Source organism: Diadema antillarum, unplaced genomic scaffold (genome assembly GCF_040938485.1).
Source record: "Diadema antillarum isolate AM-2024a unplaced genomic scaffold, OU_Dant_1.0 seq00000604_RagTag, whole genome shotgun sequence".
Classification (NCBI taxonomy): Eukaryota; Metazoa; Echinodermata; class Echinoidea; order Diadematoida; family Diadematidae; genus Diadema; species Diadema antillarum.
This window is the reverse complement of record NW_027271532.1, coordinates 1,604,109-1,676,197: the sequence shown is the minus strand read 5'-3', so window position 1 is coordinate 1,676,197 and position 72,089 is coordinate 1,604,109. Positions and strand designations below refer to the sequence as shown.

Genomic DNA, 72,089 nt, shown 5'->3' with positions numbered 1-72,089 from the left:
CCCATGATTCAAGTTTCATCATCGACTCTACACTCTTTTTTGTGAAGAAATTGACTAGCGTGCGCAACAATTTTGCCCTTGAGACAATAGTCGCTAGATAAAAATGGAATCGACTGAACTGTATGATTAAACACTCACGGCAATGTCAGTCTAAAGCTAGGAAACAGGGGGTGGATAGCATAGGCACTCTAGTGGGACAGGCGGACGCCTCGGTTGATAGGGCAGAGAGCTGGCCTTGAATAGGCACCTCTAATTCTACATTTTTAACAGTGTCTAAAACTCGTAAAAGCTGATGAAAAACTTACAGTGCGACAGTCAAAGTTCGGTTTTTGTTTTTTTTTTTTTTGTCGCAGACTCAGCATTTCATTCTTTGTCATTACGGAAGTTCATTCCTTTCCCGAAACTAAAAATAAAATCAAACAAACAAACAAACAAACCAAAAACAGAAAAAAAAGCATCGATGTTGCGAACTCGCCCAGCGTGGACAGAGTTGCCACTAAGTCTTTGGTCAAACACAGTCTTTTGATTTTTTTTGTTGTCGTTTATGTTTAACACATATCATTAAATTCCTGTTGAGTCTCCAATATCACACTGACTTTAACGGCGATGTGTAATCGTACATCAAGACTGAAATAGGGAACGCAGAGGATCACTCGTGGGTTGCAGTCTTAAAAAAGGAAAAACAGAACACGCTACACCCTATATATAACCTTGCCAACTCACGATTGAAATCACATGAATATTCGTGAAATATAAAGACGTAAAAATACAATACCTCTAGTGATCCCCTAGACGACGCAGAGCTTGCTATGTTATGTAACCGCAAGACGACGGGTCTCCGAAGGTGAACTGTCTGAATCATCGAACTAGGATCTCCACAAGTCTGTGGTTGAGTGAGGCAAACAGAAGGCGTCGTGGTCTTCGCGGGACGGCTTGGGGTGCCGCCAGTCATCGCATGCACTAGTCACCTTGTGGCCGTATCACTTTACCACGCACTCGTGCTATGCGGTAACAGAATGCAAACATGAATCACGAACTAACCCGACAACAGACACATTTAATACACATATTCAATCTTTATGTAAGGATTTGTCCAATGTAACATACGTTACATGCTTTAATTTCTGATATAATGCATGTGTGAAAGCTTGCCATAAAATGTAGATCATACTTCGCTTAAAATGAAAGGTAAAGAAAAAAAAATAAATGATTCTTCGTTTCATAAATTTTCGCAGATTCAGCGTTGTCGGAAGATTCAGACAGTACGTCCTGCTCGACCGTTAGCCCGGCGATGTCGGCGAAGCTTTTGTGCAGCATTCGGGCCCGGAACCCTCTCAAACCATCCTACTTTCACAGCTTCGGGATGACCGACAACTACATCGTGTTTTCAGAGCAGACACTGCACATCAACGTTGCTCGTCTTGCGGCGTCACAGATGCTGGGGAAACCGGTTTCCTCGTGTTTCGAGTTCGACCGCGAGGGAAGGACACTTTTCCATCTCGTCGAGAAGCAGACGGGTGAGAAACTGGCGACGCGGTACGAGGCAGGCCCGCTCTTCGGCATGCATGTCATCAATTCGTATGAGGAGGACGACCACGTAGTGTTCGACATATGCTCGTATGACGATGATGAACTCTTGAAGAAATTTTACCTCGACTACCTGAGACATGGCGACCAAGATGGCAAAAGGCATTTCCCCATCACAGAAGTCAGGAGATACGTTTTGCCTTTAAGAATAGATGAGGTCAGTTCTTCTGATATCACAAATCTCCGACTAATAATTTTAGTTTTACATGCTTTCAGATGACATAATTCTCTGACTGATGAATTCATTTGCTTGATATCAAACGTTTAGAAACAGATTAAAAGGGTGGTACAGTATTGGTGGAGATGAGAATTAGGCTTTTAACTTTTTGCAAAATACCAAGAAAACACATATGATATAGTACAGAGCATACCATTTTAAGAGGAATTCAAAGTTTATTTGATGAAAATCGGGTTTGGAATGACTCAAACATCCAAAAACAAAGTAAAACAAAGTGATCCTAATAAAGTGTGGGTCCCACACTTTATTAGAATCGCTCTTTTTTGGATATCTCAGCCATTTCAAAACCAATTTTCATCAAATAAACGTTGAATTCCTCATAGAATTACGTGCTCTTTCATAGTTCATAAGAGGTTTATCATTATTTCACCAAAAAAATGTTAGAAACCTGAAATTAGGTCTCAACCGAAACTGTACGATCCCAAAAACAATATTCTAATTAAGCGTATGTTCTCTTGTCTAATGAATGCAGTTTTGATTCATTTATTTCCAAAACATTACATAAGACCTTCAGTCTATTTACCGCCAAAATTTGAAAACCTCGCTGAAAGTGACTTTGACGTAAGAGTCATCGAATGCGCTCTGCAAAATTCTTTAGATTTCCCAGGTCCTTGTCCATTCCCTAGGGTCAATAACTTTACAGCAACGTGGGACATTTCACATCAGCGGGACAATCCTTGGACCACTCCACGCGCTGACCAAAAAAAAAAAAAAAAACCAGATAAAACGAAACAAAAACAAAACCCCTTTGTGTAGTTCGAATGCTATGAGGACAATCGCACTTGCCGCCAATTTGTAGCACAGAACAAGCAGACACAATTTTGTGAATGCACCCTCCATTGCCACATCCGATCTTGTATCGACCCATACTCCAACAAATCGATATGATGGGCTATAGAAAGGGCGCTGGAGATGATTCTGTGGGATTGTTGGCGGTTTCATTGAACTCGTACCACATACTGGTATGGTAAAAACATTAACAATAGATGAGTTATTTAAACTATTTGTTCTGAATGCGACCTGGGACCCCTCCTCAAGATTTTAACCGTGATGTGAACAATACCGTTTTATTGGAATTAACGATCACAACGGACGTTTGGACCTTTGCAGAAGGCTTGAGGCTTTACAACAATATTCAATAATGTTCCGGGCTCAGTATATTTCCAGTGTAATAATGTATACGTCCTACGTCCTTGCTCACAGTAAATGTTTATCAGGAATTTGTGGTTCGAGTATGCGGAATGTAAAATTTGTGGATTTTCAATTACATTTGTTTGTGTGTTTGTCCTCATGAGTAGTCTAGAAGGATACATTATTATGAAAGTACAAATTGGTAACTGATATTCTTGGACAAATTATCCAACTAGACGCTCTTTATAACAAAATAATCAGAGAAACGTACTGTTCAACTGGACGGTATGATCACACATATTTTCTTAAACTTCATTCAGAATTAAGATGCAATGTGTACAGCATACCAGCCATCATGATTAGTAGCATATTAAGGGATGGCTAGAAAACCAGATGCACTTCAGAGTCATATTCTTGAAGCTGGGGAGGGGTACAAAATATGACGCTTATTTGTCAAGATTGACGTTAACTTTTGTAGATTGTATGGTTTGTGAAAGCTGGCCTCAATGACGCCCGGGGTCAGTAATCTGGGAGTATTCAGTAAAAGGCAAACAGAACAGTAGGAGAATCCAATTGAACAGAAATTCTGAGTTTTGAAGATGTAGATAAAAATATATAAATATATATAGGTCTATGTATAAACATAAAAACCTATAACATCGTAATTTTTAATGAGGGTGTGATAGCACCTCACTATTCATTGATACGCCACGAGCAACAAAAACGACCAAAATTTGTTAAAGCGTGCTTTTAGTATTACATGCAAGCATAATAGTATTATCACGGAACGAAACCCTCGTACTCTACCTACACTTTCCGCTGTGTTGCACAAAACACATGTCGGAACCTCATTTGTCGTAAAGGTTTTATATCCTGCCATTTCAACCTCTCTAGCGACGAGCACATGGGACATTCCTCCAGCCCAATCCATCGATTTTTCGATTTTCAATTAGAGCTGGGACAAGGCGCGAGAATTCCATTACAAAAGTGACAGGTTTCAGTCACAAAGGGAAGACGTGCACTTACGATCGCGAGGAATTTTCCAACGCATTTTTCTCCACTTGGGGTTGAATGGCTTTTGCCCAAGCGGCATTAAATAATGAGAAGCTAACGAGACCAGACAGTTCGATCTGTCTACACGTGGCGTATCGAACGGGTTCGAGGAGGCTAAATCAGAATAGAAGTGAAAAGTCAAGGAATGGGGTCGCTACCATCTCTGATTCTTACATGTGTTTGATTATATATAACGCATAGCTATAACTTTGTGATTACCCTCAACGCCCTTCCATTCATCACTCATGATACTAGCATTCGTTGTATGGCCTCACAAAATAATGAGTGCCCCAGTGTCTTAACTTTCGTAATATTGATTTATTTTCCGTACACTGCAACTGTACGTTTTCCATTGCAGGCGCATCAATGTCGTTTGAACTTTAAACATATTTTTGATACTGTAAAATATCTCAAGTTAAATTAAAACTTTGTACTAGTTGACAGCATAGTGAAGTTAGTAGATCATGTTTTGGATGGTAAACCGTTGAAATGACAGCTACAGCAAATTATTCTCAAAGAATCTGGGAGAAACTAATTTTTCGTCTTACTTTTCTGTATACAGAATACACCAGTTGGCACTAACCTCGTTTCTCTGAGCTATACCTCGGCCTCGGCAATGCTCAAACCAGATGGCACGGTTGATCTTACCTACGAAGTGGCCTCTGATATCGGTAAGATAAAAACATGATTTTGGTCTCTCATTGCTACAAATATATCAGATTCATACTTTATCATGATCTCCGGAAAATAGTCTCAATACTGTAACAGAAGAATATAAATGATTGTAAGTCAATTTGATGCCCTGTAATCTTCAGAGATACAGCTCATTTTAACACGAGAGTGATATCTCTGAGAGTACGATTGGCATTTATTGTGATACCTGTCACCATTCCATTCACTGCCGTTTGTTTTGTAAGCGCCGGTGAGCGCTCCTCCTCCATAAATTTAGTAAAGAGGTGACAGATGCCATGAGTGCCATTCACAATTTCTCTGAATATTTCGGGGGGTACCTTTTGGATTAAAGATTTTCCAAATATTCCATCCAAAGTGTGCATCAGATCGGTGAAATCCACTTCTACAAATTCCTAAGCTCCCTCATAATGAATTTCTCCCTCCCTTCCCCTGCGCACGACATCCGTGTGACTGAGATATTACACTCGTAAAGTCAGCTGTAACAAGGTCCATTAATTCTATACGCAGGGATAATGTATATGAATGTAAATGTTATGTTCGCACTCGTGTTTTCATGACCATTTTCACAAAAGGACAAAAAAACTATTTGACTTTCACTACCTCGCAATTTACCAACACAGGAATTGATATGCCGTGCATAAACCACAGTAAGAACAACGGCAGGCCCTACACCTACGCATATGGCACATCTGGAAAACACAAAGGAGATTTCATGAACACAGTAAGTATTTCCCCGTAAATATTTTCTTTTAGAAAAATCCACCCCATGGTATGCCTAATTCCTACCATCTGTCTAACATTAGCCCAAAGATAAGGCGAATGATAATAGATCATGTCAGTATCTTCAGTAGATTATGAGTAAATTTTCTTGCAATACGCGTTTAAAGGGGATGGCTAGTTACTAATCAGTGGGAATCAGTGGGAATGCTGGGGGATGATTGTTCCATCCTTGTGGGATTTATTTAATTACTTCAGAATGGTCTCATATTCAAGCAATGTGCACATTACATAAGTATGAGACCATTCTGAAGCAAACAATTTTCACACAACAATAGATATATAATGTACTCTTAAATAAATCCCACAAGGATTGGAACAATCATCCCCCAGCATTCCCACTGATTCCCACTGATCAGTAACTAGCCATATCCCCCAGCATTCCCACTGATTCCCACTCATCAGCAACTAACCATCCCCTTTAACGTAAGCTAAGGCAACGAGATCCAACCCACATTCTGTATACTGTCTTCGTCTGAAATTACCATATTTATACTCTGAAAAGAAGTTGATAGGCCAATCTAGAATTTTGAATATTACAAAACTTCATTTTCTTGCAGATTGTAAAGTGCAACATGCGAACGAAGGCATGCAAGTCCTGGCACAAACCAAACCACTATCCGTCCGAACCAATATTCGTCGAAGCGCCGGACGCCGTTGACGAAGATGATGGTAAGTGTAGAGCAGCAAAGTCCACGTAGATATCAACTATACTCGCTGTGCGTATGGGTCTGTGTAGAATGTGAATGTGTGATGTGTTCTGTCTGGTTTTACCTTCATTAGCATGTCTTTACATGTGGGCAATTTGATGACGAATACTAGTATGTTACGTATGTGGATAAGATGTGATGTTTACTTACCAGAATCGGTATGCAACAGACAACATTCATTGAACATTGTCGTAATTTTGCATGATGAAATCAACGAGTTTACGACTTTGTTTCTGTTTTTTTTGCCAACAGGTGTATTACTGTCCACCGTTATCAGCAGTGAGACACAGAGGGCGTTCTTACTGGTCCTTGATGCCAAGACACTAGAGGAAGTTGCGCGGGCTGAGATTCCTGAGAAAATGACGTGTCCAATCACTTTCCACGGCGGCTTCTTCCACTGACACCCACTCTCTTCTACACACAAAACTTTAAATCCTCCAAGACTGATATTTGTACACCACCTGATCACCTTGACCACGAGGTCGCGGATGTACTGAGATATCAATTCTAGACTGCATCTTGCCAAGTTCGGAATGTGATGGAGGAGTGTGAACATTGCTGGATGTCTTGTGTGTCGTGAAATCTCAACGGTCCCATGGTCCGGTATCGAGTAAAGAAACGATTTTGTGACCAATTACATGATTTCGTCGTTATATTTTTATATAGAGTTTCAAGTCTTTCCACGGCAAATAATCGTGACCTTTCCAAGACACTCTGACCTCATCGATGTCGGTCTTTGGTCACGATCAAACCATCTAAGTGCGACATCACGTCTTGATAACTCATGCAGCACCATTTGCCAAGTTATTGTCGTCTTCCTCTATCAAACGGACTTATGTTTGATTCTTCTGTAAACTTGCATATCCATGGATGCACAAAATTATGCGGGTTTGCCAAAAGCCAGTCTGTGAGATGGCTTCTGCATTCTTGACTACAAACTGCATTGATCGGCACTTGTACGGGGGCAAGGTGGATACAGGTATCGTATGTGTCTCCTGAAATCATCGTTACTGCTGGTGTCCCTCTGTAACCCACGTGTTGTGTGGGATGTAACTTGTTGAGCTGTCAGACAAAGAGGTCTGAACACATTCGTTAAGTATAATCTTGCATGTCGAGCTGCCGACATTCGTTACGTTCTGTTATAGCTGCAAACGAACAGATCGTGGACATTTTACTGCCCCCAAGTGCTGAGGGTTGGTAACTAGTGTGTGAAAACAAGCTTCATTGGCCTCACATCACTGTGTGTCTTTTTAAGGTCTTCCAATGTAATTTATCTAGTTAAGGGCATTGTTTGTAAGGTCATCGGGTTGTTACTCCGAGAAAGGATAGAATTGAGTGAAATTACAATATAACGTCAGTAGAGTGTTTTGTTTTTACCGTTGAAGCGTTTACTTAATTTGATCGTAACTTTTTAGTCAAACTTAAAGCCCGTCCATTATTTATTGTCCTCGAAGTCACTGAAAAGAACTATGATGTTCTTGCGAGAAGACCAAGCTGAATGTGAAAAGATAGGCTCCTATAGCTTTTCACGTTTTAAAGCCTAATCAGTCTTGCAAGATGATGTCATTCCTCGCTTGTTTTTACTACGTGTATAAGTGAAGAGTTTAAACGGAATTGTCCCTGTTCTCTTCCTTCAAACAATTCCGTGCAATATAGTTATGCCATTAATCGAATACTTCCAAAATGTAATTAACACTACTTTGGAGTTCGTAAAGACATATTGTCCATGTAACATCATTTATTAGCCCCATAAAACGATGCAGCTGTTGATGTTGTAAAACTATTATTGTATTTATTATGACTGCTATTCTGCATGTTTCTCCTTATCAAGGCCAGCATATCATAAGTCGCCCTAGTCAAATTTTGCTGAGATCAAAGGAGCAGACATCGTAGAGCCTTTAATGGGAGTTGTTGCCAGAAAGCAAAATCGAGCTCGCCTCTCTCTACCTGTGGTTCGTAGGATGGAGGCGTATTAAGTGTCAAAATGTATTCATTATGTGTTTCGTTTTGTTGCTGATGGCAACTCGAAAATATTTCCCTACCTCAAAGTGTGTTTAACTTTGAATATAATTATGTATTTTTCTTGGTAATTTTGTGTTAATTTCTGTATAGATCTCAGATTACACTCACAGTGGTTATTGGGTGTACTGTTATATGTCTACTCGCAGATGCTTCTCTTCCCCATTACTCTTCAGATGAATTGCCTAACTTGCATTCATGATTATTTCCATGTGTCGGAATATGGTGTCATTAATTTTTCATAGCCGACTATCCCACTTTGTTCACAGAATCATATTCAGCTAAGCTGCTGGTATACACAATATTTGTGTATAGATGTTTAGATATTCAAGTTGTGAATGAACTCACAATGTGATGCTTAATATATTGGTTAAAAAAAAAATTGATATCTGGTAATTACCCGGGGTAATCAAAGACAGAACAAAATAAGTGGTTTACTAACAATAGGGTATACCACTCATGTATTCAATTATAACTACTCAACTGAACCAAAACGATATTCATTAAGTTGCCCTCATATTCGTCATTGCAATGGTTGGAGTCATTGTAACGGGTACGTGTTATGAAGCACACGCAAAAGTATAAGAAACAACCAATAGCTAATGATGAGTGTGACAATGTAATACTGTACTGCCAAGGAGCTTTTATTTGTGATAGTTTTGGACCAACAAATGTAAAGAAAGACTGTGTATTCTGACAAAGGAGTTGTTCTCCCTTACATTGGTAATATCGTTATCACACAGTTTAGACTGATTTCATGATGTAATGAAATGTAAATTCAATTTTACTCACATTTATCACCACGTGTGTTTGCAGGTATGTATTGTTTTATTTATGCTTACTCTCATCATCTGTCTGATGAAAAGCGCGAGAGGGCGCTTGATCTTATTTTGTAGTTGCTTGTGCCTTCATTCGCCTCGAACTTCCCTCGTGCCCCTTTCCCTCAAACCCAAATTAATGTGTAATTTGTACCTTGCATTCTGTCTTTAAGTAGCTCAAACTTCATGAGCCAGTATTCATGACCATTGTGTATTCCCAGTGACATCAAGGGAAGTCCGATTCTCAGTGTAATCCGTGGTTTCAGGGGAGAACAATACAACATAGAACGACATATATCATTGAACATGGATGTATTTTCTTCATCGAGAAACACGTTTAATCCATGTCATAACCCAAATGCAACTAAAATTACACAGCGCTACATTGTACTGTTTGATCCATTTCTTTGTTTAATTCCCACATTATTCGGATTATGCAAGATTCACATTATGCAATTTCTCACCATGTAGGATAAGATATCATAATCGCTGCAGTTCTGACTTAAAGGAAATGTATGGAACGCTTTTCCGCGGGGTATCAACATTTCTTCCTCTATTTTATTCAATTTATCAGCTTTTTGCCAGGAAAGGTATGAAAGATGTTATTTATGCAAACCTTGCCGTCTTGACTTCTCATGCTGCGCATGGATGATGTAATAGAGTACTATGATATGATTACTAGAATATGAATTATAGACATAAATTATTTGCACGTAAATGCTGTTGTCGCATACCATTCGCAGCCGTGTTAAAGTCTTGTATATTTTATCCGAGTTAATTCGAATATGAAATATGTTATTCACTGTATTCAGTTTTCGTTTGGACAGGCTGCGATATGAGTGTGGGAAATATTTGTTATTTTGCTGCTTCTGACGTTTTGTCTATCAAGTTGATTGGCACGACTATCATTGTGAAATGCTTTCTTGTATTCTAAATCTCTTCACTTGTTGAATGATTGTTCAGATTCTGTATTCAACGCCAGTGAATATTCAAGGATACGCATACTCTGTTTATGCTACACCATACCGCTGACTAGTTTGGTTCCAAAATTTCGTAGAAATTATATATATAATATGTTACAACTGAATGCTATAAGACTGTTTGTGTGTGTGGACGATCATAACAAATTACTGCCCTCTTTCCCTGTCGCTAAAATATTTCCTCACCCACTTTCTTATCGTTTTGGAAGCGTGAATACTGCTACAGTGGTGGTTGTAGCCTATATTTCATATGAATTGAACTAACTTATTTTTCATGAAACAAGAAATGTAAATAGAAAGAATTGATATATATAATACAAATCACTTTGTACTGCAAACAATCATGTGTCTTCATGTCATTCCATTTCACTCTTTTCACTCGAACTACTTTGATGGCGTAACTGTGCTGCAGGCGAGAGATGAATGAGAGTATTCTGTTGATATTTCATGATATTATTTCGTGCAAGTGACATGCAAACGTAGAATTAGAATATACCGTTTTTACAATGAAGTATTACCTAATAATATACCTTGAAGATGATTGTGGTGTTGACCAGGAAATATCGATGGCAAATATACGAAGTTATTTGTCCATTGTAAATCTATTTCTGTCGGTTTGACGAGTGGCATGAGAAACCGATGTTGGTACTGCGCACGAAGATGGCTGGTGTTTGTGGTGATGATGGCGGTGGTGATGAAGACAATACAGTCGTGTTGTTGCAAGAGTGGTACGATGATGCTCGTGGTGATTACGGCAAGGTGAAGGGGAAGTGCATTAGGGCTAATACGTCATGTACTATGTATGAAGTGTAAATAATCTGCATGCGCCGCGTGATAGCGGTGGTATAATCATAATGGTGCACAGCCGCAGGCGCCTGAACGAAGATAACTCATTCTGCAATCGACTATCTCTCTCATTCTGTCTATTTATCTCTCTCTCTCTCTCTCTCTCTCTCTCTCACTTTCATCTTACAGTTGTATATATATATATATAGATAGTTGAGACAATGTAGATAACAGAAGATGTCGCATGAAACCGGCAGAGTTGTGAAGCTTTCGACCGTGGTCTTCCTCAGCTTTGATATCTGTTTGTGAAACGAAATATATGTTTTTGAGCATAACAAATCTGAAGTCATAAACACAATATATTAAATATAAGTTTAGCATGAGTTAATAGTTACATGACATACTTGGCAATATTTTTTGGCACTTTGCAACACATTCAACAATGTATAACTGTAAATGAGTATATAGTTAGTATATGTAGCATACAAACATATCATACAATAAAAATTATCAAACATATATCATAAATAAACTAAATAATCCTGCTAAGCAGACGTTTGAGTTGCCTGGATGAGGAAGCTGAGGGAGACCACGGTCGAAAGCTTCACAACTCTGCCGGTTTCATGCGACATCTTCTGTTATCTACATTGTCTCAACTATAATTTCACTTAAGATGACAGAGGCGTACGGTAGGAATATCAGCATCATCACACTATATATATATATATATATATATATATATATATATGTATGTATGTATGTATAATGTAAGAGATAGTTCCCTGGGTCCCGAACGTGCGCGGTGCCGCATTGTTGGTTGCATATTGAAAGGAATTGGACTGAGGCGGGACGTTGCTCCCCATCTTAGTCTCCCTTTTATTTGTCAAGCTTTTAGCCCGTCATTGGGCCTTCGTCAGGACCTACCAACAGAATGATTATCATATGAATAACCTGATGTGTCATATAATACATAATACAATTTCACATATTACCAATCTTCTAAATCATTTCCTTTATATACACAAATCAATCATTCAATTCAATACAAATATCCAATCTAACCTCAAATCATCATCAGAATAACATCATATGTCCAAAAAAATATAAATAGATTCTTATATCATAATGCTGCCATATAATAATCATATCATGCCATATAATAATATCTCTATATATATATATATACATATATAAGAAGATATCAGATCTAGTTTTAGCGAGTTTGGTGTTTGGCGCTTGTGAACGTATATATATATAACAATCATATATATAAATGTGTGTGTATATATTATGTATGTATATGTATATACTACTACTATCATTGTTATGACAATAACAATCATTCTCATTATTATTCTCATTATTATTTTTATCATTATTATTAGTATTAGCAGCAGCAGCAGCAGCAGCATTAATTCGCCTAGTCATCTCATTTCGATGTAATGGAGTCAGCAGTAGGTTTGTTTGTGTCAGTATCTTCGCGTCTTTAACCTAATTATATCTCACTTTTATAAAACCCAGGCCACGTTTCGAAAAGTCAAAAAGTTTTAGTCAAGGTATTGAGGTCCTCTCATTAATATAATAGTGCATTTGTTTATATTGTAGCAGTTTGCAACTGATATTATAGGTAGTTTATGACATGTCTTGTCGTATAGATAAGATGATGCAATTCTTAAGCAAGTTATGCTTGACGTTACCTAAACCCTTGTAAATAATCACTGAATTTATTACGTTTATTGTATCTGGTCAATTCTTTTAGCTATTGTGGCAAAGAAGGAAAAATTCAGAGCTTCTTTGCAAAACAGATAAATGAAGAAAGAAAACATCCATTCCATGTTTTGAAATGCACGGCAGTAAAGAATAAAACAAATGAGCATCTAATGTTTTCACAGTATTCGACAAAGAAATAAGTTATTTATGGAATGTTCATTATTCAGAATGTTTCTATAACATACTGATATCGCTAACAATCATCTATCCAAACTTTATAGATGATGATGTAATCTTGTCACCTTAATAATAATGGTCACGTTTAACATTGTCATGATCGAGTATGATATTGACTTGTCCACATCAGCATCTACACACGAACGTTGTTTTTTTTTCAGTAGGAAAGGAAAAAAAGGCACGTATTTCCATGATTGCGTGCTAACGTTTGTGTACTATGTGGGTAGTGTTGTTTTGTCACTATATTTTCGTGGTACACACGGCTAAATGGACAGTGTCCGTACCACATACATGTATTACCATGTTATTCTATGTCTGCGTGTATTTGTACTTTATAACAAGTAACTTTTATGAATGATTTTAGCATCATAACCTAAACATCTCAAATATCATATCTATTCTAAATTTAGATATACGTTTTTGCATATTTTTTAAAAATATTTTTGTTCTCTCCAGTGGATGATTTAAAGTGTATTCAACCTTGTTTCTTAGTAGATCGTTCTTTTCCTTTACTTCAGTTTTTCTTGGTTTCTGTTGTAAAGTGTGCCTTATTTTCCGGATATAAAATTATCTGTATGTTGTATTGTATCTAAGGATCTGCACTTATTTTGTTTCAAATTTCTCAATATTTCATGAACTGATATACAGGTATACTTTTATGTATTATTTTTGTTGATGGTGGAAATAAGTTGATTTGAACTATTACATGTATATAGATGTCAGGATTTTGCAACACACTTTTTATTTTGACTATGATCAATATTACAGGACAACTTGGCAACCTCACAAAATTTTTACTTTTTTGTTTGTTTTTCACAATTGTTTTAAACTAAATTCAATCTACAAATAAGGAGGTATGTCCCTTTCAAAGTTTTACACAAATACGCTTGTTAATATCATAGGCCTATTCATCTTGGTTATTTTAGTTAGTGTTTGTTATTTCAATTCACTGTAAGAAAGAAAGTCTATTTACATACAGATACACCTGTGGTAATTTCCATTTTAATTGTGTTCATTATTTCATTTCGGTATAAATGAAAGAGAAAAAAAAAAGTGTATTTTGACTTTTTCATGTTGCTCTTTCCCTGTTTCCTTGGTTGGTTAGATGGATAATAACCCGCAGCCTCCAGAACATAATAATTATTTATTGCTCATAAATTTGATATCTCTAAATCAAGCATCTGACTCCCGTAAGCAGCGGTTTACATGTGCATATTTAGTCACTATACTTGATGACAAAAGTGATAATTTACTTTTCAACATTTTTGACTGCGGCATAGTCGTATAATCAGCCCCGAAACTTTTGTATTACATGCATGGGGCTTGTTTGACCCAAGGAGATCGGACCTAATATATCACACGGTTTTTGTCATAGTTATACCTGGTTAACATATCTGGTTGTGGGCATTAAAGTTATACAGAACTGGGGGGTGTTTCATAAAGCTGTTCGTAGAGTTACGAACGACTTACGAGCGACTGCTGATCAATTCTTGTGCTGAATTATGGAAATTCTGATAAGTATAGCACATCAGGGGCCCGTTGCATAAAACTTACCGTTGAATTTCAATGGTAACTACCATTAAAATTAGGCGTCACAGCCAATCAGCCTCAAGGATTCTAAAATTTACCGCTAATTTGAAGACTTACCGCTAGAAAGGAGCGGTAAGTCCAGCGGTAAGGGTTTTATGCAACAGGGCCCAGAACTGATCACCAGTCGCTCGTAAGTTGTTGGTAACTTTACGAACAGCTTTATGAAACAGGGCCCTTATTTGCCCCTCAGCTACTCCATCGTCTGGATGCGGTGACTAACAAACTTATGTTTTCTGTACTGGGCGGTTTATTGAGAACATGAGCATGAAAATTGCTGCTCATGATCAGGGTCATATTTTGTCCTTTTTGTCGTCTTACTATTTCATGCTGCACTTTTTTGCCGTCATGATAGTCTGCGAACCTGACCAATCGCTGACCAAAAATTAACAAACGACAACAACTAACTGCTCAGAGACTCCAACTCTCCCGCTTTTGACGGGAGATCTCCCCGCCGAAAGCCCATTTTTGCGAAATCTCCTGTTCTCCCGCTTGAGATGTAATTTCTCCCGCTTGAAATGATTGTACTTAGTGTCATTGTATGCTGAAAAAAACAAGCCTTACACGTGTAGATAGCACGAGATAACATCTAGAGCCCTAGAGCTGGACCCCGGCCACAAGGAACATCGCGCTTCGCGCACATCAAGTTGGAGTCTCCCGTTTGCTAGGGGTTTCAGGCGGGAGAATCTCCAGATCAGAAGGTGCTTGGGGTTGGAGTCTCTGCCTGCTCTCAGAGCTAATTCATATGCGTTGGAATGAGTGCGTAAATTTGCCCTGCATGTCCCCTCACCTTTTTTTCCAGAGCACAAGGAAATCGCAACCAAGAACTCGAGAGATTGAAGCAGACAGTGGGAGATTTCTCAAAGAGATATTCTTTATTAGCGTCTATCGCTAGCGCTTCGGATCTTCTCACTACATCTTGTACAGGGCTGGCGCAGCCGTGGGGGCCGTGGGGGCTCGGGCCCCAACACTTTTTGTGTACCATACAAAGGAATACATAAGGTGTCATCACTTTGGGCCCCCACACTTTTTTCAACCCGGAAGTACGTAAGTGGCACTAAAATATAAAAAGATAGAGATCTTGAAGTATGGCGGCGGTAAGGTTAAGTGTTTTCTCTGAAGACCTTTTTTTATAACACCTGGAAATGGGAGGGGAGAGAATGAGCTGAGGACTTTTTTTTTTTTTTTTTTTTTTTGCTTGTCAGCTGAAGAAACCCGGAAGTGCTTGTTAGCTCATGAAACCCGGAAGTGGGCCCCCACACTTTTGAAAACACTGCGCCGGCCCTGTTGTACCTAACTCAATAGAAACTCTTTGAGGATGCCAGAGCGGGTTTATAAACCCGCTCTGGAGGATGCTATACAGCGCCATCTCGAGGTTTGGCCGCTGTAGTCCAAGCTAGTCAGGTGACACTCTTGAGCCAGGTGAAGTGGTCACGAGGTAGACGAGCACATCTGTTCGTGTTTTGTTGTTGATTACCTGTGCTCATTCAGACCGTACGAGCATGCATGTGTGTGTGTATCGTATGCTGGTACACTAGAGGCCTATCCCTAGATCTAGTAGTACATCGTATTACGATGCTACGAGCTTTATCGTGAAAACACACGAAACATGTAACAACAATCGGAACTGGACTGTCCCACAACGACAACGAGCGCAATACTTCCTACTTCATGTGATGTGTATATACACATGCCACAGCCCGAGAACCGAGAGCCTGAGAGTGACGAACGAACTTAGGCCCGGCCTTCGCGTCAGTCAGCTGACTTTGAACTGTAATTTTGTCTTCGTTATCCATAAAGGTCAGCAGCCGAAAAGCGTAATTTCCGGTCATGACCGATGCTATTTCACAGCTAGAGAAGAATGCATGCCATAACGGTGTGGTCGGTGGCCCAGACAACATGACAAGCGAAGCGGCAGCTGTGAGCATGGAAAGTCGCGCAACAAGCCCCGCCGGGAGATTGAACGGAACCCGACCGACGTCTGGGGGAGGAGGTGGTGGCATATCAGGAGACGAGAATACTCCACTTTTGCGATACGAGCTTAATAGAAGTGTGTCTGCTGTAAATCCCGCCAATAATGCCCGAAATTTGTCGACCTTTTTCGGTTGCTTTATGCCATGTGTACTTTCAATCTTCAGCGCAATTCTGTTTCTTCGTGTTGGTGAGTGAATTATTAATTTACTTTTCTAAACTAGACTACTTAAAGTTTAACTCATAACTGCCTGGTTACAGCGCCCCGGCCCGGGGTTATCCCGCCGATCCGTCCCATTTTATATGATTAGGCATGAAACTGAATTTAGGAATAGCTGCAGAATACATGTTAATTGTTATTATGTACCTCGTCAAGTGAAGTTAAGCCCTAAATTTACATTAATTAAGTATTTTCTACTCTGTACTACACAGTGTCTAACAGTGTCTAACAGTGATGTCAGTGTCTATGTTACACTAGACAGAAAGATCCGTCTGTCGGGAGGACTCTTTTATATTTTGCCATTAACACGGAGGGGATCCGTGAAGCCAGACGCAGTCTCCGCGGAACATTCCCTGATGGACAGATACAGACCGATCTTTCGGTCAACGGGAACACATGATCTTCCTTTCTTGTAGTTGTAAATTTATCCTTCTTCTGACCAAACCAGAGGACATCACCTTCAGTTCAAACAACAACACTGCAACAACGTCATCTGCCTGCAGAGGCTCCAACTCTCCAGACAGAAACTAAATTGTGAGAAAGATCCGTCTGTCCGGAGGAGTCTTTTATTTTTTTGACATTATCGCTCTCCTCAGCAGTAGGAGGGGATCCATGAAGTCTTCGTCAACCAACTCTCCTGCTTTCGACGGGAGATCTCCCGCCGAAAGCCCATTTTGCAAAATCTCCCGTTCTCCCGCTTGAGATTTAATTTCTCCCGCCCTGGCTCTGTGTCTCGCGCTTGAAATGATTTCTTACTTAAAAATACATGTAGTGTCATCGTATGTTGAAAAATAAGCAATCAATTTGGAGTCTCCCGTTTGCAAGGGGTTTCAGGCGGGAGAATCTTCAGATCAGGGCCCCGTTGCATAAAAGTTACTATTATGGTAACTTTGCCATCCAATGGTAACTTCCATGAATTTCTTGATTTTGATTGGCTGTTGAGTATTGTTGCCATGGTAGTTACCATTGGATGGCAAAGTTACCATAATAGTAACTTTTATGCAACGGGCCCCAGAAGGTGCTTGGGGTTGGGTTCTCTGTGCCTGTGGAATGGTTTACCTGCAGCAGTGGTGTCAGTTCCATCGATTGACTCTTTCCAGAGCTGCCTAACACCACTCATCCTTCGTTAGCTCTTCAGGTTGGAGTAACTGCGAAACACAGCCCGAACACGAAGCGTTCGGGCTGTGTATGGAAGGATATTGAGTCACGGTATGGGGTAGTATCGCAGATAAATTCCAGCATATGTACTAAAAATTGCTTCAATTTCAATACTTACAGATTTGGTCCAATTGTTAATAACACTTGCCGTGGAACGTTTTGCTCCTCCTGTAAAAATTAAAGACTTTAAATGATCCGGTCAAGAGGAATCTGTGAGAATGACAACTGCTCCATTTGACGGACTTGAAACCTGGGCACATGCGCTAACCGGAGTGCAATGTAGCCTTTTCACAAGACCTTCTCACTGTATTGCGTTACTTTCTGGACAATCGAAGAAGCAATATACATATCCCAGCCGAGCGCGACAGCGTGAGAGCGAAAGGACCCTGTCCAAAGGCAAAAAACATTGCGCCTTTCATGCATATTCATATCGCCAATGCGCTATGTTCCTTTGCAAAGGTTGTTTCAAAAAACGATAGGAGAAACGGGGAGAAAGTAGATGGTGCTCAAAGAAAAACATCTTTTCAAGACCATAGGATCAGTTTCAAAGTTTTCAAGTGAATGGCAAGTATGAATTAGATAAGAGATGTACAATGTAGAGTATAAAAGTAAGCCTTTTGCTGGTGAAATATGTTCTTATAGAGCCGCAAAAATTTGGGTTTGTCTTTGAACGTTCAGTGACAGCACTCTTTCAACTCGGGGCGCTCCCACAGTATAACTGTGTACAAGGAGCGCCCCAAGGTTAAGGGTGGAGATGCTTTTTACTTGCACCTAGTTTAGTTAGTGTTACTGCACCCAATGCCAATGCCATGTGTTCTTGTGGTTCGCGACCTCTCCAATGTACGGCAATACTCAGCAAAGAGGGCTGCACAGTATAGAGGTTCAAGAAGAAGGTGTCTTTAAAACAAATTTCTAACATGCAGTAAGAAGGACTGACATTAGTTAACCCGTTAAACTAGTCCCAAGTAAAATTACTCGGGCAGGTGTCTATGGGAAATGCATGTTATAGCAAAATCAGCCCGTCCTCATTGGGTTGAGATTACTGAGTCTGAGCCCTAATTTGGTGTCAAGACTAGCACTAGATCTATTCTCTATCACAGAGTCAGAGGAATCCACATAGACTGTCGTGTGTATACTAGCAATACAAAAAGTGTACATGCAAGTACCATCGCTCAGGGTGTGTAAAGTGTTTTGCGTGAACTGTCTCGAAAAAGGGCGAATAAAAAAAAAAGAGTCCCAAATTGGGACTAGTGCTGTTGCTCTAAACAGCGCTTGTTAGTAAGTCTCTCTATTCCCCTACTCTAGAACTGTCTAGTATGTGTTTTCCCCTTCCAACAAATCTTGCAATAAAAAAACAAAAAAACATAAAAAAGCCATTCCATCTAGATGTGTTCATACTAGAAAACCAACCAAACCATCATTTATGGTTTAAAATATAAGGTGACAATGACATACTTGAACCCACTCACCTAATTACATAACCTGTAACATTTGTGTTACAGAACAAGACAAGCATTGATGATGGGACATATATAATTATGTGGAAAATTGTAAGATTTCAAATTCCTGTTGTCTCTTTATTATTGTTAATATTCCATTTATTATAATTTCTTTTCTTTTTTTCAGACAGAGATGGATGCATGATTTTATGATAATTAATCATTATCAGCTGAATGTAATGATACAGTTATATGTGACCCTGCATCACAAAACAAGCAAGAAGTTGCCAGACATGGAAGTTTAGATAAGGGCAGATTCCTAACTTGATGAGACTTTAGGTTTTGAAATAGCATTTAACTCAGTTCAAATTGACTTTACTAACTGATCTTGATCAGGTAAAGGAAGTACACCCTCTGAAAAAAGAAGTGATTACTGAGAAAGGAGGCTTTGAAATGAAGGTTCTCTTCTAGTGCTTAAAACCTCACCCTGCAGTACAGTCCTAGTGCTCTGTGCAATGAATGGGACAAAAACAGGATATACAGTGTAGAACTCTGTAGCATCCTCAATAAAGAGATTATCAAATTAAAGGGACGCAGTCCTCACGAAATTAAAAAAAATATGTTGTTGTTGGTACCTCCAAAGAACTACTCTCATCAAAAACAAACTTTCAAATCACCAAATAAGCTCGTACATTTCGGTTAAAAAAGTGTGACTCTGCAAATGAGCAAGTCTTGGCGGAGAGTCATACGTCATCGATGCACAACTCTTTCCAGCGGTGTTCTGCTCGTCATCCCTAGTTATTTATAAATACATGTTTACTATTTATTTTTATATTAATTGTGGATATAAGCTTGAAATATTTTGTTTGAAATAATAAAACCACAAATTGTCACATTTTATGAAAAAATCAGATATTATCATTTTCAACACTTAAATTGGTTTTCTGAGGCACGGCTGTCAACTTGAGAGTAGGGCATCAATGACGTTGCACTTTTTGGCAGGCTCTTACACGATCGCTTGCAGGAATTATTTTTTAAAAATCGCGTACGGAGACAATTTTTGATGTCCACGCGTATAAATTGGTGAAAGGTTATATTTTTTACTCATCTTTATTATCAGTACAGAGAAAATCTCAGGACTGCTTCCCTTTAACTGGAATTTGTCACACTCACTGAGCACATTCTATGCAAGACTATTGCATACTTTAAATGCAGTAACTACGTTCAGAAGTTATTACAGTGTAAAGAGTGCATGGTTCTTAATTAAGAAATGAAGAGGGTTCTCTCAGACCAAAGAGGTACAATGTACTTGACGAGCCTCAGACATACAATGTACTAATATGGGGGATTACTCTGTTCTATAAAAAACAACAACATCACATAAAATATCACATTTGTTTTATGATCCCAAATTTCAATATTTTGTAGCAGAAGAATTGCTCTTTAAATGGAAAAAACAACGACACAAAGATTGACTAGGTTGACTCATTTCACCTATTTTGAGTCCTCATGGAAAATCTGATTTGTTGGTTTTTATGCTCGGTCATATGACATGTGAGTACAATGCATACTTATGGTCCTATACATGGAGTCCAAATGTCGTGAGAACATGTACAGTTGTAGGCTTTGAGCCAATTTAATCCCAAAATTTCATACTCCGTATATTATACAGGGCAATTACATTTGAATATTACCTTTTATGCACGGTCATATGACATGTGTGTACAATGCATACTTATGGTCCTATACATGGAGTCCAAATGTCGTGAGAACATGTACAGTTGTAGGCTTTGAGCCAATTTAATCCCAAAATTTCATACTCCGTATATTATACAGGGCAATTACATTTGAATATTCCCTTTCTGACTACCTAGAACTGGTTTTTGTTGCTTGTGCTTCTCTTTATTCTAACACAGCAGCCTGATTTTCATTTGTCTGCATCTACATTAGAGATTGTAGGTTGCAACCTTTGTGGGGCCACTTTGATGTCTTTATGGATTTATTTAATATACATTATCATCTTTTGCATGCAATATAATTTCATGTCATAATCCATGAACTGTATGTATTCTATTGGTATTTATCCTGACATTATATTGTTCATTGTGTAGCAAACACCATAAAAGGCCAATATTTTTGATGCAGTATATAGTTAAGTTTAGACAAAGGTGCTTACGTAGAGTAAAATTGTGTGATGCAAAATTACATTTACAAGTACAGTTGTACTACTTGAACATCTACAGGTTGAATCTAGCCGAATGAATTCATGGAGAAGCGATTTTGAAAGGATTTTGCATTACCTAAATGTTATCAGGTAATCATGATTATTATAACCTGCTAGTCCAAGTAGCTGGAGTTGGCAACATTTACAGATTATACCCAGCATTGTTTCATAAAAGTTATGCCTTAGGATGTAACAGTGTAATTTTGCATGAAGATATCTTGGGCTTATGCAGCAGACAGAACTAGCCCAAACTTACATTGTACAGCAGGGAGGTGGTAGAGATTTCTTACTACAACCTCCATGCTACAGTGTACTACATTATTGTTTTAGCAGGGAGGACCACTTCCCTGGTTGTATGTTACAGTACATTGCCAGCAGAATGAGAGAAAAAAAAAGTGAAGCTTTTCATTTAAATATTACTGTTTATTATCCTTGTTTGAATGCTATAACAATATCAGGCCTTTGCTGCTAGAGTATCTGATCATAATTTACACAAACTACATTGAAATAACATTATATCTGTGGGGACTTTGAGTCTTGTCATTAGTAGAGGACTGGCCTTCTACTGAATGTGTTTAGCCATGAAATATTGCCTGCTACGGTGGGTATTGTAGGCTTTTGTCAATTATTGTAGGACAATCATACTGTCAAGCATACTCAACCTTTACACTGTACATTGGTACAAACATCTTCTTCTGATGAAAAGTTGTGCCCAAGTTGGAAACCATGAATATCATAAACATTTTCATGTTCCTACAATGTATTCTACAGTGGGTATGTCATTGTGTTGGATGATAAATCAAGAAAAAGGTGTGGTTCAGCCCTTCATGTTTTTCCCCCCCTAATTGTACATTTAAAAGTTATTTATACTAACAAGTTGATACATACACACACGAACTATGTGCAATTTGATGGTATTATCATATGCCATACATGCATTGACGTGGCAACTTGATTGGCCACAGTGTACGTACACGTACATTATACATTGTGGACCTACATTGTAGCTTTAAATAATATACCGGTACTAGTACAGCATCTGTTGCAACTTGGATAATGCCCCTCGTCCCATTCACTCTTTGAGGCACTCCGCACACTGTACTGCTAATATAATGTAGTCTGTTCGTGCAAAAACACATTGCAATGAGAATGAGGAAGTTCTTCAAACACTCCTTCCTGTCTTGGTTTAGGCAAACAATCTTGTGAATACAATTTGTATGTTAAACCAACTTCCTATTCAGTCCATCAGTCGGGAGATAGCTAGTCTCAGGACAGTGCTAGCAATATTTTATGGTCATGTCATCTACCTAGTTTCTGTTCTACTCTCACTTCTAGTGGTTGATTGACAGAACAAGAGTCAGAAGGCATGTTTATCAAATTCTTTATGACATAAGTTTCATCCTGTTTATACATGTACCGTTGCTTTCATCATGACATGTCCACATGTAATTTTCATACTGCATTGCAATTTGAAATTCCAAATAGCTCCCTGGTATGCTGGTACACAAAGTCAAAATTATGAAAGGGCCTGTCTCACTGGAGGAGATGTTGCCACATCGTGGTACTGTAAGAGTGGACATTTTCGCGGTGTTGAAATTTTCACGGATTTCGTGCAACCAGAAGCTAGCGCGAAAATAAAAGCACGCGAATATTTTTGCGTGCCATATGTTCCACTAGCTGATGTCTTGATTTCGTAAAATTAAAAACACGCGAAACTCTTCTTACCTGGCCAAGCGCGAAAAATTAGTCACGCGAAAATATCCACTTTTACAGTAGCTTGGTGCAACTCAAAAGTTCTAAAAATGGTTTACGTTCTCACAAAGAAGGCAACTCAAGGATGACATCTTCAGTTGTGGAGACATCTCTGCAATGTCTCTACAATGATGCAGGTTGGTTGCCATGGGTCTCTGCAACATTGTTGTGACATCATGGATACATTGTGCACAAAATCATACCTTGTCCACAAGAACAGTCCACAAAACTCTAGGTAGTCTCCGAAGGACACAACGTCCCAGAGAACGTACATTACCTTATGTCTGTTAAGAGGCAACATGGTGAACATCCTCTGGGTAACCTCCAGAGAACCTCACAGTATAAATCTTGCCTCAGACCATCCAGGGTAGACTTACAGTTTGTAGGCTAGCCTCAGGAGGACACCTGGGTAAGCTGTCTGCTAAGAATAGTAAGATGCTCTTGTGGTAAATGTCCTCCGGAGAAGCCTGATGATGTCACCTTTGCACGTACACTTTGTAACTTTGCAACTTTGTACATGTACACTGCACATTGAGCGATACTACCATCACATTCTGGTTGGCATAAGCAATGATTGCTTATTTCATGCTTTCCTTATTTGCAATTCAATCATTCTTTATCAATGAGAAAAAGGTGTTTACAAGGTAGATGCTTTAAAAAAAAGTCATTCAAACATCTTGATTTTTTTTTATCATGGCTACTACTAAAGACACTGACTAGTTCAGTGCTATTTTGCATTGATGTAGGGCAATTTGTCAATCAGTTGCTAAAAGTCTTCATATTCATTAGATTCTTAAAGTTTTAATGCATGCTCAGTGAAAATTGTACATTACAATAGTTGCTCCAAATGAGAAAGTCATTTTTTCTGGGCAATTACCGGAAGGCAAAATTAAGTTAGGAACAAGTTGCACTGTGTTATCCATCCGTTTTGTAAGTACACATACAGCTTGTATTTTAATTTCTTAGAAAAGCATTCATGGTGCAACTTGATACTAGCTATGTCGAAAGGAATACTTGTTGTGGGGAGGAGCATGCCATATTATTTCAGAGGAGATGCAATCTTGGTCACATGAAAAGTAGAGAAACAGAGATCTAATACATACATTGTGATATGTACAATCCATGGGGATTCAAATTAATAATACTTGGGTCGAGTTGCTTTTCTTGCAACCATTTGACAACTATTGATTGCCCTTCATCGACATACATTGTACAGTGTATGTAAATAAACACCAATTATTCAGCATTTTTTTGTTGAGCCCACCAGAGGTGAGGGGAGACTAAGGGATCACCTGCTGCGTCTGTTCGTCCGTCCGTCCGTCCGTTCGTCCGTCGTCCGTCCGTAACGCTGTAAAAACTTGAATAACTCTGTACTCTGGGCTTCAACTTGAATCAAACTTGGAGGGAAGAGTGGTCACCACAAGGTCAAAGGTCACAGGCAGGGGTCAATGAACTTTTAGGGCCCAATGTTAAAGGACAAGTTCACCTTCATAAACATAAGGATTGAGAGAATGCAGCAATATTCGTAGAACACATCAGTGAAAGTTTGAGGAAAATTGGATAATCGATGCAAAAGTTATGAATTTTTAAAATTTTTGCGTTGGAACCGCTGGATGAGGAGACTACTACAGCTTGTGGTTTCATATGCGTACAACAGTATAAAGAAAATGTAAAGAAAATTCAACATATTTTCACTTTTTTCACATAATAAAAGAACACTTGACTTGCCTCTTTCTAAAGGCAAGGGGAATAATATTACCCATAACATATGTCAGTAACGAGTCAAGGGAATGTGTACTTTTTTCAAAAGATGAAATTTTGTGCAATTCTCTTTATATTTTCCTTATATTGTTGTACGCATGTAACATCTAAGTTATTCATACACTGCAGTAGTCTTCTCATCCAGCGGTGACTGCACAAAAACTTCAAAAATTCATAACTTTTGAACGGATTGTCCGATTTTCCTCAAACTTTCAATGATGTGTTCTACTAATATTGCCACATTCTCTCAATCCTTACGTTTATGAAGGTGAACTTGTCCTTTAAGTTTTTAGTGCGCGTTTCGATTATGGGTCATAACTTTTGATCCATAAGTCCGTTTGTGACTAAACTTGGGTGGTAGATGTCCCTTGGGGAGTTGATGGTCACCACAAGGTCAAAGGACACAGACAGGGGTCAATGAACTTTTAGGGCCCAATGTTAAGTTTTTAGGGTGCGTTTCGTTTATGGACACTTTTGATCCGTAAGTCTATTTGTGACCAAACTTGGGTGGTAGATGTATCTTGGGGAGTTGATGGTCACCACAAGGTCAAAGGTCACAGACAGGGGTCAATGAACTTTTAGGGCCCAATGTTAAGTTTTTAGGGCGCGTTTTGATTGTGGGTCATAACTTTTGATCCGTAAGTCTATTTGTGACCAAACTTGGATGGTAGATGTACCTTGGGGAGTTGATGGTCACCACAAGGTCAAAGGTCACAGGCAGGGTCAATGAACTTTTAGGGCCCAATGTACTGTGCATTTAATTATGACTCCTAACTTTTGATCCATAGGTCCATTTGTGAACAAAATAAAAAAAAAAGGGGTGTTGTACGTTTGTGGGCGAGACACATTACGGCACTTTCCTTGTTTTTTTTATCATAGCTATAACCATGCTATTACTAAAAAAGCACCGTGCAATTTTACGTGTTAATTTGCGTCTATGAAGGGCAATTGTCAGTTACGTGTAGTTGTGCAGTAATCCATGGGAATTGAACACAGCCTCCCAAATTACTTGCTTTAAAAATTCTTAACTGTTATGCTCACAATTGTGTTCAAATTTATACTGATTCATTTGTTGTTGTTGTTCTCAAACTTCACCTCTAGATTGACTTTATCCACTGTTTATTGGGTTTGGATTCCATTAAAACTCAAGACTTGGACTATTGGATGAAGCTTTTCCATGAGGCTTATATCTGTAAGGGCTTAAACAAACAAACAAACAGAAGAGGCTCTTCTTTACAGTGAAAGTCTGTGTTCACTAGAAGACAGTAGAAGTCATATTGACATTGGTCTGCTTCATTTACCACTTAGGGCAAGGGTTCAGTGTGTCAGCAACCTTGGGCAGTCGCGTGTGTACATTCTGCTTGTATCTTTATTCAGAACCACATTGTGGGGACTACCCAGTTCTACAGCATTTCAGTCTGAAAATGGCAGTACAACATTTACAAAAAAAAAGAAGACAAAAACCAGTCTGGCTTAATTATGACTGAAAGATGCGTATTGATATATTCATTTTATAAAAATACAAGCAGCAGTGATATTAGGATTTCATTTATTTGTCATAAAACCAGTTGCCAAGTCACTTGTATTCAGACAGTTTTTGGTGTTCAGCCATGATGTACAGTTCATGCCACAAGTATGCAATGAAAAACATCTCCCCCCCCCCCCACTTTCAGAAACATAGCACCAGCAGTGGGAAAGTCTCCCCCCCCCCCCCCCCAAAAAAAAAAAAAAAAAAAAACCACAACAAACAAACACACTACAACAAACAAACAAACAAACAAACAAACAAAAGAAAAACACACAAAAAACACAGCCAAAAAACAAAACAAAAACAAAAACAAAAAAACACAAAACACAAATAAACAATGACAACAACAACAAAACGAAATCAGAAACACACACGAGAGAGAGAGGGATATAATAAGGTGTACTTTTGTAGGTCATCTTTTACACTGTCTCTCAGTTCCTCTCTTTGAAAAAGGGAGTGCCTAGTAGCTGTATTTGTCAGTTTTACTTCCTGCTTTATACATCTGATAGATTACTTTGCCCATTAGGCAGATCATTTTACACAATGCAGAATCATAGTCTTCTGCAAACAAGCTGCAGCAATCAACAGTGTAATCAATCTTCACATAGATTTTATGATATACAGTGAAATCACAGATGATTTGGCTGATTAGGGTGTGCATAGTTGTACACCCTATGTACAACAATCTTGTCTTCTAAGACAGATGGATTCCAGGCTTTTGGTGAAAACTAAGAGAATCATTTGGTAGACTTATTATCTAACGATTAAAAATGAGAATGAATCCAAAGTGAGTAGATTTATTTTGCAGTAAGAGTATTCATACCTGGAAAGAGAGTTTAGAGGCCTGTCATCTATACTATTTAATATATGTGTGACCCTGCATCACAAAACCAACAAAAAGTTGTCAGACAAAGATTTTTAGTTGAGGGCAGATTCTGAAAGAGCAGACTCTAAGCTTTAAAATGATGTATAACTCCATTCATATGGACTCTCCTAACCAATCTAAATATTGGAAAGAAAGCACACACTCTGGAAAAGTGTGAAATGAGAAAAGAGGCTCTGAAGTACAGGGCCTATTCAAGCGCTTAATCTTTACCAAATCGCCCAAGCTGTGTACTGAATGGGACAAAAAAACAGGCTGTTTACCACTGGAGCAAGAACAATGAAGGGATTATCAGATTAAGCTGAAATTGAGTATGCTTCATAGACACATTCTGTCTACGATTAATGCCAACTTTCAAAGTGGTAGCATTATCCTTTCAAAAGTTATTAGAGTTGAAAATGAAGAGTGTGCAAATTAGGATTTTCAAGAAATTAAAAGGGGCATCTAAGACATATCCTGATCTCTCTACTCTACAAAAAAGAGTCATAGATAAACTGCTAAAAACATACCTTCCCATTCATTTTATGATCCCAAACTTAGTAATAATGTGGAAGAAGAATAGCTCTTTCAGAAAATATAAAGAACTTAAGATTGACGTGGTTGACCTGTTTCACCTTTTTTGAGTCCTCATTTAAAATCAATGGGTGCGCGTTCGTTTTGTGGTGCACGGTCACATATACTGTTATTTTCACGTACAGTGGTATATCCACAAAAGAAGAGGTCGCAGACATTTTCATGAGATGTTGTTTTCTTGAATGGACACAGAGGCCTTCATAAGTGCACTATTACACCTGTAGCTTAGCGCATGGTGACATTTTCGCTTGTTAAATTCGCATTCCAAATGTGATTCGCAAAATTCACAAATATTAAACTCTCACGAAAATAATAGATTAGATACAGTATTTGGTTTGAGTCAAATTTAAACAGTAAATCAAAATTGAGTCAAATTTAAATGGTTATAAATCAAAATTAAAGTGGCAGTGTATGAAAATGCAAATGAACAAGTACAATGTGCTTACAATTTTTTTCTCCCTGAAGTTTTTGTAAACATGATGTCTTTCTCTGTGGTCAAAAAAAAATAAAAAATCTGGACATTGTAATCATATGTACTTGGTGATTAGAGTTCAAGGAATCATACCAAGAAGGAAATGTGTGTACATCATCCTCATAGGGATCTTGTCCACTGTTTGAGCCAAACATCATGACTGTACAGTGATTAGAACAGTGATATGATTGTTTATTGAGCCAACCTGGTTCTATGACCTTTGTTATCTCTCTAATTTCTATCTCCATGATGAACTGATAATCTCTGCTCAAGGCTGTTTGATGTGGATGTGACTTGGGTCCCTATGTGATTCACCTAGGTGATCTCAATGCTTGTCCTTCTTGCTAGTCTTCTCTATTTCAATTAAATTCTATCCAAAGAAACTGATTGGTAGTAAATTAATTTTGGACATGCAGACTGCACTTGAACTAAAACAGCACACATGTATGATACCAAAGGAATGAATCATTATCCCTCTTCATGAAGGAAGCTGCAATTTAAGATCATTGTCTTCATACAATGTACATATTCTACTGCAGTAGAATGCAGAAATTTCTTTTCAGTTCATGTACCATGTTGAATGATATCATCACGTAGAAACTTGTGAATCTTCCATAGTTTTGTGGCCATGTACAAGACTTTTTGCCATTTGGACACACTCCGGGATGATATACCAAGTAACAAAGAGTGGATGTGAGTTGTTTATGGAAGTGAAACTGACAGGAGAAACTTGTGCTATGATAAAATGCTTTGTTCAGTCACTATGTTACTATCTTTCATCTTGATATACATTGCAGGTGATACTGCTCGGTGTTTGAGCTAATCATGTATCGTATCATATACTACTCATCAACAATAAGTCTCAGTGCTTTTGTTGTTGAACTGTTGTGCGCCACTTGCATAAACTGACCCCAGTTTCATACATTGTGAGTAGTACATTTTGTACGTAAAATTTTGAAGTGAGAAGCAGAGTGTGCAGCTTTTCTGGCCATGATGAATTGCTGTATTAACATCAGACCAATGGTAGAGATGTAGGCCTATACATCATTTACGCAAGGACTCTTATTAGGTAGCTGAGCACAAACAAGTCAAGGCTGGTCATTTACCAGCAGTAATGAAGTGCTTGTTGAGGGTTAAATACAACCAGGAACTTATTGACAAAAGTGTTGGGGGGGGGGGGGCAGGGCTGCTCTAATCAAACAATCCACAATAAAACATTGTATCGCTTCGATATTCAGGTGTTTTAGGTATAATGAAAATGTACTGGTAAGTTCCTTTTTATAGGCATCAAGTTAAAAGATTTCTTCATGAAAGGGTCATGTACTAATTTACATCACACCAAACCTTTCAATTCTGCAATTTTGACTGTTTACACTGCCGGGCTCGGCCGCGCTTTTAATTCAAACCTTTCAATATTTTGTCGTAGTGGCACTCTGCTTGTAAACAAACGCAATTTGGTATAGTCTGGTTTTCAGATCCTTTGCCAACTGGATTCCGTGGCGACGAAGTCGCCGTTCGGGCAAAGGCCTTTGTTTGCCGAAGGAAAAATCCTTTGCTTGACAAAACCACTTTAAACTATACTAGTTTTCGACGTTGAGGAGGTTGATATCCTGAATAACAAAATAGTACGGGCAGAGGGTTTGGAAGCCAGACTAAAATTGGCCGCGCATTTGGCCCAGTTTGCGTTTACACTGAGAAAAGGCCGGTCTCGGCTGCGGCTGAGCCGCAGCCGAGACCGCCTCCAGAGCGTGGCCAAATGCGCGGCCAATTTTGGCCCCGCATTTGGCCTTTTGCGCGTTTCAACTGAACACGGCCAAGCCTTGCACTGTAAACGGGGTCTTAGGCAACTACAATATCCCTGGTGTGGCAACAATCTACATATTCCCACATGGTACATTTCTGAATTTCATCATAATTGTATATTTTGTTTGTGAAATATGTACACTGAATGAAGCATTCAAGTATTGTTACAATTGTTTGTTTGTTTTTTTCCCCTCTTTCCTCCTGAACATCAGGTTTTGCCATAGGGCATGCAGGTTTGTTGGAGACTATTGGTATGTTTACCCTGGGATACTTCATCGTTCTTCTCACGGTTCTTTCACTCTGTGCCATTTCCACCAATGGAGCTGTTGAAGGAGGCGGAGCCTACTGTATCCTTAGCAACACAATAATTGAGCTTGTAAAAACTTCCATTAAAACTAGTAGATGAAAGTGAGAGTGATTACTGTGTGTACCTATCAAAACAAGAATGGGAAAAGTCCAAAGATTAAACACTCTATGTACAAACAAAGGAATTATAGCAGAGTTAACTTGTGTTTTCATTAAGGCGTAATACAGTACTGTAAAAGTGGATATTTTCGTGCGACTAATTTTTCACGCTCAGCGGGGTAAGAATAGTTTCGCATGTGTTTAATTCCGCGGAATCAGGATCTCAACTACGGGAACATATGGCAGGCAAAAATATTCGCGTGCTTTTATTTTCGCGCTAGTTTCTGGTTGCGCAAAATGCGCGAAAATTTCAACACCATGAAAATTTCCACTTTTACAGTAACTTGAAGCCCTGATTGAGAACACAATTCAAGTGGTCTTGAACAATGTATGATGTCTAGTGCCATAAACACCTACACAATATATATCATGGGATGACAATGTGTAGTTTGCCTATTAAATGAAATCTCTTCAGCCAAAGAAGATGGAAGATGCACAGAGATACAGGGAAAATAAAAGAAATCTGTACGGGGCACTTTCATCTTTAACGATGAAATCTACTGCAAATTTGTCACATATCTTGTGAAGGTCTACCAGCCATACATATGTACATACATGTATGTACTGGTACATTGGTACATGTGTAGGTCTTGTTATATATGTACAGTTAGTGTGTATCTTTCTAATTTACAATTATGTAAGAATATGTGGGAAATCATTTTTGTTGTTATTGCCATCAGAGTTTTGACTCGAAGACCCTACGTAGATGTTCCTCTCTCTGATGAAATGAGATACGCCGGAGAATTCATGTTGGCCCTTTGGACATCATAGGTCAGCTACAAGTGTTATGAAAACAATGAATGACATACATTCTTAACTACATTGTATGAAAACTAGATAGTTGCACCAATGTGACATATATTTCTTTGCTCAATACTGATGTCATGAGAAGATTTTGTTTGTAGTAATTGTAGTACAATCCACCTGTTTTGAAATTTTCTCTCCAAAACTGTCCAGGCACTGACTCTTGTTTAGAAATGTATACTGGACTTACATACAAATTGTAATTGTGTGCATGGGTGTGTGTATGTGTACGTACACTTTCCAGGGGTTATTCAAATATCTTACATTTGCTTTTATTCACTGATATACAAATAAGCTGTTGTGCTGTCTTGTAGTGGTGTGATGTGGTTTATTGCCTTGACAACCAAATGTTGTACACTGTAGTCATGATCAGCCGTGCCCTAGGTCCAGAACTCGGAGGGAGCATAGGGTTCATCTTCTACCTGGCTAATGTCTTCTCCTGTGCCTTCAACTGCAGTGCCTTTACAGAGATTCTGGAGGACAATTTTGGTGAATCAGGTAAGCAACTGAAGAGAAGATAATTTTTCAGTATGCTTACAACCCAACCAAAGTCTTGAGTGAGCTATAATAATCATTCCTTTTCTTGTTCCAGGCAATAGTTGTATTTGATTTGTTCTTATTTTTAAAAAAAAATTGTGCAAATTCCAACTAAACTTAAATGGAATCATCCTAGAAGAGGGATCTCAGGCTGTTCTCCGGGAGTTTTAAGGTTGTATGATGCCCCCCCCCCAAAAAAAAAAAAAAAAAAAAAAATCAACAGCAAACAAATAAACAAACAAACAACGGATTCTAATGACTTTAATCGAATTTGGTAAATTCAAAAACTCATAGCTATATTCCTCTTAAATGTGTAAGGTTTATTGAGGGTTTATTGAATTATAAAACATCCTTGATGAAATGGTAAGGAATTTGCATGGCTCACAAGTGCAATTTTTTTTTTCTATCGCTATTAACTATTGCTTATTATTGTGTGAGTGTTATTGTGCATGCTCTTCCCCCAAGGTTCACTGGTGAAGAATGGCATTCCTACTGGTGGGGAGAACAAGAGATGGTGGACATTCCTGTACAGTTCTGCCATCCTCATGTTCTGCTTTCTGGTCTGTGTCATTGGGGCCAAGATGTTTGCCCGCACCACTGGCATCATCTTCCTGACTGTGATGGCTGCTATTGTAACAATCATCGTCAACGCCTTTGTCCAGGAGCCCTTCGAGGTTCCTCTGCCTTCATCCAATAGATTTGTTGAGCCAAACTCCACAGCAAACTACACTGGGCTCAGCCTGGACACACTGAGAGCCAACCTTTTTGGTATGAGTCCATTCAAAGAAGCATCATGACATTTTGCATGGTTGCAAAATAATGTTTCCCAACATTGTGCATGAAATTTTACAGCAATACATCTCGGTGTGTGTGTGTGTTTTTTTAAATGAAATGAAAAACTAACCCCATGTCACTCGAAAATGCGCCACTTTTGCATTGAAAACAACAGCTAGATTTCTTTCAGGATTTTAATGAATTCACTGGAAATCTATAGTATTATTTTCCTCTCCATCATAAAGAAGTTTCCAGTTTTGTGATTCTGCAGAAAGGTCTGAATTACCTACCTTGACAATATATCAGCTTATGGAAGGAAACTACTTTTCAGGGTTTCAAAAGGGACACACAACCTTTTAAAATGTGTTGTTCTAGTGTAGATTGTACGGGGTTTTGTGCTAGTATGATAAGCTTTGAATGCCACCAATTCTAAACTGTGAGGATCATTCGTAAAGAAGTCATGTAAAGTCATGATTACACGTTTGATACTATTTCATAGCAAAAGTATGACAGTCATTCAGATGTTTTATTATTATTTTGAAGGTTCTTTGTGTGTTCTCATTGAGTGGTGTTGGTGATAGAAAACAAAATAAAACAAAATATATTATTGAGACTCAGCCTACAGTAGTAAGTTACAGTAAGTTACACCACATCATAAACTTTTGGAGGTGAAAGCTGCTTCAGGACTGTTAAAAAGCATTAGAAGCTGGAATTCTTATCAGCTTGCTGTAATTTCATTCACTTGTGGCAGAGGAAATGATTGTTATAGTGAAATATGGAAGGTTTGACACACTGTGTAATGGAGCTTTATTTAACCCTAATCAGGCTGGGCTTTTTTGGCTATGCTATATCTGGGGGGGGATTCCGCCCCCCCTTCAGATCTCGCCTATGGAACGCGTGATCGCGCCGAAAATCGGCACACGCAACGCCCGCGACGTATACTATCAAAATGTATGGTTGCTTTCTCCGAAAAATTTTTCTTATATTTTATATTAATTAATTATTGTAATTTATGCATTTAAATCAGTTTTGGGCTCTAAATCACTTATTAATGCTCTAATTAAGCTAATTTCTTTTTAAAAATGTTTCTTGTATCATGCTCCTGAGACATAGGATAAAAAAAAATCTGTATCGAAATTGATTTCTTATGTATTTGATTGTTTTTTGAATTTCTTATGTATTTCTTTGTTTTTCGACCTTTTGTTTTTGTTTGTTTTTTGGCCAAAATTTGTCACAGACATTTTTCGAAGCTTTATTATGCTAAAATGAATTAATTTCGTCCATTCTAAGTCAAGATATGAATTTTTATGTGAATTAATTGAAAAAACACAATTTGCATTGGATTTGTACACAAAATCACGTTTTGGAGCAATTTTGGGGTTGACAAATTTTTTTTGAACGGGCGTCGTGTCAAAACGGTATGCGCGGGCGCAACAATTTTAGTCTCAAAAGTTGCGCGATACTTGAAAGAAAAAAGTCATGAAACATCGCGGCGGGAGCTTATCGCGCTGCGAAGATATTGCGCGAAACGTCGAGGGGGGGCGGATTCCGCCCCCCCCCCCCCCCCCCCCCCCCCCCCCAGCCTGATTAGGGTTAAAATATCTTGTGGCAACAAAGAACAATATCCTGTTCATACTGAAACCAAATTCTATCGTCAGATGAAACTTGGTTGAAATCATGATGACATAAAAAAGAATGAGAACTTTTGATAGTGATAAGACCGAGAGTCTTGTCTCTAGAGTGAAGTTAATGTTCTATTTCATTTCTTTTCTTTACTTTTTTTTTGTCCAGATGCTGTCGTAAAACATTACATGGAAATTTGACTTTGTCACACAATAAATTTCAAACATTTAGACAACATACAAAATATAAAAAGTTATGACATTGCATTACATATGAATAATGTATATAACATAATGATTTCCTTTTCCTGCTTGACAATGTCACTTTTAAAGAAAAGGTGTTTAGGCATGATGTATTAGGATAACTATGTGCAGCAAACTTTTGTCACTTGGTTCAGAAGTTTATTGTTGATCTTTGACATTCATAATTTTTCCTTGCCTCTTTTATCTTCCTTTGATCTCTTTGTGAAGACAATTATACAATGGACTACACGACAGGAAAAAAGCAGAACTTCCTGACTGTGTTTGCCATTGTATTCAATGGTATTACAGGTATCATGGCTGGGGCCAACATGTCTGGTAAGAGCTGTTTCTGTCTTTACTCTCATTACAAACATTCTCTGCACCTATCTGCACTCACTTGCATGATCTTGAGAGTCACAAATTGTCCATTATATGCAATAAGATAAGTTAAGATAGGATCTGTTTGCAGTGCGCTTCGACCTGAGTTTGACAGAACCTTTGGACTCACCTGGTAAATGTCAAAAAACATCATAATTTCTTTTGTTAATTTGTCAGTGTCACCTATAGGATATGATGGCATATACATGTGTAATTGGCTAGTGGTGGCTAATTAGCTGATTCTATGCATTGTGAATATTTCTTTGATGTTGTTCATTCTAGTTAAATGAAGAATGTTGTCTAATTGTATCCTGATAGTACCAGCATCTATATATGAAAAAAAAAACCCTCCTTTTCATGAAATAATTGCAATTTTAGTCTAATCAGGCTAACTCACAGACATTCTCTATGTTGAGCTGCTAAAATCAAGTACAACTTGTAATTAATTGTTAGTAGATTGCATCGTGCATGATGCCCAGTCATAGATTACAGTATGTTTGTATTTTTGTGCAGATTAGACTTAAGTTTGATCACAGGTCATATCTAATGCAAGAGGACCCTCACACAATAGGAAGTTGAATAATCTGCCTTTATTTTAGGTTTCATTAACGATGAATTAGCTGTGTCTGTACAACCAAGTGTGTCTTAATGTCCAATATTTATTTATGATGTTTGTGTATAAAGTTGATGAATCGCTTTGAAACATGATTGTATGCTCTTGCCAAATACATGATATAACTTTTAATGATCATAATGCTAATGATGGTAATGATAATAGAAATAAATAATAGTAATAGAAATAATAATAGTGATAAAAATATGATAATGATAGTAATAACAATAATACTAAAAATAATGATTGAACTGATAATCTTAACTACGATGATGTGATGATAGTTGTCAGCAGTGGTAGTGAAAATAGAATTTTGTAGCATGCTAAAATATCATGCTCAGCCAAGTGGCAAAGATCTTGCAAGAAAGATACATATACACGTTGTATATTATATGTTTACTTTCTGTATGTCAGTGTGAGTGTCAGAGTATATCACCTATCTGATATTTATGTTAGTTTGGTCATGCAGTAGAAAATTGTTTGTGCCTTGTTGTGTTGAATGGTCAGAAATGTAAATAATGTAATTAGTGGTGGGCTATACAGGGGGTAAAAAAGGGTCATGTTTCGAAATCCTTAGGGTCCCTGCTTGTTTGAAGCAGCTTATCGTACAGAGCATTTTTACACCTTTCATTAAAAAATTGGTTGAAAAATGAGATGGAGTCGGCCAAAAAAACTGATTTGGGGGGGGGCGCAAAATTACTGTCGCGCAAAGGTCAAAATATAGTGAAAAAATAATAAATTCACTATCGAAAGGAGTATGAAGATGATTTAAGTGTCCAGATATATGTTTTTGAGGTCAAGAAATTGATTGGAAATGTCAGAATTCCTTGATATACAATAGAAAGCTTTCAAATTCTCAAATTTTGCTTTTTGTGGGGGGGGGCGTAGGGCTAAGTTTCGGCCCATTTCTGGTATTTGAGTCACCCAACGTATGCACTTTGCCATCATCCAAAATTTTGTAGTCACAGGCTTATGTGATGATAATTATTAAAGATATAAACAACAGTAGATATAGGAAGGGTATGTTATGCTCTTTCAAGCAATTCAAATTTTGAAAATGAAAAATCTGTTAAAAGCACTGCTTTCACAACTGCAACAGTTACACTAGGACACCACATACCGGCGTAAAAAATACTAGATTTAAGTTCCATTTGTTATCAAACTTGCATTTGCTTGCCATAATGATGTGATTATTCTCCTCTCTACGCAATAGAATGATTGGAACAGGGCATCAACAAAGTTATTGTGTGGTAATTGTCAAGCACAAATATCATGGTACACTTTCGAGGTCTCATGGTCCCATGCTGTTGTGTGGTATAATTTGCAGGACACTTACACTACAGTCTGTGTATGTCATGTCACTTTGGGCATCTCCAATGTAACCCAATATCAGGATCACAACACCTTATAAGATGTTCTACTACACATGTATGTGCCTTTCCATTGTCATTTTGGCATATGCTGAGGTACCACTGTCTGACATTATTAACATCCCAAATAAGGGCACAAGGTTCATTGACCACAATAGCTGGTTCAGCAGCGCCACTTGCAACTTTCAACTTTGAAGGTGCTGGTTGAACCTCAGTGATGTTCAGAATCAGTTGCATACGAGTACAACTGTATATATATCCTTTTCCATGGGCATGTCCGGCTATGCACTGATTGTGGCGGACTCTAAGGTATTGTACAAATGAGGGTCAGACGATTTTCAGGTCTGTTACTGAAATCTGGTTAAGGTTGGCTAAGTGAGATCGTGCTTGGAAATGAGAAGTGTGCCTTCTGTATGACACTCCAAATTGAATACATGAGCAGGATGCGGATCTTGCTGCCAGCTTGTCAAACTTTGCAAGATCTCTCTCCCAATCCAAATTGTTAGTTTGTAGACCTTCAAGCTCCTCATCATTTAGGGTATCGAGAGATGTTGCATGTGGTGTAAGATCAAACTGTGCCCCAAATCTACATTCGCCACCTTGTTTGCAATGCAACACAGACACAGCATTTGTACGGCACAGTACTGTACATAGGAGATGTTTCTCAACAGTTAATGTTGGTTCTTCTGGTTGAAATTACTAGAATGTCACATGAAACCCTGAGAGAGTATTCACTTTCTGAGCTGCTAGATCTCTGTGAAGTTGTGGAAGAATTTGAACAGGTTCTACTTGAGTTGCCTTCTCCATGTTGAGAAACAGCACTTGGCATACATTGTAGGAAAACCAAGTCCACAGAATTCGGTTACTGCGACAGATTCTTCAGTGTGGAGATTCTTTGAAACAGAATCTGTCACCAGCTTCTGAAAGCCTGTGTATAGTTCAACCTACAACCTTGTGATGTTCTGCCTATTTTCTACGGCATGTGATAGAGGATGAAGACGGAAAGATAGGCCACTGCTGAAACTGCTGAAGTTAACAACAAGGAATGTCCACTCTCCCTTTGATATTATCAGGGAAAGTAATTTTGAATTATTTTCTTTACAACTTGTGATCATAATCTGTAGTCTATACATTTGAGATGGGTCATTTATGGACAGAAAATACAATGAAACTTAGAGTCTACCCCACCACTACCCCCCCCCCCCCTCCCAAAAAAAAGAGAGAAACAATGAATGCTTTCTATAGCAAACTGGGGCTTTAAAACAATTTGCAATCAGTTTCTTGACCTAAATTCTACTGTTGTTTATATCTTCAGTATCATCAAATTTATAAATCTGTGACAACAATTGGAAGATGATAAAGTGCACGTTGGGTGACTGGAATACTGGAAATGGGCCGAAACATAGCCCTATGCCCCCCCCCCCCCAAAAAAAAGCACAATTTGAGAATTTGAATGCTTTCTATAGTATATTAAGGGTTTCTGACATTTGCAACCAATTTCTTGACCTCAAAAACAAATATTTGGACACTTAAATCATCTTCATACTCCTTTGGATAGTGAATTTATTATTTTTTTCACTGTATTTTGACGACGCGCGACAGTAATTTTGCGCCCCCCCCCCCCAAATCAGTTTTTGGGCCGACTCCATCTCATTTTTCAACCGATTGTTTAACGAAAGGTGTCAAAATGCTCAGTACGACAAGCTGCTTCAAATAAGCAGGGACCCTAAGGATTTTGAAACATCACCCATTTATAGCCCACCACTAATGTAATCTAATTTTGTTTGAACACACCAGGTGAGTTGAGGAACCCAGGCAAAGCCATACCACTGGGCACCCTGGGGGGATGTGCCTACACAGCAGCCATCTATGTTATTGTCTTCCTTCTTGTCGCTGCTTCTTGCAGCAGGTAAATCACCCACTTTTACATCTCGAGTGGAGAAGGGATTGGCCCGTGTGAGCATGCAATGCACAAGAATGGACCATGTTTTTGCCATCGTTATATCATTGTTCATCTGAATAGACTTTGGAACTTCTTCAAATACTTATGTTTGAACAGAAGACAATCAGCCTTTTGGACTGAGCTTTATGTATTATTTGATATCCAGAACTTAAAGTTTAAAGGTGACATTATTGCTCCATGAATCATTGTCAATACAGAGGCTTGCACAATGCATGATTACACTTATCCATCATATGATACCTTGATGTGATGCTGGACTCTTGTTGTAGTGTAGTTACCACACGTAATAGAAGTATAGCATGCATACACTATAATACTGCTAGTATTCAACCAATAATGATATCTTAATAGATCAAAGGGTAATGACAATAATGGTCTTATTAAAACCTCTTCATTTTTGCCACTGCTCTACCAGAGTGCCCTGTCATTATTATTACCCCAGCAGGTACCAATTCACACTTTGTATACTCATGGGTCAAGAGGGACATGGTGGACAAACGTTTTGTCCAACATTTGAACCTAGACCCTTAATAAAATCAGGAGTCTTATCAATACATTGTGGTGCTGCTGCATTGTTTCAATATTGTAATCAAACCTGAAATCTGCTGCGTATATTAGTGGTGATGTGAATGTTAAGTACAGTCAGAGGATTATGCTGTTTCCTAACATTTTGATGGGGAAACAAATCTATTGATCTGAAACATATTTGGATGTCATCTTTCTGTGTGATATGCTGCATATATGAAATATTTGCACACAGGTGATCCAGAATATAACAACTCAATTGAAAGCAAAACAGAATGAAAGTAGACAGCAGTTATATGAAATAAACAATGCATACATGTGTGAGATGAATCCACAAAGTATATGTTTATCTTTGAACCACCAGGGAATTGCTGGTGAATGACTACAATTTCCTGCAGCATGTCAGCGTTTGTGGACCTCTGATTGCAGTAGGCATCATCTGTGCCACTCTCTCCACATCACTAAGTACACTAATAGGAGGCTCCAGAGTTCTCCTAGCCTTGGCTAAGGACAGGGTATTTGGTAGGTTCTACTCTCTTCCATTCATTCTACCTGAAGAGCTTCCCAGTCATGCTTTATAGCATCTGTATCTCTAATTTGCTATGTTATTTCTTATGGTCTTCACCACAATCAGTTTCAAATTGACAATGGCAGAGCTTCTTTTGGTCTTTACCACAATCAGTTTCAAACTGAGCATGCCATGGTTTCTTTAGATTTTATTTTATTTGTAACTTGGGTATTTGTATTTTCTTTTTCCATGTAAAAATTGTGACAATCTACACTGTACTAAAGATTAACTGTCTCATGCCTTATACAGCAGGTAGTGTAAAAGGTAAAGGAAATTCACCCAAGAACAAGTAACACTGAAACTTATTTCAGCTTCAAACTTTGCATGGGGACTTCAGTACTGATTGTGTAATATTGCTCGGCCTCTTAACAATCAGCATAAAAATCTACATATGTTAGTAATTTTAGACCATATTTGAGAAGGACACCTTGCAATATGATGGAAGCAGGTCAGATCCATGGGACATTTCAATATGACTCTCACACATCAATAATTCTATAGCCTCTACTGTGCACAAAACCAATCTCTATCACTGATCATCAGCCATATGAATCATAAGAAACAAAATATAATCATCTCACCAGATTGTTTATGATTTATGCACTGGTAAGATTGTAACTGCATCATGAATTGTGGCAAAACGCATTCATTATATGTTTTCTTCTTGTTCTCATCTCTATCTTTGTTTTGTATAGTTGTTGTCATTGTTGATGAAAATTTTCCTGCAAATATCTCTTGCTATTTAAAGATTAAAAAGGGGGAGTAGAGTGCAGATATTTTTTACTTCTAAATGAAAGTAATGTAAAATGTATTATTATTTAAAGTGATTGGAGTGTACTTGTCTTAATTTGTGCCTGGATACCTTTAAATGTATGTGCTCTTGTATGCCCTTTGTCTCAAGGAGCTATCACCAATCCTATTGCCAGAGGGGTGACCAAGGGTGGCAACCCCATTGTAGCTCTGATAGTCTGCTGGTTCATGGTTCAGGTAAAGCTGATGTTTGTTTATGTCATTATAAAGTGCTAGAGATTGACTTTATGTGAGCTTCTTCTCTCTTTGGGTTAGTACCCTGAGGCTGAGATGGAATGCAGTCAAAATCAATCCTAAAATCAAATTGAAACCTACTTTGAAACAGCATGCTATCTTACTACCTTCACATGAATTATTGAAGAAAGAAACACTTTCCATTATGTATAATGAATGCCACCAAGGACATTCATGACTGCACTGTGGGAGAAAAAAAAAACTGTATACACATGGATATACCAGTATTTATTCATTTCCTTCAGATCTTATTTGCTCACCTGAGCCGAAGGCTCAAGTGAGCTATTGCGATCGCTCTTCGTCCGGCGTCCGTCGTGCGTCGTCCGTCGTCCGTCGTGCGTAAACTTTTTACATTTTCATCTTCTTCTTGAGAACCCCATGACCGATTTTCACCAAACTTGGCAGGTAGCATCCCTAGGGGGATAGGATCTCAATTTGTTCAAATGGGCACCATGGCCCACCTGGGGGGCCCCAGGGGGGCCCAAACACCCTAAAATCAAGGAATCTTTAAAAATCTTCTTCTCTAGAACCAGAAGTGATAGGGCTTAATTGATACGTTGAGTAAGTACATTGATGACTGTAGTTTCAAGTTTGTTCATGGGGGAATCAGGGGTGCCCCCCTTGGGACCCAGGGGAGGGGGGGTGGGGAGGGGTCCTAATGGGGCCTAAATTGTACATTTTCATCTTCACTTTGAGATCGCCATGTCTGATTTTCACCAAACTTGGTAGGTAGCATCCCTAGGGGGATAGGATCTCAATTTGTTCAAATGGGCACCATTGCCCACCTGGGGGGTCCCTAGGGGGCCAAACCCCCTAAACTTAAGGAACCTTTAAAAATCTTCTCTAGAACCAGAAGTGATAGGGCTTAGATGATACTCTGAGTAAGTACATTGATGACTGTAGTTTCAAGTTTGTTCATGGGGGAATCAGGGGTGCCCCCCTTGGGACCCAGGGGAGGGGGTGGGGAGGGGTCCTAATGGGGCCTAAATTGTACATTTTCATCTTCACTTTGAGATCGCCATGTCTGATTTTCACCAAACTTGGTAGGTAGCATCCCTAGGGGGATAGGATCTCAATTTGTTCAAATGGGCTCCATTGCCCACCTGGGGGGTCCCTATGGGGCCAAACCCCCTAAAATTAAGGAACCTTTAAAAATCTTCTCTAGAACCAGAAGTGATAGGGCTTAGATGATACTATGAGTTAGTACATTGATGACTGTAGTTTCAAGTTTGTTCATGGGGTTAGCGGAATCAGGAGTGCCCCCCCCCCCCCCCCCCCCCCCCTTAGGACCCAGGAGAGGGCTGGGGAGAAGTCCTACAATACAGTTGTAATGGAGCCTGAATTGTACATGTTCATCTTCTTCTTGAAAACCTCAAGATGAATTTTGACCAAACTTAGCAGGTAGCATCCCTAGGGGGATAGAATCTCAATTCCTTCAAATGGGCACCATGCCCTCTTGGGGGGGGGGGGGGAACTAGGGGGCCCACCCCCCCCCCCCCCCCCCCCCCACATTAAGGAATATGTAAAATCTTCTGCTCTAGAACCAGAAATGATAAAGCAAAGTTAATACCATGAGTTTGTACATTGATGACTTTAGTTCCAAGTTTGTTAATTGCAGATTCAGATCCAGGACTGCCTGCCCCCCCCCCCCCCCCCCCCCGAGTTGAGGGGGGGGGGGAGGGATCCATATGCAGACCTAAAGTTTCCAATGTTCTCAGGTAAGAGTGTGCAAGAATGCATGGAAGGTGAAATTGCGATACTCAGGTGAGCGCGTGACCCGCGGGTCTCTTGTCTGTTCTTTCTTGCACCACTAGAAATAACACAGTTTAGCAGTTGTTGTTTTTTCTTTTTTACATCGTCAAAGATATATGTGATCCGCTACAACAAAAGGATCCTGAAGTCACTGACAGCTCAGCCAAGAAAATCGAGTTTGAAGTTGGACCATCAAAATTATTCAAAATGATTGGATTTCTGTTTTTGGCATAATTTTGTAGTCTAATGTATCGCCTATCATCTGCCGAAATTTTGAAGCTAAATGATCAAAGGAAAGGCAAGAAAATAATATTTTTCTGGGCCATGATTTTCTGACTTTCAACGGAACAGAAACATGTCTGAAGATTTGGATTTAGCGCCACAGCTAGACTCCACCCCTAGCAACGAGGGAGTGATCTTATTGGTCAGTGCATGGCATCCTGATTACTGATTGGTTGTGCGGAGATCGCTGGCACTAAGCTTGAAAGAACATCGCGGAGGTTGCTGGGAGCATACCTTCTATTGTCAAGTGGTGAAAACTGTCTTGCCTCCCCTTGATCATGATAGCGTCAGAAGGAAAACTTTGAAGGCGGTTTCTCAAAACGCTGATTTCCTAAACAACTCAACATGCACTAATAAAATTATTGATATCTCCGCAGCCGAGTACTATTATGAGTCATGTTATATGGAATTAAAGTGGAAGAGTAAGGGAATAATGTCGTGTCATTTTTTTAAAATTGTCCTCCCCCGACTTTCGTATCCTTTTGTTGTAGTGGGTCACATCAGGGGGGTGGGAAGTGGTCACATACGTTACTGGTACTTCCAACATCACTTAAAATCTCTTAAGACTTATGGGGAGATGCTGAACATTGAGGCAGTATTTTTCCATTTCACAGTCATTAATGCATCATCATCATTACACATGCAGCGTCATATGAGTGCTGTCATGCACTGTGAACAAGGAGAAAGAATAAAAGAGAGTGATTCATGAGATAAGAGAGCAGTGCCAACATTCATACATGTGTTTGATTATCCTGCCAGGAGAGGAAAATCTGAATCATCTTTCTTTACAATGTGCAATGATATCCCTGGTTAGTAAAACAGTCATTCACCACTTCCGTGCCATTTTGGGATCTAAGCTTGCAGATGATTGTGAAGAAGCTAACTTTGATTTATACCACATTTCCTTTTTTGGGTTGGTTTTGTTTCTTTTCTTTTTTTCATTCTGTGTAATATGTTTGATAAGTTATTTACGAGTGGATTTTATGTTATAGCATTGATGATGGAGTTTTATGTGAGTTATGGATAGGGGTATATTTTGAGTGACAATGTAATGTAATGAAACTCATGTAGGCCCCTATAATGCTAGTGAAATGCGCTTTTTTACCCAAGAGGACAGTCAACTAGCTGACCATGCTACCAGCCTGAAAATCATTAAAAGCATGCAAGGTACATCATGGCTCAAAGTGTGATACCCGAAGTAATACTTCCTCACCAGATGGTGTAATCCGTTTGCTCTTATGATCTCAAAGTCAGCAGGAGAAATTGGGTCTTTGTGTTTAACACTGCCCAGTTCCTCTCACTACAGTTTTAAATAAAACACTCTCAGGAAGTTGAGTGTTGTTGCAGATGTCAAAATTGTGATCGTCAAGAAAGTGATGTTGAACACCATAACGAATGCATTGAATGGACTCCTGAGTATACAAGGAACCATCGTTTTGACATATTTATGCATAGAATGAAGTTTGCAAAAGTTTTCCAACTCATGAACAGAGAAGTTTTAATAGTCAAATCCAAATGTTTAATCCTAGCAAAACTCTCCAATCTAGAGTATAAAAATGTAACCTTTTTTTTTTAGTACAATGGCATCCCAGTCTGTGAGTAGAGCTGTTATATCACCCTCAGACCAAAGTTCAAATTGACTGGAGCTGCCACAGTCATCTTGCACAATGACATATGGCGGTGACCTGAGTGTGCTATAGCATGTTTACTGTAGCCATCATCAGTGATCGTAATAATCGTGTGACCTATAATGTCTGGTGAGTAGATGCCAAGGCAAAGCTCTCGATGGATGAAAATGCAAAGTTTTCTCGACCCGTTCTATAATTCCTTAGTGAATCATGCAGTTGTTTTGAGTTAGGACATGTGGAACTTTTTTTAGTCCCAATTTTGTAAGATATAATGTTTGAGTAATTGAGACATGTCACTCTTGCACACCTACAGATGGTTTTATTCATTGGAGAACTGAATGCCATTGGTCCTCTGGTGTCCGTTTTCTTCCTTCTGTCGTATGCCTGTGTCAATTTGGCCTGCCTTGCCCTGGATGTGGCTTCTGCTCCAAATTTCAGGTGGGACGGAATGAGTGATTTTAAAACTCATGTTATAGACTAATAGATGCTCAGTTTACTTCTGTATTTAAATTGTGCCCGCACGGCTATTTTAAAACAGTGTCTTATATGAGGTGTAAAGCAGCAGACCATAACAATGCCCAATGTTGCATATAAGTTTCTATTGCATATGATTTCCATAACAACCAAATTAACTATGCAAGATTCTTCTAAAACTTACCTGATTTAGCAACGAAAGATGCATGAAACTCGAATTTTTTATCTGAAAAAAAAAGAAAAATTCAAAGTTTAAAGCAGGCTGATTGCAAGGCTTGTGACCACATTTGTATAGCAGAGAACATCCATAATGATGAATACACAATGCTCTTGCATATCAAAGGCACACCTACACAGACCATGTATACTTCAAATCTTACTCTTCATGTTTATTTGAAGACCAAATGAAGCATTATTACAATCATCCCAACACTTCTGAGGTGCTCACATCAGTTATCATAATGTGATAGAGAATATTTCTGTATGTAATGGTTTGTGTGGTAAAATGATTGCATGAATGATGTTCATAGTTCATACCAAGATGTATGTCCTTGGTTCAAATTTGAAACTATAGTCAACCTTGCTTAAGTCAACATCGCATAAAACAAATAATCAGCCAAGTTGAAGGACTTTTAAAGTCCTCTTCTCTTTATATTTTATTGATTCTAATCACGTATAAGTGGTTTATTTATAAGCTATTTCTTCAGTCAAATTGGTTTGGCTTAAGCAAGGTTGACAGTATGATCACTTCTGTTGTAAATGACGGTCTTTGCCCTTTATTGCTTGTCATCACTGCAGGCCATCTTTCAAGTACTTCTCCTGGCACACAGCTCTGATTGGAATGATAGGTTGTGTCGTCATGCTGTTCCTGATTGAACCCATTTTGGCCTTCGTCGCTATCGTTCTCTTCTTCTTTCTCCTTGTGGTTATCATCATCTGGGGGCCTGAAAATGAGTGGGGCTACATCTCACAGGCCCTTATCTTTCACCAGGTAGAACAAAAGAATACAATCTAATTATCAAAACTAATCATGCCTCAGGAATATGAGAATAGTAGCAGTCCTCACGTCTACAATATTATAAAACATTAAACATTAGTATAATACAAAATAGGTGAATTACAAGTGAAAACAAGACTTGCTAATATACCAGGAAGTACAATTCATGATCTTACAGATTATGGCATATAATATGGGATGCCATGTGCTGTATGTGTGGAATATTTGCAGTGTTTTGGTTTCTGCCTGTTTCGCAAATGGACTGATATTCACCAAATTGACAACTTGTGAAATAAAATTTCCTCCCTGGAACACAAATGCACTGTATTTGTCTCCAAGATGGGAAATCATTAACTTTCCACTGGAAAAGGGACACACTTATTTCTCATTCCGTCTCTGTGGTTCTCAATTGCAAATTCATCCACTAGCAGAATTGTCTTACAAGTCCTACAATGTAGGTCAGGAAATATTATTCATATGAAATGTATTGCATATGCAGTGATGAATACTTTTCTTCAAATTGCTAGTAGTGTAAGCACTATTCTGAAAAAAATTCCACATTTTCACCAAATTGTGTTCAAGAATAGCAGATAAAATCAGTTTTTATTGTTAATAGATAGCTGTTTGGAATAGTCAGTGAAATTATTAGTTTTCTGAAGACCTGGGCAATTTTTTTCACTGGAAAGAATAATGTCCAATATCAGTATACTGATATAAACACGTGTGATAATTAATACAGTTATAGTATTCTGACATGTAGAGTGATGTATTGATAAAATACCTCAATGAATGATAATTTGCAGCCATGTCATTAGGTTTTCTTCACTCTGTAATACAGGAAAGTGTACACTCTTTTATGTTATAGCTGTGTCTGGTTACATGATTTTTCACCACAGGAATTGTTTGTGAGTGTGACAAAAGAAAAACCTGTGATGTATAAATAGATGCATAATTTGAATAAAGATGTTTTGTGTCATTAAATATCAAATCTTCCACCCAATATTTGCCTATAATTACCAGGTGCGGAAGTACCTGTTGTTGCTGGACATCAGAAAGGAGCATGTCAAATTCTGGCGGCCACAGATGCTGCTGCTGATCTCCAACCCTCGGGCCTCCAGTCAGCTGATCCGCTTTGTCAATGATATGAAGAAAAGTGGCCTCTACATCCTGGGCCATGTCAAAACTGGTCTCTTGGATGAGTTTCCAGCAGACCCAATTCAACGTGAGCTGCCTGCCTGGCTCTACCTTGTAGAGACATTGAAGGTCAAGGCCTTCGTAGAACTGACACTAGCACCCAGTGTCCGTGAAGGTGCCACACACCTAATGCGCATCTCTGGTTTAGGAGGTATGTATTGGCAGTGAGGGTTTGTCTGTTTTTGTTATTTGATACCTCTGCCCTGAAGGGTGCCAGATGCAGAGTTGTCTATTCATCTGTTTGTCTTTTTTGGTCATGATTTCAGAAAGAAACTGCTGTATGGATTTTTTGGATACCTATACTAGCCAGGCATGTGAGGTGTAGATGCACTAACTACATTTTTGGCAAAAAAAATCCTTTAGGTCAAAGGGCCCAAACTCCCAAAGCCCCCAGTTAGGCACCTAGGGTGGAGCCTACATGGGAGGGGGTTGCCCAAGGGGCCTGCAGCAATCTTACAATGACAAAACCCTCTTTCTGCCCACTCTGTTTGTGTTTTCCATATTCCATTCACTGGATTATATATGTACATGTGAGCACACACGCACACACACAGTGATAAAAAAAATGATTGCATTTCATGTGTGGATGATACATAGTCAAGCAACTGTGAGAAGAGAATTAGCATAAAAAGGGTGATTCCTTCTCTTCACTAATTCTTTCTTGATAGTTTGCTTCTCTAACCACAGGATGGTATCAAGTTTTGTTTATAAGAGAAAACATGTGGTCATGTGTCTTCTCTGTGGTGGCTGAGTCACTGTCAGGGTAGTGTGGCTTACTGATTATGATGTAGTTTTGAAACCCAAATATTGCTTCCCAATGTTCCTGATCCTTTGTTAGGTAGATGTAGATGATGTGTTCTTGCTGCTTGCATCATGCATTTTCTTTTGTTTATTTTTCTCATAGTAAGGCCCTTGTATAAACCCTGTATGACTGGTGGCAGAGTGATGATGGTGATATCATTATAAATTGTGATGAAAATCTTCATCGGGACCCATTTTCTGCAATAATTTATATATGCCTTAATATGTTTTATGATTTTAATGATTGTTTGTCCTCCTCAGTTCAGTTCAATTGGTTTGTTTATACATGTATGCATTTTCCTCTGGACTAATACAGAGCCTCTTCTGTCATTGCTAATACAGAAATTTGAGATACATACTTCACACACACACACACACACACACACACACACTATGTGCATGAATCTAACTATAGCTATGCCCTAGAGGTTATTCCTTTCATGCTCTTGTATGTGGAATCCTTAGGATTTGTTGTGCCCATGGTGTTACCAAAGTCCTTTTCTCTCATGTTGTAAACTTGCAGGTATGAAGCCCAATACTGTCATAATGGGGTTTTATGATGACAGTGTTCCCAGGAATTCGCTAGAGGAGAACAAACCTTCCAACTCAACAAGGCGCCTACGATTCACTGCACCACCAGACAGTGATGAAGATCAGGAGATGGGCCATGTACTCGCCCAATTCCCCAAGCTACGCACCCTAGAGGAGTCCAAAGCCCTGTCAGCTGACCAGTATGTGCTGCTGATCAGTGATGCAGTGCGCCTTCACAAAAACATATGCCTAGCTCGACACTTTCCAGACATGGACCGTGATGACATCCTCAAAAGCCAAGGCAAGAAGTACATCGATGTCTGGCCAATCAACTTCCTGAAACCTGAGCTAGCTGGTTACCTAGACACCACCTGTATTTTTCTGCTGCAGCTAGCCTGCGTGCTCCACATGGTGCCCAAATGGAACCGAAACACACGCATGAGGGTCTTCCTTTGTGTGGACTCAGACTACCAGTCCACAACCAAGAAGAAGAACAAACTCAACAAGTTCCTGCGTGACCTGCGCATTTATGCCGAAATTGTTACAGTACCCTGGAACCACATCACCTCCCTGAACACTTACCAGATGCACACACCCAATGGTGATGTGGCACCCAGCCTTGTCATGTCAGTGTCAGAGGAATACCTGAAGGCTCTCAACCAGATGGTGTCTGATTACACCAAATCCACTGCGGTTGTCTTCTGCTACCTTCCCCTCCCACCAGCTGATCCTCAGTACCACATGACCTACCTCCACCATCTTGATCTTCTAACACAGAATCTACCCCCTACTGTCCTTGTTCATGGTTTTAGTGAAGTCACATCTACTGTTCTATGATGTGTCTCTGTGAGCCATAAATGGGACTCATTGAGGAAGAATGGAAGATCCTATACATTGCATCCTGTCCGATTTTTTTATTGAATATCTCACTTAGTATTGTGATGAAACAATGTCATCTCCTGAGAATGAAATACGTAATTTTAAGCTAGTGATATTTATAACTGCATATTTGACTTCCACTTGTGACTTGTTTTTTGGTTTGTTTTTTTTTTTTTCTTTATCTGGATTATACTCACAAGCAATGTTACATTATGGGATGTGTAGTTGTAAACTCTAAAGGTTTTGTTGTTTATGTCTTCTAAGATACAGCAGTTGTTTATTATAATACTACAATGCAATCGAAATATGCATAGTGTAGATCTTTTGCTACATGCTTTTGAGCACAAGTAGAACAGTACTGCAGTTTTTACACACATACACATCAAAAACAAAAAAGAGATCCACAATCTCTGTGATTGTTTGAACTGGGGAATTTTGATCACTTTTATCTTCATTTCATGGTGTCAAGTCAATGACTGTGAGCCAGACTGATTAGACTTGACAGTAGTCATGTTGTTACAGTGTTTTGTATGTTTAGCTTTTCCAAAGACTGTCTGTCCTTCCCAAGCATACCTTGTACAAACACAGGTAATGTGTGTCAAACAACTCTGGATGGAAACTTCAAAAATATGTGACATGCATACATTTTGTTTTGAGAGTAAAATTCAATTCAATTACTAGTATTTGTTTGAACGTGACAACACTAGCCGCAGACAATGCACATGGTCTTAAAGTGACCTGTATGATTATGGGCATTGGGAACATGCGCAAGAGATATATCTGTAATTCTGGCTGAATGAGCTGTAAGGCTGGATTGAGTATCATGTCTTCTATTTTTGTTATTCCCATACCTTTTTGATTTCGATTATGAGACTTTCTTGCTATTATGCCTTATGTAATGTAGAAAAATACTCTGAGTTTGTATGTCGAGTGTGTTTTTACAGGGTTAAAGATAAACATCAGCCTTTTAGGGAAATAGATACAGATTTGATGGCTGCTCTTACACAGAAACATTGATATTGTAAATTTGATGAAGCCAAAGAAATAAGGTATGCAATGAGACCATTGCATTTTGTGAGAAATAATTTTTGTTTTGAATCTTGCCAGAAAAATTACTTAACATGATAAAGATATTTTGATGAAAATCAAGGCTGATACAATGGGGCACTGCAAAATTTGAAAGAAGTCTTACTTGACAAATCTATGACAGATGTTGTGTAATAATCTATGACATGAGAGCTGTTTGTGACTCATCTAACATGGATCACGATTTCCCTTTTATACCTTTCCTTTTTTTTCAAAAGTATCAGCAATAGACCAGACAGACCTAGCAGATGTGACCTGTGTAACCATGATAGATGACTAACAGGTCTCAGAATGGTTATTACCGTATTCCTGCACATCTGACATCCAGAGTGTGCCGCTTTTGTGAAACATTTCATATACAATGTATTTGAGTATGCATCTTCAGGGTAGCTATTTCAATAGTGTACATTTTGTATTTCGGAGTGGGTTCTATGATGGCAGATTTGGCAAACACAAAAAGGAAGTGGGGAGGGATATTTCTTTTCATTTCATTGTCTCATGATACAGATAATGCTATTGCTTTACTTTTTTTTTCTTGGTCCTTGGATTGAACATCAGTATATACCTTGAAATTATTGACCAATGTTATACATGTACATCAATTTTATTGTGAGGGTACTGGAGATAGTTAAACAAATATTTGATATCTCTGTCATCTTCAGGGTTTGTATGGTTATGGTCAGCAACAGGAGTCGGTGTGTTTGACATAGATTTTTGTGTTCAAGAAAGGAAGTACTGTTTTAACAAGCATGGGCATCTTATATGAACTGACATCCATTTAAGTCTGGTGTTTGTGCTGCTTTGGGGAATTTTTATCTATTCGAGTTGATTATTTGTGCATATCTATCACATTGTGCAATGTATTGAAGCACTATTGGACTTTTTTGTACTGCAATTTGCATACAAAAGAGTAATTACTAGGGTAGTGGAGGTCTGGTCTAAATCTTATGGTGGAGCTGTTCATCATTTATGTCATGGTATCATGTTAATGAAGCAATAGAGCCAAGTTATACTGCATAGTAAACTGCACATGGCCAGTAGATTATGCAAGAGCTATACTGCATGTGAAGTGCAGTGGTGCGATTTAATCTTTTTTGTTTTTTGTAGGTGTTGATGCTATAGTTCGATAAATGTTCATTCTGTTTTGATAAAAAGGCTACTGTAAGAGCTTGAGGGATTGCTGCGATGGTTTAAAGTTTGTGAACTTTGGGAATCTCTGTTGGGCTGCAAGTTGAACAACACAAAAATTACTGTGAACGCACAGGCAGTAGTGCATTTACAATAGCCTTGGTATCAAATGGAACAACAACATCTTGCGAAAATGTCTGTGACCTCCACATATGCAAAAATATTAACAGCTTTTATGGTATTTGTACTTTAAAAATTGTGAGACTTTGACACACATAGATTCACAAACACATATTTGTATCAAGATTCACTGCACTAAAGACAAGTATTTTACTATTTAGTGAACAGAGGTAGAATTTATATTCATAGTAACTGCCATTTTGCTTTGCAGAATCATCCCAGCAGAAAGTATGATACTGCACTGGTACACACATTGGTGTATTATGGCAGAGATGTTTATTAGACGATCTGTAATTGCAGTGATAGAACCCCCACGATAACTCGACATTGTTTAAATTGCCAAATAATTGTCGTCATTCTTCTCTGAAGGCTCAAATGAGATGCTGAGACTTCTAGTTTTGTATTTGGTCCATATTGTGTTGTGCTTTGCAGAGTATTCTTTATAGGGCCCTGAAGAGGTTGCTACAGTTCAATTATGACACACTTTTAGGATAGGAAACTGGCATCAAGATGGCACTGACCTCAAGCTCCTCAGAGCCCCTGTTTGATTTGAGCTTGGAGAAAAAGATGAAATATATTGAGCCATGTCCACTATCTAGGAATGACATATTGTATCACTGTTTTATATTTGAGTAGCCAAAAAAGTATGCTGTAGCCTTTATGAAAGAAAAATGTGTGTTGCATTCCCACATCCTCAAATGTAAAATGAAGTTCACATACAGATAATGGCCAAGGAATTTCAGCTGGAGTTTCACTACTTACGATGTAATTGTTTATATTGCCAAAACTCTTATTTTTATATTTTTGTTTTCCAGTGAGCATTTGCAAATTCTAAGATGGCAATCTGATCATAACCCTACTCTTCATGCTATGAAAGCTTTCAGTTTTAGTACATATAATGTATAATAACTTGGAAATTATGTATTTTAAATAAAATGCAAGTTGTCTCAATTGATTCAAGTTGTCTGTATTTTGTGTAGAACCCTATGATAGAATTGTTTCATTCGTCAGGACCATAGAAATAGAGAATATTCAAGTTTAGGTGCGAGTTTCTTCACTTTGTCTCCCTCTACAAATTAACTTTGTTAAGATTGCAAGTGCTGATCTGTAAATTAGCAAACATGTCAGTGCCCAGAAAGTAGTAGATGACAGGTTCGACTGGTTCCTTTTTTCCGACATGTTTGCTAATTTACAGATCAGCAGTTGTGATCTTAACAAATTTAATTTGTAGAGGGAGACAAAGTGAAGAAACTCGCACCTGAACCTTCACCCCTCTGAATAATATCTTTCCTTCATTTGATATTCAAGTTGTTTGCTGAAAAGTACATAATAGTGTACATGTATGTTTATAAACAACAGTTTCATCCTATTTGTTGTTTTTTTTTAAATCAGATTATTGTAGTTATCAAAATTTCCATGGTGGCCTCTTTAGGAAATAATGTTGACCTCAATCATATATAAACCGAGTTGACTGTGATTCTTCTTTTTTTTTCCCCTTCATGGTTAGGGTTAACTATTTTCATACATTTTAGTTAGGTGAAAATAGTCTTCTCAGGTGCCCTTGGGTCCATCACTTCGCATTTCCATGATAGGTTGCATTGTTTTGATTCATGTATGATACAAACACAATATGATTTGGAATACAATTGTACATGCCAGTTTGAATCTGGAAAATAAGAACTTTGAATTTGATGTGGGGGCTCCCTGATCCATTTGTATATTTTTGTATCTCCTATCCCAATGAATTGATTTTTTCCAAATTGTTACCTTGCATTTTTAAAGAAAAGGACAATGTGTTAAAGATAATATAAAGTTTTGGTGCCTCAAACGTTTCCCTGAGTTTCCTTGTCTTAGTTTGTGTTTCAGGTTAAAGTACCTTTCATATAACTAACACTGTGAGACTTACTCGCCCCAAAGTGCTCTCATGTCTTAGTAATCATGTAATAATGGTTTCTTACCAGAGCAGAGCGGGCTCTGAAAAATTCGAACGAGCCGTTAGTTTGACTCGACGCGGTACCGCGACAGCCAATATACACGTATGGTACGAAACCGTTATTGCATGATTACTATTCCAGACATGAGAGCACTTTGGGGAGAGTAAGTCTCACAGTGTTAGTTATATGAAAGGTACTTTAACCAGAAACACAAACTAAGACAAGGAAACTCAGGAAAACTTTTGAGGTACCAAAACTTTATAATTTATTATCTTTAAGTTCCAAGGCAATGCATGACGAAAAGTGATTGCAGTGCGCGAGGTGGAATATCAAAATATAATGCAATGTTGACTGACGGGCCTGTACATGTATAAGAATCACATATTTTAAGTGTGTGAACAGGCCGTGCTCAAATTTTACCCTGTAGGCCTACACTATTGGTTTGTATTCTGCAATTACATGTGCATGTATTCTATCCATGAACCAGGCCGATGATAGTACATGTATAGTGTGAACATTGAAATTTCCAATGCTGACCTCGTCTTTGACTCTGGCAGTCATTATACCTTGCCTATCTGTGTTTATGAATTGCTGTGTAAAGCTCACCTTTGAAGCCATTTCAAGAACATTATGAAAGAAACCACCCGACTCTCTGACTCCTACACATCTCTCGCAGTATCAACCTCTGTGTATGAAAGGATGGTGTAAAATTCACATTATTATTGATGATTTCACACAGAGTAGGAAAATTTGAAAGGATGGTGTAAAATTCACATTATTATTGATGATTTCACACAGAGTAGGAAAATTTGAAAGGATGGTGTAAAATTCACATTATTATCGATGATTTCACACAGAGTAGGAAAATTTGAAAGGATGGTGTAAAATTCACATTATTATCGATGATTTCACACAGAGTAGGAAAATTTAAGTGGTAGGAACAAGCCATAGAAACACACACTGTTCACACACGCCCACACTCCATCACATGTAAGGTTGACCGCAAGTAGTTCGGGGTGTCATTTCATGAAATATGAGGGAGAAAGGTTTGCGGTGACACCATTTGTGTGTAGTCCTTAACCAGATTGATACTTGGCAGAAGAAGAGCCTAGAAAAAGGAGAATTGAAGAGGGAAGCGACATATGAGGGTTGTAAGGAGGGCAAAAAGTGAAGAGTGGGGGACAGTAATGGTCTGGAAGTTGAAGTTGCACTAGCGGAGATGGTAGTGAAAGGAACAGAGAGAGTGGTAATCAAGAATAGAGTGAGAATCAAGTAAGATGTTCGGACATTGTTAGGAGGAAAAAGATGAAATGGAAGGGAAGAGGAAGAGGGAGGAGTTGAAGGTTGGAAGATCATGGAGATATGAGAGAGAAGTGAAGATTCATGAAACCAAAGAGAAGAACGAAATCGGCAAACAATGTGGACTATGGAATGCGGAATCAATGGAGAAAGGATGAATAATCCCACGAAGGAAAGATAAGTCGAGGAGAGATAAGAATTTCATTCCTTTTTTTCTTCTTCTTCTTCTGTCAACAGTCTTATCTCTCCTCAACTTACCTTTCCTTCGTGGGATTATTCATCCTTTCTCCATTGATCTTACTTGATTCTCACTCTATGCTTGATTACCACTCTCTCTGTTCCTTTCTCTACCGTCTCCAGTAGTGCACTTCAACTTCCAGCCCATTACTGTCCCACACACTTCACTTTTTGCCCTCCTTGCAACCCCCATATGTCGCTTCCCTCTTCAATTCTCTTCTTTCTAGGCTCTTCTTCTGCCAAACAACGATACGGATAAGGACCTCATAAACATGGTGTCACCCTAAGCCTTTCTCCCTCATTTACTTCACCATGCAAACCTTCAAGCAATTCATAAAATATGTTACAATTTTTTTTTTTCTTTTCTTTTTTTCGTGTGGAAACTTCATGTAGCAGCTGGCAATCAAGGAGGACGCTTGCCACTGCAGCAAGAGTTGGTCTCGTAGCAACTTTTTTTATGAAATGAAGCCCAGGTCCTCGAGGCTTATACTGAAAAAATAAAGAATTACAAAAAAAAAAATACATGTATAATAGATATAGATATAGATATTTATTATATAAGTATAAAAGCGTCCATGGGGGAAAATAAAAATGAGGTATCTTAAGGGGAATTCATTCCAAAGGGGAATTTTTTGATTCCCTTTAAGCTTTTGACAATGTTTTTCAAAGTCTTATCATTGATCTAGGGCCTTGGGACTACTCCACAGTAGGGCACAGCACAGATGGCATAGTGTGTATAGATCGAGGACTGTGCCATCAATACAATTTAAGGGAGATTGGCAGGGATGCAAAAAAAAAAAAAAAAAAAGGGGGAGTACAGTGCACTCCAGTTACAATGAACACGGTTATAACGAAATTTCGTTGGAACAAAGTAAATCTTCTGGTCCCAAAATTATCACCATTAAAGTCTATGGTACAAAATTTGCTTATAACGAACACGGTTATAGTGAAATTTCCGTTATAACGAAGTCTTTTCCCAGCGCAACAGACAAAGAAAAACAAAAGAAATGTGCTCTGTTATAACGAAATGCGAATTGCTTTCGAAAATACGTAGCAAAACAAGCATTTATAGCGTCTCTGCATGGGTGAACGCTTCACACCACTGTGTGTTCGCTCCTTGTGTCACGCACAGTTTCTGAGGGGAACTTGCGTTTATTATTGTAATACAGTTATCCCATCACATTTCACATAGCTTTCCAGTGTATGATGAGTATTCAGCAAACAGAATATAATATACATGTGTAAATATATATATATATATATATATATATATATATATATATATATATAAATATATATATATAAATACGTGGTTTCCTTGTTTTCATTATAATTGTATTTGTTTGGTTATAATGAAATTTCGTTATAACGAAGGAAAACTGCCGGTCCCGAGCATTTCGTTATAACGGGAGTGCACTGTATACAGTGTATATTGGATGTGCATAGAAAACGGGTCATTGGGGGAATTAAGGTATATGTGTATCTGCTTTTTCTGAAAAAACATACAGAATTAAGTGGTACAAGATGCATATTGTGCTCTTGTCAGTTCAATTCTGCACTGAGCCCATATTAATGCATAATATTTTTAAAAGGGCAATATTTGCATTTTTTCTGAATATTTTCATACCTTTTTTTAAAAATCCCCCCAAACTATCATTTATTCCGCATTTCCCCTTATGGCTGGAAATAGCATTATATATTTTTTTTTTTCATTTTTTTTTTTCAGATGAAATGATAACCTTAAAGATCACATACTCCCGCTGCTGAGGCAAAGCTACAAGGATTCTGCCGTCACATCCCATTTACAACAGACCTTGGAGTACATACGCTTGTACCTTTAATACAACAGGAAATGAAATAAACAAACAAACCTACAAATAGACTTTAAAGTCGAAAATCAATCACATGACTTTTCAACATATTTTATTTTTACAGAAAAAAGAACAAAAAAACCCCCACAAAAACAAACAAACAAACACATAAAGGGTGAAGGGAGGAACCCTCCACTGTTCTGCTGCGACAACAAAAGTTTCTAGAGAAAACAAAAATGAACAAGGGTAAGTCAGTCAATCTCCTGTGACAGAAACACAAATTTCATTCAAACTATTTCACAGTAACACAAAAAACCTGTACCCAGATGGTGGGGGAAGAAAACAAACATACAGTACAGGCCAGGTACGCATAGTCCATGCTTGGGAACACAAATAATTAGATGAAATGTTTCAAATAAGACAAATTCTATTGGTCAATAATCAGCATGTTATCCTGCATCAACATTCTTTACCAGTCAAACATAAAACTAAAATGCATTATTTTTCATACATGGAGGTTAATGTTTCAGAAATTAGCACATACATTTAAAATCTCAATTCCTCTTTTCATGTATTGTCATCGCATACAACAAATTGAAGCTACTTGCTCTGCCTGAAGAAACAAAAAACTAAAACAAAATCATACAACATTAATCACAACGACTACATAATTTCCAGTACAATGCAATAAAGAGTCTTAAAGTTACTGCATTGACCATTAACTTCTCCATTCAACTGATATTTGTCTCTAGCTCATTGTGTAAATGTTGAAAATTTACAATACACCGATCTCATAGACTGTGGATATTACAGAGCTTTCACTTCAGGATGGAAGCCCGTAACTAAGGACAGACAGTTTGCCTGACTATGCTGTACAACCAATCATCTCCGTCTCTCCACCTGTTTCATACTGGACAGAGGCTAGATTGATCTAGATGCAATACGTGTGTGGAAGTGAATCACGACAGATATGCTTTTCTTTCATTTTTCAGGGCATGTGATTTTTTTCCTTGTTTTATAGTTGAAAAATTGTTGCACTTCATAAGAAACAGACACCAATACTGTGGAACCTCGCAATAATGAGATACTGTATATATCAAGGTACTTTTTCACGCCCCTTTTCTTTTATATCTTTGTTTATAATCCATGATATAACAACAGGAAATTTCAGTGGTTCCAAGCAGCTCTTATAACGAGGTTCCCCTGTACAATGCATAGGACAATGAACAGTACATAATCTCATTATTTTTACCCACAGATGGACACAGCTCAACATCAGAATTCTCAATTCAGGTTTGAAACCCATTCATTTCCTTGTTTGTCATCATAAACCACAATTCTTACACTCAATATTTCCAATTTGTAAAAATGTTACTCATCAAACTGATATTTGTGTGAAATTCCAGCCCAGTACTTCCATAGATACCAGAATCTTATGAGTACCATATTGCTTCTGCCCAGTTTCCAGACTGAGCTATGTGCAAAAGAAAAATCACCGAAGAAACTGAAAACTGCTGATGCGGTGAGTCAGTGTTATGTGCACAAGCATAGATTAACTTTGCAGTCAGCTTACTGTTCTCTTACATTAGTTCCTGTCCTACTTGCGAGAGCTGCCTTGTAACTTTACCATATTAAAGGCCAGTATAAGAGTCAACAAGCTACAATAAAAATTGTTAAATCACAAAAATTGTGAGAAGACTTCATTCTCACTTTATAGACATTGCCAATGCCCTAAGTACTTACTAATGTAGAGCTATTGGTAACTCTGAGGTGTCAACACAAACAGTTTTACATTAGAGAGGAATAAGAGCTCGTCAACAAATGAATGCTAGTTTTAGAGCTCATTGGGCAAGAAAATGGTCATAGTGCAGTCTAGAAACCAAATGAAAAAAAAAACACATTAAGTTGAAACGTTCTGCAGTTGACAGTGAACATTTATAACTTTGATAAATGTACTTGCTGAGCTTCAGCACAACCTTGCATCATCTTTATTTTCCTCTTTCAAACAAAAACCCCACTCCTAACAAAAGAGAGAGAGAAAAAAAAAATTATATTGCATTCATTCACTAGTACAGGGTACTACTTTCAAAATGAACTAGTGATAACTGATAACACTATTCTAAATGTGGAAAAAATATAACCAAGCAGTATAGATCCATAAAATAGGAAGAGTGTTGCTATCAGTCCTGTTTTTGCTATTCAAGCATTCTTTGCCAAGTGGTCATCAAATGAGACCAGCAATCCATTCAGTGACAGTATTTAAGTCACCCTCGTCCTCACTTCCTCCTGTGCCCTTAGCACTACACTCAACCATGTCAACAGTGTTGGACAGGTGTGAGAAGTCAAAGTCTTTCCCTTGCTTGCCAAGGAAGGCCTGGGCATCACTGGTAGAGCCATCCGTACTGGACAAGGTTGCTGCCCTAGTCACTCTTAAGGTGTTCCTACGTAAAAACAAGGAGAGTGCAAGACATAAACAGAGAGGGGAGGACACACATATGTACATACACACACACAAACACACACACACACACACACACACACACACACACACACACACAAAGTGGAGTGTGACCATAACTTTTTCTCTATTGGCCCCTAGCTTTGCTAAGAAGTTTTCATCACTGTAACAAAGAAATCACCAGGCAAGCTGTCAGAACTTCTGGTTATTGGTAGTCAGGTGGATAGATACTTTGTGCTGAAATTTAAGACATGCTAGCTTGATACTACATGACTTCTGATAACAAATTCAGTTGCAATTGCGAGAATTTGCAATGGAGGGATATGCCTCTTCAGCCGATGGTACACTATTAATGTAACAGTAAGAATTCTTATATCAAAACTATATGACAGGTCATTCTAACCAGCGTAACTACAGTTAAACTCGCATAAGTCGATTTTCTCGGGACTGAGCAAAACACATCGACTTAGGCGAGTTTCGACTTGTGCGTAAGTCGAAAAAAAATCGACTTACAGTTACACCACGCATACATATGTATAATGTACATGTATGTTGTCTACTCTGGAGCCGAGAGCTGGAGCGGTGTGCCCGATATTTGCCCTTCAGCAAGACACTTTATCCACATTGATCATATTCAAATGTAAAAACAAGCAACTGACATTCATTCTAGGATCTTACGGAGCTGAATATCATCCTTATTCATTTCCGAACGTGCAAGCAAACATCCGCTTTTTATTTTATCATCTGAGCCGATATGATACCGTTAATCATTTCCAAATGTCAAAGAAACAATCTGTTGCTTATTTCAGCATCGTAAGGAGCAGAATATTATTGTTATTCGATCTCCAAATTCAAAAGCAAACACCCGACATTTATTTTATGATCGTTAAGGAGCCGAATGTTACTGTTGTCCACTTCCGAAAGTGAAATGAATCATCTGACAATCATTTCAGCATCGTAAGGAGCCGAATGTTATACCGTTTTTCATATTCGAACGTCAAGGCAGACATCCGGCATTTACTTTACCATCAAACGCAGCTGAATGTTATTGTTATTCATTTCGAAATGTTAAATAGCAAATGTCTGATATTTGTTTTAGCATCTTAATTATAGAGCAGAATGTTACTGCTATTCACTTCCGAACGTAAAAGCAATCATCTGACATTCATTTTGGAATCTTCCGGAGCCGAATGTTACATGCTATTTACTTTCGAACGTAAAAAAGCGAACATTCGGCATTTATTTCATCATCGTATACGGAGTTGAATATTATTGTTATTCATTTCAGAACGTCAAAGGGATCTTTCGCCATATATTTTAGCATCTTCCGGAGCTGAAGGTTATTGTCATTTACTTTCGAACGTAAAAGCGAACATCCGGCATTTATTTCATCATCGTACTGAGTTGAATACTATTGTTATTCATTTCCGAATGCCAAAGCAAATATTCAACATTTATTTTAACATCTTCCGGAGCTGAATGTTATTGCTATTTACTTTCGAACATAAAAGCAAACATCAGACATTTATTTTATCATCGGACGGAGTTGAATACTATTGTTATTCATTTCCGAACGTCAAAGCAAATATCAAACATTAACTTTACCATCAAACGCAGCTAAGTGTTACTGTTATTCTGAAATTTAAAAGCAAACATCCGACAGTTATTCAGCATCGTATGGAGAAAAATATTACTGCTACATGTATTCACTTCCGAACGTAAAAACAATCATCTGACATTTATTTTAGCATCTTCTGGAGCCGAATGTTATTGCTATTTACTTTCGAAAGTAAAAGCAAACATCCGACATTTATCTCATCGTCGTACGAAGTTGATTATTACTGTTATTCATTTCCGAACATCTAAGGGATAATTCGACATTTACTTTCGCATCTTCCGGAGCTGAATGTTATTGTTATTTACTTTCGAACGTAAAAGTAAACATCCGGCATTTATTTTATCATCGTACGAAGTTGATTATTATTGTAATTAATTTCCGAACGTCAAAGGGATAATTCGACATTTACTTTAGCATCTTCCGGAGATGAATGTCATTGTTATTTACTTTTGAACGTAAAAGTAAACATCCGGCATTTATTTCATCGTCGTATGGAGTTGAATATCATTATTATTCATATCCCAACGTCAAAGCAAACATTCGACATTTATTTCAGCATCTTCCGGAGCCGTATCTTATCCTTATTCATTTCCGAACGCAAAATCAAATATCTGACATTAATTTCAGCACCGTACGGAACTGAATCTTACCATTATTCATTTCCAAAAGTATAAGCAAACATCCGACATTTATTTTACTATTATACGGAGTCGAAAATTACCGTTATTCATTTCCACAATTAAGAGCAAACATCTGACATTTATTCTAGCATCTTATGGAGCCGATTGTTACCGCTGTTCATTTCCAAAACTGAAGGCAAACATCCGGCTTTTTCGGTGGCCCGGCGTGCGTTTTTGGTGACCCCGGTCGCAAATTAACTATTCACGAAATCTAGGCTGAATCGTGATTCGATTCGCGGAAAGACTCCGCTAAATATAAGGCATAGATCGCTACACTCGGCAGGGGCTACGTCGTCCTTTCACCAGGTCTCAGTAACGGAAACCAAAATCTCGCGTGAGTTCTTGTGTTACCTATCGTTAATGTCAATGAAACATCGTTAATTTGCGCTTGGGATTGTTACTCATCGTTACTTCAAACGTTAATTTTCCCGATCGTTAGTTTGCGTTACTAACGATTCAGGTGAAACCGCTTGCGTTAATGAAACGTTAATGTTTATTAACGTAAAGTTTCTTTTGGTATATACTGTATGTAAACAAAAACTGGCGTCTCGTTATTTTGACAGTCATTTATTACACAATAAAATCTTATTCGACTTAGGCACGGTGAATTCAATGGTTTTTCCGTGAAAGTGTTTTCTTGGAATTTCATCGACTTAAGCGAGTATTCGACTTAAAATTCGACTTGTGAGTGAATTAATACACGTAAGTCAATGGGGAAAAATCTGGACTTTTTAAAATCATCGACTTGCGCGATCATTCGACATATGCGATGTCGACTTAGGCGTTTTTAACTGTATATCATTCTTCAATTCAGAAGCGTAGGGAGAAACCTGTATTGGGATCACATGAATCAGCAAACTTTCAACAAAATTGCCACAAACTCGCATTTAAAACAATGTTTAAAAAAATTTCAAACATGGTAACTTAAAGTAGACATCACATGTGCAATTACTTTTCTTCCTTTCATTTATTTTTGAAAGAATCTCTTACTTTTTCTCGAGTTTTATGAAGTTTTAGTATTTCAGCATTTTGCACTTTTTTTTAAAGTTTTGTGATCATATGAATCTATGTGAAATACTGTCTTCTTTCAGGTAATATAAACTAACATCAACGCTCTAAAATCTACTTCTTCCTCAAGTTGTTTCTGACATTCTAATATGGGAATAGATTATTCCATATCATTATCCTTTTGCAATCACCATTTTTCCTCCTACAGGATGAGACGGTGGCTAAATCTACATCTTTTCACAATTTCCCTCCCCTTTTTACAGGTCAAGGCAGAGGGTAGGTAATTATAAAATGTATGAGAAAAGGTTGTACAGTTGATGTTTCATTGATACAATTTCACTTACATCTCTTTTTCCAGCAGTGTACGTATGATCTTGCTGGACTTGGCCATTGTAATGTCCTGTTTGTTGCAGGCCAGCAAGAATGGTGTAGAGTTTTTGGTAGTGGCCTCATCGCTGAGCAAAGAGTAGAGATACTCTGCCACTTCTTTCACCTCCTTCTGGATACTTGAGCTATCCACCAAGAAGACAACACCCCTGGGATGACAGCATGAGAAACAATGACAAACAGCAGATGTTAGAATGCAATAGCTTCAAAATAGGCAGCAGTGAGAACAGAAAAGGAGTGCAAATTACACAAATAATGCCCATAATTCGACCTAGCAGCCACAAACTCAGGTGAGAAATTTGCATGAGCATGGTGCACCTGAGTATGTGTGGACCAGACTCTAACTAGCATAAGGAGGTGGAGAAGTATGTGAGGTTCATTCTAATTTAGGATTCAGTAAGTGGCTTAGTCAATAGAGGGCAAGTACAGTACATGTATGAGATTTGTTGACCCTAATTTGGTTTTGCTTGGCATGCCTCATCTGAAATGAAGGCAGTAAACAGCCCAATGTGAAGAAGACTTGGGGAGTCAAGCATATAAAATAGGGCAGAAGAAAGGGGTTTGGGAGAACCAACTTTTGACATACCGTAGCATACAAGAAGTTCAGGTGAGGATATCGACAAGTGTCAAGAGTACCACTGGAGCAAGTTGGAGCTAAAGCAGGGAAAGGGCATCTGATGCAGCCAGCAAACAGTAAGGAGACCCAAGGGAGTAGTAGGACACAGACATGTGGCGGCCAACCTAGTTCACTTAATTCAAAGTAAGCATGCTCTTCATTTGATTGTATTAACTCTTTATGTGCCATGTTCGCACGCCTGACTCGGTCAACAGTGTGCCAAGTTCGCATATTCTGCTCAAACGCACAAACCCGCCCAAACCGAGCGATAACTTGCCAAATGCCATGATACATTGAAAGCGTTTCTCAAGATTCCATGCCTGTCAAATGTACCTTGCACTTTACATGTTGATTGACTATCAAGTGGTATTCCCTAGTGGATTTGCTAGTAAATTCTAAGTTTCTGTCACTGTTTTGTGCGCAAAAGTCATGGCTCTACAATAATGTAGCTACTGGTCATTTGGAAAAACAAAAAAACAAAAAAAAAACAATCATAGCTTTGTCACACAATTTACATCTAAGCAAAGCTTGGCAGTTTCTCTACAACTTTTTGTTTATTACATGTCCACAGTAACAAAAATCTATGGAAGTTACAAAGATTTGAAAAACAATGTTTTTCAAAAGCATGACTACGCTGCTGTCTGAGAAGAATGTGGCACACAGGGGGTTTACACCATGGCATATAAAGAGTATAATTAAACATCACTTCCCTATGCTGAGCATGACACACAACGGATAATGAATGCCAGGTGGTGAATGATCATAATAGCTCCCATGAGTCTTTGGCTCAAGTGTGCTAAAAAGTAACTTGTAACATTTGAATGGCATGTATGGCAAAATGGAACATCAGAATGTCATATCCATACCACAATTAATAATATATTTACCTGGCTTGGTGCTTGAAGCGATTCCAAAACTGCATCCTCAATCTTTCATTGCCAGGTATATCAATGACTTCTAGGGACATGGACCCTTGACCTATTGCCAGGTAAGGGCCTGCATTCTCCTTGATTGATGTGTAGCTTTCTACTGATTTTTTGTAAACAAGCTGGAATACAATCAATATAAACAAAATCCAAATGTAACCATGGATGAATCTGCACCAAACTGTTTCAGGCTAGAAATATCAGGAAGAATTCCCTCTATACACTGCTGTGGATATATACTGGTGGAAGAAAATTTTCCAAAATTTGGCAAACATTACACTGAAAGGAGCATTCCTAAACAACAATACTGACTCCAGAAACATCAGGTTTAAAATAACTTTTAAAAATGCTATGCATCATGATTTGATGAAATAGATTGCTTTGAAAATATGAAATGATGTTATTTACAAATCTTTACATCAAAATGTTCTTTAATGTGTAAAAGATGCAGCACAATCCACTACAAACTTGATTTACCATGCTCTAGAAAGTCATACCTCTCATTCAGCACTGAGCAACATGGTCCTTCATACAGGATTATGCAACAAAGAATGCTGTCAAGCAAGGGCTGTACTAACGGCACATTTGTGGAATAACTTCTTCATTTGCTAGGTGCATTCGTGGGAAATGGAATTCTCATGCAATTAAGCAATTCTGACATACTTCACAAAGCTGTTTTACGAGATTTTGAGAAAACAAAGACGGACTGGAAACTTATTACCATTTCACTATTTAACCTGTTGAAGACTAGTCCTGAGTATACTCAGGCAAGTGTGTATGGGAAATCTGTGTTGTAGCAAAATCAGCTTGTCCTCAACGGGTTAACATCAGGTTAACATTTGAAGGGCCAAATGAGAAAAAACTTGATATTAATAAAGACTAAATACACAAGCAGTATTTTATGTATGACACAGCTACTGTATTTTGATGTTCTCACGAAATGAACATTAACATGATTGACTGACATTCACATGGTCATTTCCTGAAAAATTTGTCTTACTTGCTCAAATCTTTATATGCAGTTATTGCTAAACTGTTTCTTTACATTCCCTTTGTAAGGGTATGTTCAATGTTACTCCAAATATGTTGTTGTTGTTTTTTCAAAATTTTAATATATCCAGTCATTTATGTTGGAAATTCACTCAGTGCTACATATTCCATTAGCAAGTAAGTGGATACTGCTCTCCTCTGCTCTGCTAATATTGGAAGTTAACCCTTTGAACCCGAAAGGCCGGAAAACCGGCCGCGCGCAGAACGTGCAAATACCCTAAAGGCCGGTATACCGGCCAGAAATCATGTGACTTTGATAACTTGAGTTTTAACTGTCAGGTGACCCCCTAAATAGGACGCCATCTCATTACAACGATGCGGAGAGATTCTTCGGTCTATACTTTCGTTGATTACAGTTTGGATTTGCAAGTTTTGAGCTATGAAAATGCAGATTCTGCAGAGGAGGCTCGTGCGATAATCTTAGGTGAATCATCTGGTGATTATGAGGAAGCTATTGACAAGTCATATTATAGTCAAAGCAGTGATTTTGTAGATGAAACGAATGAGCTTGGTGCTGCACAAGGTGATATACAATCTTAGCCGGGTATAAGCGGGGGAAATAGCAGCTGGGATGCCGTTAGAGCTGGAGCTGGAGGTGATCATGTTGGTGATCGTCGAAGTCAAGGGGGCGTGGCACAGTCAGGGAGTGAGGTTGTTGTTTTTATAGCTAACATTACTAATGTTGATTAACATTATGATTATAATCATTGTTGTCATGCTGAGCTATTATTGCAGCTCAAATAAAATTGGAGTAATCATAACCACACTTCACAGACCTGTGGTTATTTGTTTTTGTTGTATTTTTTGTATGTATTACCAATGTATTCAGTCATTTAGCAAAATATGCTCAATATGTGCAAATAATGCAGGGTGAGGGTCACGACCATCTCAAATAATGCGGGGTTCAAAGGGTTAAGTATGCCAGTTTAATACTGAGCAATGCCCATGTGTACAAAGGATTTGATTGTCAGTAATATCTACTTCACTTACCCGACTGAAGAGCATGGTCTTGCCAGACTCACATAGCCCAACCAACAGAATTGAACGTCTGTTATTTCTCCTTCCAGAGAAAATCTTGAGGATAACTACAAACAAAAGGAAAAATGGTTGAGCAACTCAGACTCTGAAAGCAGATAGAATGAAGATCACACATCATATTCCTGTACAAATCAACAGTAAAAACTAGGTATGGCCACACTTCAGCCACAATGATCGAAAGTATTACAATGGATTATTTGACAATTTCATCGATAATTTCTAGATATCCTTGGTAGTAACTTTGACTGAACACAGTGACATGCAATATTGTAAAATGAGGAATGTTTGCGTGCATTTTAATTTCGCAAATTTCGCGAGAGCCAAGATTCGCAAAGTTAAAATGCATGAAAGTTCTTGTCTACACTATATGCATTGAATGCTAGTGGCAACTCACGAAAATGAAGTGTTTTGGTTGGATATTTTTCTGAGAAACTGGTACAAGGAAAGCTAATTAAATTCTTGCATCTGATTGGCTGAAAGCAAATTTGTCTCACAACTTTGTCCGTCAAAATGCTTCATGAAATGCCTCCGTAGAGTGGTCAATGAACTTTACTTCTGGTGGTGGTCAGACTTGAATGAAGCCAGGATTTTTTTTTTCCCACTGATGGACAGTGTGTTTGGTTTCAGTACTGACATGATGGATCTAGGACAGAAGTCACAATGCTAGTTTAAACGTACATGGATTATGCCAATTTTCAACTCTGAAAATGCTCACAACATGTTGTAATTGCCAGCTGGTCACAGCAATAGTGAGTCTATGCCATGTCAGTCTGGGAAACCCGCTCATGAGGTCTGCTCCCCCGCACGAGCACCCCTCCGCCTCATAAGGCTCTCCGCAGGCCTCATGAGGCCCCCGAGGAGAGCGACTCATGAGGCTCCCTGTTCACTTTTCATTCATCTCAAATCTGACATATAAATTGTCGCAACTTCGCACAGTGATTTTTTGTTACACAAACATGTCCACTCTCCATGATGAAAAGAAGAAAAAATTCTGTCTGCGCTTTTTTACAAAAATCAAGTTTTAAACAACTGATGCACAGCGACCCATCGAAACACAGGCGCCAGCGGGTTCGCTCAATGCAAGGCTGCCGCACCTAGCGGTCTGATCCGAGTAAATATTTTCGCTGCTTTTTTCTGCAGCTCTCACTTCTCCACGCACGAATCAGTCCCATCAAGGAGGTTCGAGAAATGGAGTCACAACAGTTTTATTCGCTTTGATCCCATGCTCGAAGCCGCCACTCAAAAATATTTGAAGTACAGTTAAACTCGCATAAGTCGATCTTCTCGGGACTGAGCAAAACACATCGACTTAGGCGATTTTTGACTTGTGCGTATTAAAGTCGAAAAAAAAATCGACTTACAGTTACACCACACGTACATATCTTGTGATGTATAATGTACATGTATGTTGTCTACTCTGGAGCCGAGAGCTGGAGCGGTGTGCCGCAGCACGGGTCGCCCGGCAGGGCCGCGGCTAACTTTGCATGGACAGTGCATTAGTATTGGCACAGGTCCGATTACTTTACACCCTTGTTAAACCTTGGGGAAGTGAATATGAACGATATTTGAGCAGTGATTGATTCCACTTTACCATACCGTGGCTTGAAATGCATGTAAAGGTGTAATTCTGATTTACCCGTGCCCGTAACTTTCCCCCTACTTTCCGCTTTGAAAACTCAGCAGCTTCATCCATACCACTCCACTGCACAGCGCTGCAAATGCCAAGCTACATTGCAAGCTCAATACATGTAAATGAATGCATGTGTACTGTACGAACGCCTTAACTGCGAGTGGAGCAAGTGTGAAAAGTGTTCCTTCAGCAAGGCTGCGTGCGAAAACAAAAGACCTCAACTTTCCCACACCACATTCCATCCAAAGTTAGCAAGAGTCGAAAGAGGAGAGAGGGGGAAAGATAGGGAGAGAAGCGTCATGAAGTCTGGGTCTTATGCAACTATACACAGCCCAGTCGCTGTACATACGTATCGCGACAGGGCTGTACCAGCGGACCTCCAAACACGAAGAGAGTTCAACGATCGCATGCGATCGCTTTGAATTTTGATACTTTAGATCATTTTTTTGTCACCTCAAACTCATCTGACAAACAAAATAATAACTAGAGATTGTAATTTGTCATCACTGACAAATTAAGGTGATCCGATTTTTTTATCAATGATTCGAGTCCTGATCGCAATAGGCATGACCATACAAGTTTCATCTCTGTTTAGAGACATTGTCCGTGTGATGTTTGCATTCTCATTTAGAAAAGGGAGTCATATCTGCCATCTTTGGTACCAAATTCTGTATACACTGAATAACGAAGATACAGCAATGAATACATATGACCTTTGACCCACCTTTGCACTCCCAAGATTGCATCTGATGAAATAGTGGTTATTTTGTGAAATGATTCTCGCGACATCGTCTATACGTGTGAAACATATGGGAAAGATAGGACAGGTATTCACTAAGATACAAGATGAAACATTTATGACCTTTGACCCTAATTTACATACCCAAGATGTTGTCCGATCTAGTAGTTGTTATTTTATGAAATAATGTACGAGACATGAACTAAACATGTGCAAAATATGGGGGTGATAGGGCGTGTTTTTCTTGAGTTATTGCAAAGAAAGTTGCAGAAAGAAAGAAATATCTCAATACATAGAAGATAAGCTTTAATTTCAACCAATTTTTTATCGTCATCCCGACATCGTATGAAAAAACAAAGGAAATAAAACGATAGCGCAAAGTCTCAGCTACAACATATTAAAATCTGGGAGAAATTCACCGAAGGGTAAGTGAGCTAGTGCTCGATAAAGACAATCATGTCAATTTTCACATTAAAGAAAATTCCCTCCCATAGAGATAACACGTCATAACGAAGATACAAAAAGAAGTACATATGACCTTTGACCTCAATTTGTACAGACAAGATGGCATCTGAGTAAAAAGTGGTTATTTTGTGAAATGATCCTTGTAACATGGTCTTTGCGTATGCAAAATATGGGAAAGATAGGACATGTATTCACTAAGATACAGGGTGAAACACTTATGACCTTTGACCCTAATTTACATACCCAAGATGGTGTCTGATCAAGTAGTTGTTATTTTATGAAATAATTCACGTGACATGAACTAAACATGTGCAAAATATAGAAGTGATAGAGGCCGTTTTTCTTGAGTTATTGCAAAGAAAGTTGCAGAAAGAAAGAAATATCTCAATACATCGAAGATAAGCCTGAATTTCAACCCAATTTTTTGACGTGATTCTGACATCGTATGAAAAAACAAAGGGCACACTTACGGTAGCGTAAAGTCTCAGCTACAACATATTAAAATCTGGGAGAAATTTACCGAAGCTTAAGTGAGCTAGTGCTCGATAAAGATAGTCATGTCAATTTTCATTTCCAGAAAAACTGCACTTCCATAGAGATAACACGTAAACTGGTCAAATTTGACAAGATTACTTTTAATCCATTTTTACGAGGTGATACCGTTATCCAATCAAAATATTGTAATTTTATGTTTGAAAGAACATTAAATAAGCTACATCATACTGAAATCTGGGTGAAAATTGACTAAGGACTAGTGAGATATGCTTGAATGAACTTGAAATTTGATGACGTCATTTTGAAAATTTACTTTTTTTACTTTATTAAGAAATTTGATATCTTTTAATCATTTTGTCAGCATTGCCACCCCATGAAATGACATGTACAACTCATCAGCTTTCAAAATATGTACAGAAAATGGGGGGTCACCGTCCATCCTGACGAGTAAAATCGGATTTAAAATTGGCAGTTTTTTGGCATAGTTGCACTGTATATCGCCATTGACGCGCGCGCGGAATTTCAACTTTGACGGGCCCGTATGACGTCATATTGAGTCGGATTGATTTGAAACTTGGTATAAATATTCCTTAACATTTCAGACATCCGATCAAAGTGAAAAAACTGGAAATTTCAATTGCACATGAGCTGTGCGTGCGTATATGCGCGCGCGCGTACGCGTCCGTCCGATTTTTTCAATTTTTCAATAAATGCTCCAAATGGTCTGAAACGTGTGCAAAAAAATTTTGAGCTCGATTGGAGCATACAAATATTTCAACGCGCGCGTACGCGCACGTTTTAAGAGAAAATATGAATTTTGAGAACATGAGTAGAATGCGCATAATTTGAAATATATGTGACGTAAATTTCATTGAAAAATTTCATTCCATTAATGAGATATGATTGAGAATGTGTTTTCATATAATGACGTCATAGTGACGTCACGGTCCACTGATCACAATGATACATTAGATTTGTCGTCTTTGGGACATGATGCATACATGGTATAATTTTGAAATTGATAGGCAGCGGACTTTCTGAGCTAACCTCTGCACAACTTTTGCGGAGAAATAAAGAAACAAAGAAGAAGAAAGAATCCGTACAGATACAGAAGGTGATCCGAAGGATACTCGGATCACCTAATGAGACTTCATATCTATGCTATCAATATTGAAATTTAAATTTAACAACTTACCTAAAACTAGAAAAACACTCTGAGAGCGCAGACCTCCGGCAAGCATGCAGCTCCTTTCCACCGCCGATCTTTTTTTTTCCATAGAGATATCAGTGATTTGCACCTATACAATGCTTATAGCATTGTGTGCTGAAAGTCGCTCGATTTCCCAATATAGAAGCCTTTGTTACGTCATAAACCCTCAGCTGTGTGGCGCATCTTACCTTGGCAGAAACTAGAGCACGCACTTTATTGCACGCATGCAAATCTCAAATACGCGCAGCCTGAACTCCCAAGTTCATTGACCCTACCTGCCAAAATATCAAAAATCCTTCATAAATGCCCCAAAAATTCTCGGATCACTACCAAAAGTTAATCGTTTGTTACTTGTGTCATTCTAAACCTTTCCTGCAAGTTTCATTCCAATCCGTCAACTACTTTTTGAGTTATTTTGCACATGGACAAACGAACGAACTAACTAACAAACAAACCAACGGTAACGAAAACATAACCTCCCCCCCTTGGCGGAGGTAATGATGGTTATATGCAGCATGTGTGAACGGTTAGCGAATGGTA

At 38.4% G+C, this 72,089-nt stretch overlaps 3 protein-coding genes across 3 annotated transcripts in view; 2 read left to right on the top strand and 1 right to left on the bottom strand.

The window, feature by feature from the left end:
• The window catches only part of LOC139735893 (carotenoid-cleaving dioxygenase, mitochondrial-like), a 17,888-nt gene extending 11,128 nt beyond the window's left edge, over positions 1-6,760 (top strand). Inside the window, exons 4-8 of the mRNA XM_071646647.1 lie at positions 1,236-1,744; positions 4,572-4,680; positions 5,323-5,423; positions 6,040-6,151; positions 6,442-6,760. Coding sequence (XP_071502748.1) covers positions 1,236-1,744; positions 4,572-4,680; positions 5,323-5,423; positions 6,040-6,151; positions 6,442-6,590 — 980 coding nt within the window. The 3' untranslated portion in view covers positions 6,591-6,760. The remainder of the gene's footprint in view (positions 1-1,235; positions 1,745-4,571; positions 4,681-5,322; positions 5,424-6,039; positions 6,152-6,441) is intronic.
• A 9,272-nt stretch (positions 6,761-16,032) lies between these two features.
• LOC139735872 (solute carrier family 12 member 9-like) lies at positions 16,033-52,853 on the top strand. Its single transcript, XM_071646620.1, has 12 exons — positions 16,033-16,487; positions 30,323-30,457; positions 31,743-31,877; positions 32,382-32,684; positions 34,784-34,891; positions 38,714-38,825; positions 39,769-39,926; positions 40,874-40,959; positions 44,992-45,116; positions 45,951-46,143; positions 47,170-47,494; positions 48,668-52,853. The coding sequence occupies exons 1-12, from the start codon at positions 16,157-16,159 to the stop codon at positions 49,510-49,512; spliced, it is 2,856 nt and encodes a 951-aa protein (XP_071502721.1). The 5' UTR covers positions 16,033-16,156; the 3' UTR covers positions 49,513-52,853.
• Positions 52,854-57,380: 4,527 nt separating this feature from the next.
• On the bottom strand, positions 57,381-67,881 carry LOC139735855 (signal recognition particle receptor subunit beta-like). The gene is made up of 5 exons (XM_071646601.1): positions 67,794-67,881; positions 66,963-67,057; positions 64,884-65,044; positions 63,338-63,529; positions 57,381-59,670 (listed from the first exon to the last, which is right to left on the bottom strand). The coding sequence occupies exons 1-5, from the start codon at positions 67,879-67,881 to the stop codon at positions 59,454-59,456; spliced, it is 753 nt and encodes a 250-aa protein (XP_071502702.1). The 3' UTR covers positions 57,381-59,453.
• Positions 67,882-72,089: the final 4,208 nt, after the last annotated feature.

What these genes read in the sequence shown, in the direction of transcription:
- LOC139735872 (XM_071646620.1), top strand. Translation starts at nt 16,157, where the DNA reads ATGACCGATGCTATTTCACAGCTAGAGAAGAATGCATGCCATAACGGT. An exon ending in GGCTGGGGCCAACATGTCTG is followed by an intron (nt 34,892 to 38,713) that starts GTAAGAGCTGTT and finishes TGAACACACCAG; the next exon opens with GTGAGTTGAGGAACCCAGGC. An exon ending in AGGCCCTTATCTTTCACCAG is followed by an intron (nt 46,144 to 47,169) that starts GTAGAACAAAAG and finishes TATAATTACCAG; the next exon opens with GTGCGGAAGTACCTGTTGTT.
- LOC139735855 (XM_071646601.1), bottom strand. Translation starts at nt 67,881, where the DNA reads ATGAGTCGCTCTCCTCGGGGGCCTCATGAGGCCTGCGGAGAGCCTTAT. An exon ending in CGGGGGAGCAGACCTCATGA is followed by an intron (nt 67,058 to 67,793) that starts GCGGGTTTCCCA and finishes TTTTGTTTGTAG; the next exon opens with TTATCCTCAAGATTTTCTCT. An exon ending in ACACTGCTGGAAAAAGAGAT is followed by an intron (nt 59,671 to 63,337) that starts GTAAGTGAAATT and finishes GTTTTTACGTAG; the next exon opens with GAACACCTTAAGAGTGACTA.